The sequence below is a fragment of the Perca fluviatilis genome, chromosome 2 (assembly GCF_010015445.1).
Source record: "Perca fluviatilis chromosome 2, GENO_Pfluv_1.0, whole genome shotgun sequence".
Classification (NCBI taxonomy): Eukaryota; Metazoa; Chordata; class Actinopteri; order Perciformes; family Percidae; genus Perca; species Perca fluviatilis.
In genome coordinates this window covers 7698570-7770658 of record NC_053113.1, presented here as the reverse complement: position 1 = coordinate 7770658, position 72089 = coordinate 7698570, and the positions used below count along the sequence as shown (strand labels likewise).

Genomic DNA, 72089 nt, shown 5'->3' with positions numbered 1-72089 from the left:
TTGTATGACTTAATTTACAGAGGGATGGGAATTCATATTTTCCAAGGTGTTTCTCACAGTGGCATCAGTGTGTACAATTGTTAACCAGAAGAGCCAACAAAACACTGCATTGACTGATTTTGTTTCATCAACTTTTTCCTTGGAGACACCTTACATTTTGTGTCTGTCGGTAATTTTTGCTTTGGTAGCTTGTTCTGTTGTTGTAAGCACAATATATACATCTATCTTTGTAGATAAGAGGGAGACATTGGCTACAGAACTGTTTGTTGAAGACATTGTGATATTCATAATACTATGACTTACCTGCAGGTTCTGAGATGGTGTTTGATAAATTCTTGACTAGCTCATTCTGATTCATCTTCACTAAAACTATTCTGGTCACTGTAATAGTGTTTATACTGTAGGTCGATAACATCTGGTCCACTGTCGTCACCCCTGTTTACATTCTTCAGTTTGCTCTTTGGGATTGCTGGGAAGTCTTCAATGGCCCCTTTCTGCCGGAGTACCACTGGAATGTTTTAAAGTCCTCAACTCCCAAATCTTGTAAAGTTCCCAAGACGACCTCTTGAGGTGTCTCCATCTTTGTTCCCTGCAAAGATCCAAAAGATATCAAAAGAACATTGTCAACGTTATAGAAAGTTTTTGGGGTTAAAAATAATCAGATTATCAAAACAGACCAGTTTTGTAAATTGAGATGTGATGATAATTTTTATTAGTTTTAAGTAGAATCAGAAAAATATGATGGTACAAATCTGTGCAAATACAACTTAATAACTCAAGAACATGCATTCATGAACCAAGAATATGGATCAATAAACTTTGCATTCCTCTGACCTTAAAGTAAAGCAGTGGTCAGAAGTACAATCGCCACAACCTGTGACACCAATTATTTTTTTGATCGCTACATAGTAGATAAAATACATAATGTAATTCCTCAATCACCCCATCCTGGGCGGTCTTAGCTATTCCTAGGACTGCGCTCTTATGGACAGAGATCTCAGATATTGTTCCTGGAATTTGATGGAGCCACTGTCCCAGTTTGGGCGTTAGAGATTACCACTGGAACCACCGTTGCCTTCGATTTACACATCTTTTCTAGATCTTCTCTAAGCCCTCGCTGTTTGCCAGGCATCTGTGTTCCTTCTTCTTGATGTTGCTGTCAGTGGTGTGACTGTTCTTTGGCGGGGTGAAAATGTTCCACCAAAACAAATTCCTTCCAGAGACTATTTTGCAGAGCCACTGTCGCTGCGTCAGGAGCTTAGCGCCGCCCAAGACGATTGTAATTGGTTTAAAGAAATGCAAACATCCCTTGACCATTTTTTCTCCTATCCAGGAGTGTATGCTCCTATTGCCAGACCTTCTTCTGCAGCGCTGTGGAGATAGGTCTGGCAATGTGAGACTACATTTTCCTGTGTGGCGTGTCGGAGTTAGCAAGCTAACCTTAGCCAACTAACAAGTCATCTACTACCTGGCTGGTTCCGCCGTGTTTTTATGATTTCCAGTGAGGGTCGATTCTTGACCATCACTGGATGAGCCCTGACCGGGATTTGAACCCTAATCTCCACTGCACTCTGCACACATTATGTGATTGGTCGCACTGACGGAGCATAATTCCTATTAAATAGACTGCACATAGACTGAATGTGTTTTAACAGCATTTCCATGACTATGATTAAATTGACTACTCAGTTTGTTAAACCTGCTTTCTGAAACGGGGCCCTGGAAACAACCTGTAACACATTTAGAATATTAACATAGAAAACTGAAATTACAGATTATTGCGTAATCAATACATTTGAATAATGTATAAATAATACACTTTAATGGGCTTCCTACTAACCCTAACAAGGTCAAAAGCTGTTGGATGTTTTTTGCTGTACTGTAAGACTGATATTACTGTACTTATACTTAATAAAACCCTTGAACCCACTGTTGAGTTCTAGTACTTTCCCCAGTAACAAGTAGTGAAAGGGATTACAATTTCCAAGCAGTAATTATTTTACAGTTTTTAATCCAAGGAACGGCTAAACAAGCAAAAGTAATAAAATATTATAATAAATAACCTAACTAATTACTTTGTTTAAGGAGTAATAACTCACCCACTTCTTCTAAACATTACATACTTATAATTCCAATATGCATCTTGGAAACTACTTTGCACTATTAGTTATAGCACTTTACATCCCACTCCATGTGAACATGTCTTGATATTATGTCTTTTTTGTATATTTGTATTTTTGTATATTATGTTCATATGTGCCTATATGTATATTGTTGTTTCTATAGGCGTTCTACAGTAGGCTATGTGTCTATATTACTATTTGTATGCTGAATATTTACTACTAAATGTCTATTTGTTGAATGTATAGAGAGTAAACACCTACCAAAGTCAAATTCCTTGTGTATGTAAGTACACTATCTCACAAAAGTGAGTACACCCCTCACATTTTAGTAAATATTTCCACTGTTATGTCTACAAAATTATTTTAGATATAGTATAAGTTCAAGTTTAAGTCACCACTACGTCTGGTCAAAATATTGACTGAGTATCTCAGAATATATACTAAGAATCTCAAAGTAATGATAAAATGTAAAATATTGCTTTAAAATCTCAATATATTGACTTAGTATCTCAATATATTGACTTATCCCAAAAATTGACTTAGTATCTCAATATACTGACTTAGTAACTCAGAATATTGACTAAGAATCTCAAACCAATGAGAACATTTAAAATATTGACTTACAATCTCAATAAATTGACTCAACATCTCAAAGTATCGACTTAGTATCTCAATATATTGACTTAGTAACTTAGAATATTGACTAGGAATCTGAAAGTAATGACAAACTTTAAAATATTGACTTACAATCTCAATATATTACCTTCTGCACACTGGCGTGCAACATATTACTTTGTATTATGAGTCTGGAGATCCTTTTTTCTTGTTGAAGGGGAAATCTATTGTTGGGACACGTTTGTTTCTACCGTTTCAACTGAATTTTATTAATGCTAATAGTGTTTGGATGCTTTCAACGGTTTGTTAAAATTCTGCATTAGCAAAACAATTTTCTTTATATAAAATGATGACTCTTTACCCCGGACAAGTGAAAGTAAATGTACTTGTCCGAAGGACAAGTGCCTCAAAAGTTAATGTCAAGCCCTGTTAAAGGCCAGTTATTTCATGGATCCAGGATACTATGCATCCTGATAAAGTTCCCTTGGTCTTTGGAATTAAAATAAAAAATGTAAATAGCCCCACATACCTCACCACATACCCTTCACCATACCCCCACATCATCACATACCCTTCACCATTATGGTGACATAAAATTGGTTGAAAGTGGCTTTAGTTTGATGACATGTTGAAGAATGTTAACTATTTTCCATTGACTGTTAATGTACACTTTATATATGAGGAATATACTTTAGGCATGCAGTACATATCTTATATCTAATTTGTATATAATTTGTACAAAAACTGCACTAAAGGAAGCAGCATACTCAAACAAAGATGCAGAGTATAGCAATATTCTAAAGATTTTTACATCATCACTACACCTATTTTAACACACACAAGTTAAAGTTAAGTTAAAGTGATGGCTACACTGAATCATTTTGTGTATTTATCAACATGTGCATAAGCAATCTTAACTAGTCGTTTTGGTGTCTAAGCTTAACTGTGGTTGGAGATGTTGATCAGTTGCCCACACCTTGTTTTCACCGCAGCAGTTTCCTAGTCCTAATCCTCGCCCGTCTGTGACCTTCCCCTCCACATCTCTAAGAGCCCTGACACACCCTAAAGGCCTTTTTATAGTCGTGCGGCGAATCGATCGACCCTACGCTGTAGCCTGACGTGCACCTCGCGAAAAATGTAACTACACGTCGCAGCGACGCACGTAGCTCGGCCGTGGCTTAGTAGTGTTGCATTTTCCCCTGACTCATTTCCTGGTTCTCCTTCTCCATCTACAACATGAGATCAAGGAGAGGGTTAACTTCTCCTGCTCCAGATCTCCCACCGTGGTCAGAAAGAACAGGGGAGACACTTTGTTTCTCTCACTAGGACTCTAGAGTCGCTACTTGCTCCGAAGATAATCGCCGGCACTCCCTCTACCACCCACACACACACACACACACACACACACACACACACACACACACACACACACACACACACACACACACACACACACACACACACACACACACACACACACACACAGACCCTCACACACACACACACTAGCGCACAAGTATAAACATCAGGCGCGCTTTTAAGGCTACGGCGAGCTCTGGGTGGAGCCTCCGCACCAACTGTAAAACGGCCTTAAATCACACTGACTCATCTTTCTCATTCAGAGCAACTCTTTATCTGGACTTCTCTCTGCTGGCTGCTCACACAGGCAACCATCTCGGATTAACAGCTTTAAACAGTCACACTATCACAGTCAATTCAACCGTTTCTCCAAGAACAACAATCAATGACATCATCTCAACCAATCATAGCTCCACTTACTGGAGCTTCAACTTCATCAGACGAAGTGAAGCGGCGCTCCTTATCCCTCAGTCAGAGAGTGTAGGCTCGTTGGAGATGAGCTGCTCCTCGCCTGTAAAGTAGACGAGAGCGGGGGGGCAGCAGCCGGGGGGCGGGGACAAAATATCCGCTCTCAAGTCGGACAGTTTCCAGCTGATTCCAGCAGCCTTCAGGCTGAACAGGAAGTGACACAAACACTGTGGTCCGTTCGGGTCCGATTCCGGTTTAATAAAATGTTATCAGACCCATATATCAGCTCCTACACAGTCTCCAGTTGTTTTTATTATGACAGAGTAGCTGTCAGAATTCTCTACATGCGATCTGTTGCTGATTTTAATCACCAACAGACTGTAGATGATCAGTAACCTGAACAGATTTAGTCTCTCTGACTTCTAAACATAACTATCAGCCTCACAACATGTGTTCTGTACACAATAAGCTTTTAAATCAGACAAATAACAGTTAAAATCCCTCCGATTCAAAATCAATAAAAAGTTTATATAAAACGTCATCATGTTGAGTCGATTCTGAACCAATAAGCTGTTAGATCAGCTGAGAGGCCGGGCGTCCCCAGCATGCACTGGGTCCGCCTTCGTCCGTCGGCTCTGCAGTTGGTGAAATCGCCGGTGATCGATTCTGCGCAGATCTGGCTCATCTCCGAACAAGCCTTGTGTGTCATCAAAATGAAACTTCCTCACAGCTGAAACGGAAGTCTTTCAGCATTAGGCTCGTTCGAGATGAGCCAGATCTGCGGCAGAATCGATCACCGGCGATCACCGCAATGCATGCCGGATGAGACACAGCAGCATCTACTGATGGACTGTTACAGAGCTAAAGAGGTCTGGGACAAATTAGGAGTGTATGGTCTAAATGCTTTCATATAAGTCTGTGATGTACTGTATTGTTGACGACCTCTACCAGAGAAACAAAAGGAACTGTTAAAAATAATCATATGTATTGTATGCATGAAGTTGTGGAAAACAAGATGCTCATAAACAGCGCACATATGTACAAACAAGTGCTCGCTGAGATCAGGAGAAGAAGAACTATGGACAGAAAACAGCTCCTTCCTTGGGACACTTTGAACCTGTGAACTACAGCACTTTATAAAAGACTCTATATGCACTTTATAAAAGACTCTATATGCACTTTATAAAAAACTCTATATACACTTTATAAAAGACTCTATATGCACTTTATAAAAGACTCTATATACACGTTATAAAAGACTCTATATGCACTTTATAAAAAGACTCTATATGCACTTTATAAAAGACTCTATATACACTTTATAAAAGAGCTCTATATACACTTTATAAAAGACTCTATATGCACTTTATAAAAGACTCTATATAAACACTTTATAAAAGACTCTATATGCACTTGTGGGACACTAGGAATAGGTAGTATTATTTGGTTTGCACATTTTGTTTTATTAGTTACATTTTTGTAATTCTTGTATTGTTTATATTGATGTCATGTAGCCTACTATATGTTTAAATGTAGGCCTATAAATTGTAATTTGTAAAAACTTAATAAAGCTCTTTATAAAAAAAGAAAAAAGGAAGGGCCAGGAGCGGGGATTGAAAACGCACCTGCCCTCGTTCACTTTCAGCCCAAACTATCATGGATTTACCGTTCAACTTATAGGCTTAGTGCTATGATGAGGGTGAGAGGAAGAGCCAGAGAAAAGGCAAAGACAGAGAAATATCAGATGAGGTACAGGATATATATAGACAGAGGCTGAGCTTCTTTATGTTCTTTAGAACACAAATCAGTTTTAAGTCTGTTTAATTATTTATACGATCCGCAAACAAGGCAACCAAAAATGTTGGAAAAAAGACGACAAAAACATGGAGAAAAAAAAAGAGACAATAAGTCTGAAAAAAGACGACAAAAAGACACCGACTGTAAAGGGCCGTCCACAGAGTGATAACTATAACGATGTGAGCATTCACATTGCTGAACGATAATAATAATATACAGCAGACTCTGCCACGTACGATTACAGGAATGTCTGTAGTAATGTCCTACAGATTTGTGAATTCAGGTACATTTTAGGAACCAATGAAGTCCCCCGGTGGTCCCTGGAACCGAAAACAGAGCGGGCGGGGTCAGATCTGTGCAGAGCTCAAACTAAGATGGATTCTGATTGGCTGTCAGTGTCTCTCTCCGCCATGTCATGTTGTAAACATAGATGGATTCTGATTGACATCTTTTTAAGACTATATATTTATAGTTATCGTTCTTGGTGTGGACAGCTCTTAAGTTAAGGTGACCAGGGGCTTCATGTATAAAAGACTGCACAGCTTTCATACCAGAAGATGGCGTATGGCCAAAACTTGAAAAGTTCCCTGCGCACAGAAATATTCACATCTATAAAACCGTTCGTACGCCAGGTCCTGCACACCTTTCCTTTATAAATCACAATCAACATGAATGAGTGACCGACCCCACCTTGCCTCCTCACATAAATTAATATGGAAATTACTATAAATGAGCCCCCGACATCATTCTTTGTCCAATCACAACGGGTCATCCTACTGCAGATGAAAAAAACAAACTTCACCGACTGAGGTTGAGGTGCTGATCAACGGAGGTAGAGGCGAGACATTTTTTTCCGTTCGGAGGATTATCATCTCGGATAAGCAATAAAAGAACATGCCCAGAATGCCAAATGGTGACTGGGCGGTGAATGCACCAAACCATGGCAGAAATAATAAAAAACAATGTTTAATGTTGAAGTGTGAATGAAAGAGAGCAGTAGCACGCCCCACACCAGTTACAGAACAACATGCATCTCAGTGTCAGTCCAAATTATACAAAATAAGCAGTTTGAACTCACTGATGTAATCCAAATTATTTATTTTCTACGTGTTAGTATGCTCAGTGAAACTGAGTCCAGCGCGAGGAGGCCAGACTCAGAGGAGGAAGAAACTGAGTCCAGCGCGAGGGAGGCCAACTCAGAGGAGAGGAGAGGTTAGTGAGGCCAGACTCAGAGGAGGAGAGGTTAATGAGGCCAGCGTCTCCACGGTGATGGCTGAGCCCGCGCATGGATGAAATAGTAAATAGTACTACAGTAACAGAAATATGTGCAGAATCAAGACAGTCAAAGCGGCCCAGTGTTTGGTGGACCGGGTACACCTTGTTCACTTAATAGCCTACAAATCATCCACAGGATCAACTACACATCACATGAGTTAGCCCCCCAACACAGTGTTTGTTCCTGGGGAGATGGATCTGTGCGTCCTGCCTCCTGTGCACCATGGATGTCTGAGCCTTCGCAACTACGAACTCACAGACACTACTGCATTTTGCGTGCGATCTTTTTGATGTCAGTAAGATATTTCATCTATGGGAAATACAGAGGATGACTGAAAGTATTTTCTAAGTGGATTCATCATTTATTTCCCGTCCTCATGTTTAACAGAGATTAAGTAGCCTGCAAATTAAACAGTTGATAGTGTGAAAGATGTGAAACATTTTCCACATAATATGATCAAACTTTTATGGAGTATCAGCGGATATAATTATGTTTTTTCATGGACAACGTCACAAGCGTATGCCAGTAACTGTAGTGGAAACTTTATTTTGTAATGTTCCGTAATTTTTGGCACTTTTCCGTTAGAATTTGCCACATTACAGAGCCAGAAAAGACTTTGCGGATGGCCCGCACATTCTCACGTCAAGTTAAGTTTTTATACATCACAAAGTGTCGAAAAACATGTTCATACATGAGACCCCAGGTGTATTCAAACCCATTAATGATGGCTGCATTCCACTTAGGAGACTTTTATGTAAATAATCAGGACTTTTAGCGTGTAATAGAGACAGTATATCTCCACCAGACTCCATGTAAATAATCAGGACTTTTAGTGTGTATAGAGCCAGCATATCTCCACCAGACTCCATGTAAATAATCAGGACTTTTAGTGTGTATAGAGCCAGCATATCTCCACCAGACTCCATGTAAATAATCAGGACTTTTAGTGTGTATAGAGCCAGCATATCTCCACCAGACTCCATGTAAATAATCAGGACTTTTAGTGTGTATAGAGCCCGGCATATCTCCACCAGACTCCATGTAAATAATTCGGACTTTTAGTGTGTATAGAGCCAGCATATCTCCACCAGACTCCATGTAAATAATCAGGACTTTTAGTGTGTATAGAGCCAGCATATCTCCACCGAACTCCATGTAAATAATCAGGACTTTTAGTGTGTATAGAGCCAGCATATCTCCACCAGACTCCATGTAAATAATCAGGACTTTTAGTGTGTATAGAGTCAGCATATCTCCACCAGACTCCATGTAAATAATCAGGACTTTTAGTGTGTATAGAGCCAGCATATCTCCACCAGACTCCATGTAAATAATCAGGACTTTTAGCGTGTATAGAGCCAGCATATCTCCACCAGACTCCATGTAAATAATCAGGACTTTTAGCGTGTATAGAGCCAGCATATCTCCACCAGACTCCATGTAAATAATCAGGACTTTTAGCGTGTATAGAGCCAGCATATCTCCACATGTAAATGGGTGAATTAAGGGTTTATTTCAACCAAACCAGAGTGGTGATTGTTGGAAAAGTGGAAAGATGAACGAAGACGGCTTTTGAAAGTTTTATTTAGTTTCTGTCCACTTTGAATGAAGTGTGTTTTTACGATGATAAAAGTCCTGATTATTTACGGCGCCTGGTGGAGTCGTGAGAACAAGTGCTGTTTTTATTACAGAACTGTCTTCTACTATCCAGTTTGACAGCGAGTTATAACGGCAATAAGAACATAAATAAACTACTTTAAAGTAGATTTTTGGAGGGGTATGGAATCGGTACTCGCCAACACAGACGCCAGCGTTTCCAGGCGGCATATCCGGAGCGTCCACGGTGCCGGTACCGGTACACCGGAACATTTCTAAGTTTTATCTACAAACCAAACTTCATTTGGACTTCTCATTCAGAACTTTTCATCAATTTTAAGAGATAAACTGACATCAACCTTCACTACGGATGTGAAGAAGAGAGAAATGAAGAAGAAGAAAAAAAAGCGACAGAAACTTTGAAAAAAGGGGTCAAATAATCTCATCTAGTTTGCTTTTATAAATGTGTGTGTGTGTGTGTGTGTGTCTGTGTGTGTTTGTGTGTGTCTGTCTGTGTGTGTTTGTGTGTTTTTGTGTGTCTGTGTGTGTGTGTGTCTGTGTGTGTCTGTGTGTGTTTGTGTGTGTCTGTCTGTGTGTGTTTGTGTGGTTTTGTGTCTGTGTGTGTTTGTGTGTGTGTGTGTGTGTGTGTGTGTGTCTGTGTGTGGGTTTGTGTGGGAGGAGAGAGAGACAGAGAGAGAGACAGAGAGAGACAGGGAGAGAGAGACAGAGAGAGACAGAGAGAGAGACAGGAGAGACAGAGAGACAGAGAGAGACAGAGAGAGAGAGAGAGAGACAGAGAGAGACAGAGAGAGAGACAGGGAGAGAGAGAGAGAGACAGAGAGAGACAGAGGAGATAGAGACAGAGAGAGAGAGAGAGAAAGACAAGGAGAAAGAGACAGGGGAGACAGAGAGAGAGGAGAGAGAGAGAGACGAAACAGAAAAAACAAATATATGACTAAACCGTCTCAGTAAATCTGAATCTTGTGTGAAGGAGAAATCCTCAGAAGAACTAAAGGAACTACAAAACAATCTTCCGTTTTTCTATTCTCTCTCTCTCATCCCCACAGTGAACCATTTTGGAGCCCAACAGCTGACCCATCACCAACAACATGAACACCATTTCTTTCTTCACCTCTTTCTCTCTCTCTCTCTTTTTTCGTGTGTTTCTTTAAAGCTGTTGATGACATAATAAGAAAACATAAGAAAGGAAACAAGAGATCAACACACAACTCAAGATCAAGATGGAAACAGACAAACGAGAGCTCCGGTACACAAAGAGGCTGGCTCTTCTCCTCCCCACTGGAGGTTATATATACTGTATGTATATGGGTAATTCTTCAACTATGGTACTTTTGAGCTAGACATTTTCAGAAAATAAAAACATTTCTACAAACAGTTTTATAGTATCAGTTGGTTTCTCAATAGAAACCTTCCCTGAAGTTGGCTGTGCTGATTTGTATGGAATAATATATATTTTTTTACCATTTTTATCTGACAGTCCAAGGAAAACGGTAATTTCCATCACATAATAAAACATGTGTTTTAAGAGAAAATAATTAAATATCTTCTGTTATAAATATATTTGATTAAATAGCACACACATCTCTGTTCAAATTTGTAATTTATTTATTTTTCAGAAATTTCACTGTAAGGATTTTACAATGTTTACACTAAAAAACACCTAAAACTAGGTCACTGGAACATTTCATTTACTTATCATAGCTCAAAATCATGTATTTCTCAAAGTGTATACACATATCTTACCCTTAACTGCACAATTGTCAACACCACTGAATATAGTTGGTTTGATTGTATGTTTTTATATGTTTTACTTTAAAATATGTGTTGTGGTGGAAATGACATGGCGTGGTGGAAGAGACAGTGTGTGCGCGGAAATGACATAGATAGTCAACGTCCAATTAAAAAACTATTTTTCTTCTACTCTATGTGGTGAACCAAAGCAAATCAATAAGCAACAGCATTAGTGAACAAAAACATATCACCCATATTTTTATTAAAAAAAAGCAATCCAAAAATGTAAAACATGAATTTGTGTTAAAAATCAGCAAATAATTTCTTCACTGTTTTCTACATGCTGAACTACAGCAAACTAAGTACGAACTAAGCGAAACTAGAGCAAATATAACCATTTGAATATAATGTTGAATAACAGATAAAATAGGCAATATATTTTGAAATTGCAAATTTATATGCTATATGCCTACGCTGAACCACAGCAAACCCTCTGTACTTAAAGGGGTGATAGAATGCAATACCGATTTTACCTTGTCATAGTTGAATAACAACAGTTTGGTGGGTAAATAGGACATACTTAGAACCTCAAAATCCCATTGACACCCCTTTACTATGAAAATCTCACAATTTGAAACTGCCTCTGAAAAAGGCAAATCTCAACAAAGCTCATAGTTGACGTCAACTATGTGGCTCCTCCTTATTTGGCTCTAGTCTCTAGTCTTTGTCACACCCCAACATTTACATAGACTACACCACTGACTAGGGGTGGGGAAAAAAATCGATATAGCATAGTTTAGCGATATGTTTCGCTGGCAATACTGTATCGATACACAGGCAACAAGTATCGATATTTTATGATATATGTTTTGGTCAGTCTGTCTGCTTGACAATCACATTTTGCAGCAATAAAATTGAAGTGAGATGAACAAACAGAGAAATGTATATTTTTAGATAAAACAGATGTTGACAAAACTGTCCTTTCGGGACATCATTTTAAATTGGGAAAAACTGCGAAGTTGGGAAAAAAGGTAATACATTGCAATATATTGCAGAATATTGCAATATGTTTAAAATCGAAATAATATCGTATCGTGCCGAAAGTATCGTTGATGATATCGTATAGTGAGGCCTCTGGTGATTCCCACCTACCACTGACCTGAGATCAGGTAGTCAGGTCGCATGAGATCTCAGAAATTTTATACATTGTTCGTCTGCTATTTAATAACAAATTCACTTCTGATACTTTTCTATGTGAGAAATCAACTATGTAGAGGTCCAATATGTGCTGTTTTATGAAAATTGGTGGCTAATTGCAAATTTTGTCCGACTTTGTCGGAGTTCAGCAGGAGCTCAGCTAGCTAACGCACGCAGCGCGCCAGTGCTGCCCCGCCGCCGGCGTGTCCATCTTCACAGATGGATCTTTGTCACGGGTTTCTGGGTTTACTGGACTACCAAATGCCGAGGCCCTGACAGAGCTCCAGGGCCAGCAGCTATCCGTGATCTTTACCCATATGATTGAAGGGACGCTAGCAGCTAACGAAACCCCCTCAAATTCACAAAAATTGAAATCAGACACAAGCGTTAGCTTTGTAAGACCTTAGGGTATCTGTGATATACATGCCGGTATGAAATTCAAACTGTAAATATACAATAGTTATTCTGGCAGCTGGTAGCCAGCTAGCTCTGCGGAGCCCGAGCCCCGTTAGTCCAGTAACCCAGAAACGGAGACTTCGCCCTGGGTATGAAGCCCAGCAGGGGCAGACTGTGTGGAGCTCCTGAAGTCAGACACATCTTACCAAATTTGCAATTAGCCATCAATTTTCATAAAACGGCCCATATATGTGCTTCATATAGTTGATTTCTGCGCATAAAAAAGTCTCAGAAGTGAATTTAATAATGAAAATAGCAGACAAACAATGTATAACTTTGCAGTGTCTGAAATATTAGACTTGCGTCCCGTCTCCAATGTATGTGTATGTGGTTCCTCAACCAATCAGCGCAGCTCATCCAGATCTTCAGGCGCTACCATATTTTGAAGAAAAGCTGTGTGCTCTGAATAGACATTCTACAGGGATGCATAACGGCCAAAAGAATAGCACCTGGGACATTTTCAGCCCAACCCATGTTAACATACCCTATTAGGAGACCTTAATGAACAGTGTGAAATACCCTATATAATCATTCTATCACCTCTTTATACGTTACTGTCGTGTGTTATGCGTCAAATCCATGTATTGTCAAACGTAATCATGTGGAATAACAAGTTGAATCTGACTAAATAGACATTGTATTTGCTAAATACTGTATCTGTCAAACTTGCATATGGGCCAGAGGTTCAGTTATGTTTTATTTAACTGTTTTTGAATATAAATGTTTTTAGTTTTAGTATTATAGCCCAAATAATTTTGTTTTTTTGCATGAACAATGTCATTTCCACCACCACCTGTCTTTACCACCACAATGAACACCGTGGTGGAAATGACTGTGGTGGAAATGACATTTCCCCTTACTCTAAAATCTCATGCTATGTTAGCCTGCTAATATTAGTTTTAGAGTTAGCATTAAATATACACAAATTACACATTATTAAATTAAACTTATCCAGTTATTTTCGGTCCACGCGTGAAATATGAGCGGTTTGGAAATGATGACCAATAAACATACTCTCAGTTTTACTCATATTTACCTTGATTTTTATAATTTTTATTACCCCTGTACACGACACCATTTCATCCAGCCATGTGTTCCACTGTGGAGTTTCTGTTGCTATGGTTACTAAGTACACAAACCTAAAACAATGATCCCAGGATTCTATTTTGTACAGCGTGGTGGAAATGACAGTAAACCCAAGGGACAAAGGTTCTACTTATGAAAAATATAAGAAAATGTGAAGAAAATATCGCAATATATATGTTATGTATAATTTAAATAGACATTATTTTATCATTTGTACTTGAAATCTACATCATTTAAATATTTAATTTAGAATTAAGCGAGGTTGAAGATGCAAAGTCTGGCTTAGGGACAGAGGGAAAACAGTAAAAACCATGCATAAAAGGCCTCATATTATATAATAAAAAGAAAAATTGAGCCATGATACATTTTTTGTAAGTTGCCCTTAGGGTGAAGTAATTGTGACAAAAACAAAAAAGAAGAAATGTTTTTTAGTTTTTATTATTTCACCCGGGGACAAGTACCATAGTTAAAGAATCACCCATATATATACATATACAGTATATATACAGTATGTATGGTTATATATACAATTCAATTCAATTTATTTATAGTATCAAATCATAACATAGGTTATCTCGAGACACTTTACAGATAGAGTAGGTCTAGACCACACTCTATAATTTACAAAGCCCCAACAATTACAGTAATTCCCTCAAGAGCAAGCAGTGCGACAGTGGCGAGGAAAAACTCCCTCTTGGGAAGAAACCTGGGACAGACCCAGGCTCTTGGTAGGTGGTGTCTGACGAGCCGGTTGGGGGTGTGATGAACAGTGGCAATAGTAGTCACATTAATAATGGAACAGTGACTTCAATGGATGTAGCAGGAAGCAGCAGGGTTCAGCAGGATGCAGCAGGGTTCAGCAGGAAGCAGCAGGACGCTGCAGGGTTCAGCAGGACGCAGCATGACATTGCAGGGCACCGCTGAGCTCAGCAGGGAGTGCAGCAGGACCACGGCGACAGCTGGAACCAGGATCTTGGTGCCAACGTTCTCCAAGGAAATACGCTGGGGAAAAAACATAAGGACTCCGGGGAGTAAACTCCCAGAAGCTAGGATTAGTAACAAGCATTTCTGGGACGGGATACACACAAATAGTAATAGTAATAGAAAGGGAGAGGAGAGAGCAGCTCAGTGTGTCAAAGGAAGGAAGTCCCCCGGCAGTCTAAAACTCTAACAGCGTAACTATAACAGCGTAACTAAAGCCCTATTCGCACGGGATAAGTATTACCTGGTGACCTCCAGTAATTTGTAATAATTGCGGAGGTTGTCTGTGATCTTAATCCCGTGCGAATCGGTCATGTCTGTAATTTGTAAAGTAATAATTCCCCCGCAAATGACCTACCATATTTCGCCCAAAACGGAGGTCCTGTGATAATATTAGTCCCGTCGCGAATCGGCATCTCTGATTTGTCCAGGATTTGGCGGGGCTTTTTGTTTTTCAAAGTTACCTATCTTCCTTTGCGCCTTTTATCCATCTTCGCGAAGAATGGAGGGTGCGTTGGAGTGTTTTGGGTGCTGGGTCATGTCACTATACATCATATACAATTTGCAGAAAGAGAAAGATGAAAACCACCACAAGTGCGAAGACAAAAAGAATGATTAGATGGCGATGGATGACATGTATAGCAGCATGCGGTAAATATATTTTTTATTTGTATCATACATCTAGAGATAACGACAAGACATCTCCAAGCCATAGCTTATCAAAAATAATGCACAATCAAGCGAGGGGGGTCACTTCATAATTAGAGGTTAATGTTACAAATAAATCAAGCGTAAAGCTTGAGCTAATAGATTTTAACCTGGTGAAATGTTTAGTTTTATCCATCTAACCGGACCCTGCTTGACACCACCCGGAGAAAAAATTGAGAGAAAGAAAAAGGAGAGGTCGCAGTTCGGACGATGACTGACTACCCGGTTGAGATTGTGTGCGTGTGTGTCCTCGAGATCTGACCACACACAAACACACGTAGCAGAGCTACCCACACCCATGTTTCTACTGTTGCTTAATGTCAGTAAATTCAAGTAAAATCACAGGCTTCGCTTATCCCGTTCGAATGCGCCAGATGAAACTCAGACGTGGGTGGGAATTTATAATTCACACGAGGTCCCTAGATAATACTTATCCCGTGCGAATAGGGCTTAAGAGAGACAGGTCATAAGGAGAGGTAGCTTTTTCGGGCTTAGAACTCTCCCCCTGCCGGATCGGGCCTGCTGGCCTGCCTCCCTCTACTTTGTTATGTATTATTAATCTAACAATTATGAAGAGAAGCAGGTGGGCCAGTTAGGTGAACACTGCAACTCCTCACTCCCTAACTATAAGCTTTATCAAATAGAAGAGTTTTAAGTTCATTCTTGAAAGCGATTACAGTTTCTGCCCCCCGAACCCAGATCGGGAGCTGGTTCCATAGGAGAGGAGCCTGATAACTGAAGGCTCTAGCTCCCATTCTACTTTTAGAGACTCTAGGTACCACCAGTAACTCTGCATTCTGGGAGCGCAGTGCTCTAGTGGGACAATAGGGTATTAGGAGCTCTTCTAAATATGATGGTGCTAGACCATTTAGAGCTTTGTAGGTCAAGAGAAGGACTTTAAACTCAATCTTGGATTCAACAGAAAGCCAGTGCAGAGAAGCTAATACAGGTGAAATATGATCTCTTCTCTTAGTTCTTGTGAGAACACGCGCTGCAGCATTCTGGATCAGCTGGAGAGTCTTAAGAGACTTATTTGAGCAACCTGACAGTAGGGAATTACAATAGTCCATCTTGGACGTAACAAATGCATGGATTAGTTTTTCAGCGTCGTTTTGAGACAGGATATTCCTAATTTTGGCAATGTTACGAAGATGAAAAAAGGCTGTTCTTGAGGTTTGTTTTAGATTGGCATTAAAGGATATATCCTGATCAAAAATAACTCTGCTGGAGGCCAGGGCAATACCATCCAGAGTAGCTATGTCTTTAGATAATGAGGTCCTGAGGTGTTTAGGTCCCAGTACAATAACTTCAGTTTTGTTAGGGTTTAACATCAGAAAATTATAGGTCATCCAGGATTTTATATCTTTAATGCACGCTTGAAATTTAGCTAGCTGACTGGTTTCGTCTGGTTTGATTGACAAGTATAATTGGGTGTCATCCGCATAACAGTGAAAGTTAATTGAGTGTTTCCTAATAATGTTGCCTAGAGGAAGCATATATAAGGAGAATAGAATTGGTCCAAGCACTGAACCTTGAGGAACGCCATGGCTAACTTTAGCGTACTTGGAGGATTTATCATTAACATTAACAAATTGAGATCGATCAGAGAAATAGGACTTAAACCAGCTTAGAGCAACTCCTTTAATGCCAACCAAGTGTTCCAATCTCTGTAACAGGATTGAATGGTCAATAGTGTCAAATGCAGCACTAAGATCTAGTAAAACAAGAATGGAGACAAGTCCTTTGTCTGCAGCAGTTAAAAGGTCGTTAGTAATTTTCACCAGTGCCGTCTCTGTGCTATGATTCTTTCTAAATCCTGATTGAAAGTCATCAAATAAACTATTGCTATGTAGAAAATCACATAACTGATTAGCAACTACCTTCTCAAGGATCTTTGATAGAAAGGGAAGGTTAGATATAGGTCTATAGTTTGCTAAGACCTCAGGATCGAGGGTGGATTTTTTCAGAAGAGGTTTTATCACAGTTATTTTAAATGACTGCGGTACATAACCTGTTAATAGAGACATATTGATCATATCTAATAATGAAGTGTTAACCACGGGTAATGCTTCTTTGAGTAATCTCGTTGGGATGGGGTCTAAGAGACAAGTAGATGGCTTAGCTGAGGATATCTTTAACAATAATTGTTGAAGGTCTATAGGATAAAAGCAGTCTAAGTATATGTCGAGACTAGTCGTTATTTCTAGCGACTCTGCGTTTAAAGGTGAACCGTTAGAAGTTGAGGGCAAAAGGTGACGGATTTTATCTCTAATTGTTGTAATTTTATCATTAAAGAAGCTCATGAAGTCATCACTACTCAGAGCTAGAGGAATAGATGGCTCAGTAGAGCTGTGGCTATCTGTCAGCCTGGCGACAGTGCTGAAAAGAAACCTTGGGTTGTTCTTATTGTCTTCTATTAGTGATGAGTAATAGTCTGATCTGGCCTTTCTTAGGGCCTTCCTATAGGTTTTGAGACTTTCTTGACAATCTAAACGAGATTCTTCCACCTTGGTGGAACGGCACTTACATTCGAGGTTTCGCGAGATTTTTTTTAATTTGCGAGTTTTACCAAGGTGCTAATTTCCTTTGCTTCATCATCTTCTTTTTCAGGAGAGCAACGGAGTCTAAGGTCGTCCGTAGGCAGGTCGTAGCACCGTCTACAAATGTATCAATTTGAGAGGGACTGAGGTTAACATAAAGGTCCTCTGTTATGTTAAGGCATGACATAGAGTCGAATGCTGTTGGAATATCTTCTTTAAATTTAGCTATAGCACTTTCAGATAAGCATCTGGTGTAGGAGCTTTTATCTAATTTAATATAGTCAGGTAGCAAGAATTCGAAAGTGATTAAAGAATGATCTGATAATACCGAATTCTGCGGAAATATTATTAAATCCTCAATTTCAATACCATATGCCAGCACAAGGTCGAGGGTGTGGTTAAAACAGTGCGTCGCCTTGTGCACACTCTGACTGAAACCGATTGAATCCAGTAATGAGTTGAAAGCAGTACTAAGGCTATCATTGTCAACATCCACATGGATATTAAAATCACCTACAATAAGTACTTTGTCTGATTTAAGGACTAAACATGATAAAAACTCTGAGAATTCAGATAAAAATTCAGAATATGGACCTGGAGCCCTGTAAATAACAACGAATATAATTGGCTGTAATGTTTTCCATTTTGGATGTTGAAGATTAAGAACAAGACTTTCAAACGAGTTATAATGTAATTTAGGTTTAGGAGTAATTAACAGGCTTGCATCAAAGATGGCTGCAACTCCCCCTCCTCGGCCTGAGCCTCTAGGAATTTGAGTATTAATATGGCTGGGAGGAGTGGCTTCATTTAGACTAACATAGTCTTCATGGCCCAGCCAGGTTTCAGTAAGACAAAATAAATCAATTTTATTATCTGAAATCAACTCGTTTACCAATAATGCTTTAGAAGACAGAGATCTAATATTTAATAGTCCACATCTAATTTTCCTATTTTTTTTTCCTATCGTTGCCGTCGTTTTAATTCCAATTAGGTTGTTAAGTATAGCACATCTTTTGTTTACCTTTGATTTAACCGATCTGAGTCGGGGGACAGACACCGTGCTTATTAGACTATGAGTGGGCGACTGCTCCAACGGAAGCACAGAGGGGCGCGTAGCACTGCACCCCTGATTACTAATATCAAACTTGGGTTGTCATGGTTTATGTCCGATAAACTCTATATGAGAGCGGCTCCGTCCCAGGTGGGATGAATGCCGTCTCTCTCCATCAGACCAGGCTTTCCCCAGAACGCCCTCCAGTTATTCACATAGCCCACATCATTAGCTGGGCACCACCCCGACAACCAGCGGTGGAAGGATGAAGTACGGCTGTACATTTCATCATTGGTCAGGTTTGGCAGGGGTCCAGAGAAAACTACTGAGTCCGACATTGTCTTTGCGTATGCACAAAGTGACTCAACATTCAATTTAGTGATCTCCGATTTACGACCATTACCCCCTACGTGAAGTATGATCTTACTGTATTTACGGTTCTTTTTAACCAGCAGCTTTAGATGGGATTCTATATCGCCAGCTCCAGCCCCGGGGGCACATATGACCGTAGGTAGGCCTACTGTAGCCGCCGGGGCCGCTGGCTTCACATATCGCAGTATAGAGCTCCCAATAACCAGAACTGGCTTCTCAGCGGGTGTATCACTGAGTAGGGAGAAACTGTTAGAGAGGCGAAGACGCTCCGGTTTAGAGCGACCGTCATCATGTTCACTCCCTGGTTTAGATCTAACGCTTCCCTCGGACAGTCACCCACTCACCCGGCTGCTCGGGGTCTGCCGGGGGACAGCTAGCAGAAGCTAAAGAAGCTACAGTATGGTGGTCCGCATTAACTGCATGGTGCTGGCTAGCTACGGAAGCATACGATTCTGATTCCATGGTGCGGAGCCGTGACTCAAACTCACTAAGCCTTGCCTCCAGAGCAGCGAATATACTACATTTATTACATGTATCGTTATCACTAAAGGAGGCAGAGGGATAGCTAAACATTTGCACACAGAGCAAGAAAAAGCAGGAGAGGGAGAGGAATTAGCCATTGCTAATGGCTAAGCTAAAGTAGCTAACAGCTACTACTACTACCTTTACTGTAATGTACTACTGTTTATCAGACACTGTTTCTATGGTCTCATGTACTACCTTTACTGTAATGTACTACTGTTTATCAGACACTGTTTCTATGGTCCCATGTACTACTACTGTAATGTATTACTGTTTATCAGACACTGTTACTATTGTCCCATTTACCACCTTTACTGTAATGTACTACTGTTTATCAGACACTGTTTCTATGGTCCCAGTACTACCATTACTGTAATGTACTACTGTTTATCAGACACTGTTTCTATGGTCCCATGTACTACCTTTACTGTAATTTACTACTGTTTATCAGACACTGTTTCTATGGTCTCATGTACAACCTTTACTGTAATGTACTACTGTTTATCAGACACTGTTTCTATGGTCCCATGTACTACCTTTACTGTAATTTACTACTGTTTATCAGACACTGTTTCTATGGTCTCATGTACTACCTTTACTGTAATTTACTACTGTTTATCAGACACTGTTTCTATGGTCTCATGTACAACCTTTACTGTAATTTACTACTGTTTATCAGACACTGTTTCTATGGTCCCATGTACCACCTACATTTACAGTATTTACAGTATTTACAGTATTTACAGTCCTGCACTGTGATGCACTGGATGCAGGCCCTTGGAATTGCTTGTCCAATTATGCCAACTCGTTACTGATGATTGAGATATATAATTTATATATACAATGTATAAAGTACTGTATATAAGTACATATAAGTACATAAGTAAGTATATATAGTACAGTATATATAAGTACTATATATATATATATATTCGTACCACATTGGTCTGTAGTATTCTCTCTACTACTGCAGTACTTTCACAGGGATGTATTTACATGTAGTACCATAATCAAACATGAATCACCTATTTTGTACTACAATATTTAATGATTGTATGAACGATGACCCAGTGAAACTATGGGTAGCTTGTGTGTGGGTGATCTAAAGTAACGTTTCAACGGTATTTCATAATCAATTCGTTTTTTGAAGCAATGATTGTGCAAGATTTATTTAAAGATATGAATGAACAATGTAATGTTTGAACATTGGACAGCCTGTGTTACAAGTGATGACTGTTTTGAGTTTTGTGTCTAGAGTTTTGAAAAATGATTGAAAATGATGAGGTTCTGAAAATTAGTAGCAAAGTGATTGTAAAAAACTGTAAAACGACGCCCGATACGTTCAATAGAAGAGCCATTTGATCACGCCCTTATACTGCTCCAACACTACAGTAAACAGGGGATGTAGCTCAGCGGTAGAGCGCATGCATCGCGTGTATGAGGGCCCATGTTCAATCCCCGGAATCTCCAGCAGGTATTATGGTACAGTCTTTAAAGGAACACGCCGACTTATTGGAAATTTAGCTTATTCACCATAACCCCCAGAGTTAGACAAGTCGATACATACCCTTCTCATCTCCGTGCGTGCTGTAACGCTGTCTGACGGCTCCAGCATTAGCTTAGTCTAGCACAGATCCTGCAGGTGAATGGCTCCAGTAATCCTACTGCTCCCAATTGTGACAAAAGTGACAAAATATGTATGTAAATGTGTGTGTGTGTGTGTGTTTATCTGACGAGCAGGTGGCAGCTTCCCAAAGTGAGCCCTGAGGACTAAGGACTCCCAGACTTAACTGATCTCAGCTGCTAAGTGAGTGAGCGTGTGAGACCACATGGGCTCAGATAGGTATAAATGGGATTGGGACAGCACTTCACAAGATCACGTTACCTTGGCAACGTTTAATAACAAAGATGTTGCTGACACATGCCGGTTTGGGAATTTGTTGCTTTCCACAGGGCCGAGGCACAGGCTGTCTGATTCCACATTATTTCAAACTCTTGTTTTACAAGCTGGACAACAGGTCTGTTGTGTTATGTGGTCATGTGTCGTGCTGTTGTTTACCTTTGTAATTTCCGGATTTCCCTATGGTCTCCGCGGTAAACGTCACAACGCTTTGAATTGTTGGTAATTCCCTTTGGTGAAGTCTGCACCGATGCAGACTCACGGAAAGGGCTCGTTAAGTGTGTACTCAAACCCTCACGCCCTTTGAAATTCGACATTGGGACAACCCTGAGCCCTTACGAATGTCGCTACCAAAGTCCCTGAGTCTGTGAGTCCGGAGTTGGGATTGGGCCAATGTGTGTGAATGGTGAATGGTTCCTGTACTAAGATAGAGTACTAAAAGAGCTTTGAGTAGTCGTGAAGACTAGAAAAGTGCTATATAAAAACAGTCCATTTAAATAGAAAGGTTGTATATGTTGTTTTGGGAAGTCTAAATCAACCTATAATGTTGTTTAGGTTTGAGGATGTGTTAATCAGGTGGACAGATATATGACTATACTAATACTAATTCTTTTGCATCTGCTGAATGTGTCAATAATGAACTCAGGGGCGGAGCTAGACCCTCAGTACAGTGGGGGCGGAGCTTCATCATGGGGCCCTCTGTTACCAAGTCATTTTAAAATTATAACCATTAAAAAAAACAACGGTAAAATATCTGATGAATGCATGTTATAATGTGTCACTTGTTGAGCCAAGTAAGCCTATAAGTCAAATAAAACACAAAGAAAGACACATTTTTTGACAAGTTTGTATTGACGAACAAAGCAAACAGTTTGCCAGTCAAGTTATAATGTTTCAGCACCACGGACAGCGACAGCTGATGGACAGCGATGGTGCTGAACAGGCCAAGTGCCCTCAATCAGTGCCACAATATATAATTGACATGGCACTATTATATATATATATATATATTTGATAAGAAGAGCTGGATTATCACAATGTGAGATCAAATGCAATAATTAGCTTCTTTCAGCTAATAATCTGCAATGTGTCACTTTGGGCCCTATTCTCGCCAAGTGACGCAAGAACAGCGGCGTTTGAGGGGCCCCTAATTCGCACGGTGCCCTGGGGCGGCCGCACCCACGCACACACCCACACACCCAAGCACCCACGCTATCTCCGCTACTGAATGAACTGTTTGCAAACAGGTTTGCCATATAATGTAAAAATATGTCAGTTTACAACTTGTTTCTGCTGCTCCCCCAAGGGGACAAAAGATCTGTTGCACGTTGAAAGCTCTTAATAATTTCAGTAAATGAAATGACCTCAGACCAGTTAACACACAACGGATGTAGGGACCTAATTTAACTTAATGGATTCAATTTTGTCGCTTTTTCCGACGTTTTTGTCGCTTTCTTCTACACTTTTTTTTATTTATAGTCAATAAACCTAATTTAAATGACATTACACCTCATTTTTTAGGTTTCTGAAAAGCAAAAATGATCAATTATTTTGACTAATAGTTAAGATCAGAAGATGTTGAGGGAATCGCAGAAGGTCAAAGTTCAGTCAGGATGCTTTTTTCAACCATTTAAACAATTTTTTGAAATGCTATTAAAATGTATTAAAACACCCACAATTCAATGGAAGTAATCATTAATTTGACCTGCGAAGAACATTGTATGTGTTCCATACAACATACATGCATGCATCCAAGTTATTTGGTTGAAAGAAACCCATATTTCTGGTATAAAAAAACTTCAAATTTGACCCGAGACAGCACAAGGGTTAAAAACATTGCTCTACTGCACCCCTAGTGGTAAAATAAAACTCCAACACGTACGTGTGGCTTGGATAAATTGCTCTGAATAAAAAATGTGCATAATACAATGCGAACTATACGACTGTGTACCCTAATAATATATGGGACTGTATGTAGTAATATTCTCACATTTCAAAATGAATAATAGTTGAAGGCTTTTTCGTCATGAATAGTCCAGCTCTATTTGAGCTGCACAGGGTATTTTAATTCAGCCCAGTCTCATGGCAGTTCGTGAAATGGTCACGTTGAGGACGGATTTTAAACTAATGTATTTCAATGGCAAGGTTCTTTCGTAGCACGATTACGGTAGCGAGTAGTATTGAGAAGTAAGAGGGGTGAGGACCATCTTCAGCCAGAGAGGACATTATTTCTTCAGCTTCTTCTTGCGTTGTCACCCCGGGGGGAGGTGTGCTAACTAACAGGACTTGCAGCAGGTGAATTAGTCGTGCTATTAACGTCATCGCTACACAATTTCTTAGTAAAACCAAAATGAATTAAACTGCCTTGTTTTCTTTTTACCATGGCTATAGGACGCTTACTGCAGAATGGAGTTCGAATGGAGTTCAAGGACTTTGCGCCCATTAATGGCCTCCAACGTTTATATTTTTTCTATGAATCTTTGAATTAACATGTACTAAACATGAGTTCAATTTGGACCACCACGCCTTGGTGCTCATAACAAGAATAGCATGTATAGTATATAGTATATAGTATAGTATCTTTATTGAAGTGAATTAGGTTTAAATCACCGTCATGCATGAATGAATGATATTTTCGCAATTTTACAAATTATAATCCACGATGATCACATTTTACAAAACTGAAATTGCACATGGAAATGACACATTGTCAGTATTTTAGAGAACCCCAAAATTTCACAAATCACGTTTTCAGGGGAGCCCATGTCTTATTAAGGGGAGCCGAGCTCCCCCGTAGTTCGCACCCTGGGTCAAACAACACAGGAGTTTCACCCCGGAGACCTGAGATCGATTTCATTTCCCCGTTGTTGCGTCCCCCGAGAGACCGTGGATCGTTTCCCAGCGCCCGTTGTTGTAATCGTCTACCGTGTGGCGTTTCTTTTCCCCGTTGTTGCGTCCCCAGAGCAGCCCAGTCTCATGGCAGTTGTCGCCGGCGTGCGGTGTTTCCAGAGGCCGCGGCTGCAGCACAATGTCATGGCACTCCGTGGAATGGTCACGTTCCCATTTTGTGATGACCACCACAAAATAAAGGAGAAAATTGTGTCCCTGTACGCAAATCATTAGATCAAAATAACGTGACCATTTCACAAACTGCCGTAAGACCAGGTTGTTTAATTTGGCTGTTTTTCAGAGTTATAAGCAGCATTCCACTTAGGAGAGGTCCTGGTATTAAACCATTAATGATGGCTGCATTCCACTTAGGAGAGACCCTGGTATTAAACCATTACTGATGGTTGCATTCCACTCTCGGTCCTGGTATTAAACCATTACTGATGGTTGCATTCCACTCTGGTCCTGGTATTAAACCATAACTGATGGTTGCATTCCACTTAGGAGAGACCCTGGTAATAAACCATTACTGATGGCTGCATTCCACTTAGGAGAGGTCCTGGTAATAAACCATTACTGATGGTTGCATTCCACTTAGGAGAGGTCCTGGTATTAAACCATTACTGATGGCTGCATTCCACTTAGGAGAGCCCTGGTATTAAACCATTACTGATGGCTGCATTCCACTTAGGAGAGGTCCTGGTATTAAACCATAACTGATGGCTGCATTCCACTTAGGAGAGGTCCTGGTATTGTGCATGCTAACTCATTGAAATATCTTACTGGGACACCTGATGGAACTGAGCCATCGTTAAGGTGATCAATGTCAGCTGTTCTCCTCCTACTATGACGGAGTCAACATGTCTGCTGTGATGAAGGTCCCTGGAACTACTTCAGTCAGAGTAGTAGACTGAGACCTGACTAAGCCTGGTGGAAACATTCATATCAAAGTCCTTTCTCCTTCCCTTCTCCACCTACTTCTTTTCTTTTCCTTCATGTACCTCCTTCCTCCCCCTCCGTACCTCCTTTCTCCTCCCCTCCCGTACCTCCTTCCTCCTCCCCTACGTACCTCCTTCCTCCTCCCTCCCTCCCAGTACTAAGTGGGTCACAGAGAGACACAGAGAGGCAGAACCAGAGCGAGCTGTTCTCTTTATTCTCCTCCCAACCCTGAAATTAAACACATTCTAGTTCATGTCCGATGATGAAAGTTTTATTGCCATAAACAGTGTAGGAAAATAAAATAAAAACCCCCAAAATAAAGGAAGAAAAAGTTAAAACAGCCGTTTGTTTATATTCTATAGTACAGTAAAGCAAATGTCAGCTGTTGATCAGCGACACCAACGTGTTGTCAAAGCAACGCAGGTTTGAAACCCTTTCTTTTATATTTCATTCTCGGGGTGCACACACACACCCACCTGAGAACACCCCCCCCCCCCACTGACCGGTTCTGGGTTATTTGAGGTCCAAACGTTCCAGACACGTCCAGAAAATATTAAAAATCAAAGATGAAGATGCAGGAATGCAAACGTTACAGGTTTAGTTTAGAGATGTTCCGCTACCGTTTCTTCCTTCCCGGTACCGAGGACCGAGCCCATACCCACCTGGGTCTGGGTGTGTGTCTGTTTGTCTGTCTTTCTGTGAGTCTAAGTGTCTGATGGGAACAACAATCATTGAAATCGATTCAGTTTTAAGCGAGAAACAAGCTGTGTTTCCCCACTAAAAGTTCTGTTGTTGCTGCTGACAGACTCAGATTATTATTCTAAGTGTCTGACAACATTATGGGATGGATCCCTACAAATATAGACCTTTTAGTTAAAGAGTAAGATCCTTTTAGTTTAACATCAAACAGCCCCGAAATCACCATCACCAAACCCCACCAGACTCCATGTAAATAATCAGGACTTTTAGCGTGTATAGAGCCAGCATATCTCCACCAGACTCCATGTAAATAATCAGGACTTTTAGCGTGTATAGAGCCAGCATATCTCCACCAGACTCCATGTTAATAATCAGGACTTTTAGCATGTATAGAGCCAGCATATCTCCACCAGACTCCATGTAAATAATCAGGACTTTTAGTGTGTATAGAGCCAGCATATCTCCACCAGACTCCATGTAAATAATCAGGACTTTTAGCGTGTATAGAGCCAGCATATCTCCACATGTAAATGGGTGAATTAAGGGTTTATTTCAACCAAACCAAGCGCGGTGTGATTGTTGGAAAAGTGGAAAGATGAACCAAGACAGCTTTTGTTAGTTTTATTTGTTTCTGTTCACTTTGAATGAAGTGTGTTTTACGATGATAAAAATCCTGATTATTTACATGGATCTGGTGGAAGTCTGGTGAACGAAGTGCAGTTTTTATTACAGAACTGTCTTCTACTGTCCAGTTTGAACGCGAAGTTATATCGGCAATGAGAACATAAAAACTACTTTAAAGTAGATTTTTCGGGAGTGTATGGGATCGGTATTCGCCAACAAAGACGCCAACTTCTCCAGACGGTATATCCGAGGCCCACGGTGCCGGTACCGGTACACCGGAACATTTCTAACTTTTATCTACAAACCAAACTTCATTTGGACTTCTCATTCACAACTTTTCATCAATTTTTACAAAAACTTTTATTTTTCTTATATTGGCGAAAGATGAAAGACTCACTGAAGTAACAAAAACGACAGCACCAAAACCTTTTTTACATTTCTTCTGATTCCCGCTGGTGACATGATGCGTTAGCGCCGACCGCCCGGCGGCGCGTGGCGGCGGTCGGAGGAGGAGGCTGCGGGTTTAAATGAGTCGGGAAGCTGCAATCAAAGACAGATGGAAGGAGGACAAAAAGAAAGAACACAAAGGAAGGAAAGAAGCAAATTAACACGGAAATAATGCACATTGGTTACGTCTGGTTTCTGATTATTCTCCCCGTCTGACTACCTTCCTTTGTTTTCTTTTCTGTCCCTTTTCATTCTCTCTGCAGCAACTAAAACCTTAAGAGATAAACTGACATCAACCTTCACTACGGACCGAAGAAAAGAGAAAAAAGCGACAGAATCTTCAGAAAAAAGGGTTAAATAATCTCATCTAGTTTGCTTTTATAAATGTCTGTGTGTGTGTGTGTGTGTGTGTGTGTGTGTGTGTGTGTGTGTGTGTGTGTGTGTGTGTGTGTGTGTGTGTGGGTGGGTGTGTTTGTGTGTGTGTGTGTCTCTCTAACTCTACTATAATTACCGTCAGAGCGGGAGTCAAAAAAGTCGTCTAAAGAGTCTAAATATTCTGTCTTCAGCGTTATAGAATCTACAAAATACCATCAAAGAAGCTCCAAAAAATACCATCACAATTTTGCTTTGCTAAATATTAAGAAAGACCGTTAGTCAATAAAAAGAAAAATTTTTAAAATTATTTTGTTTCTTATTATTTCACTTTGTGTCTCTCCTCCTGTCTGTCTGTCTGTCTGTCTGTCTGTCTGTCTGTGTGTCTCTCTGTCTGTGTGTTTCTGTCCTCAACTCAGATCAGTTAAATCAAAGGTAACCAAGAGAGGGGCAATACTTAACAACCTAATTGGAATTAAAACTACCACTGCAATGATAGAAAATGATAGGAAAATTAGATGTGGACTACTAAATATCAGATCTCTGTCTTCTAAAAGAATACTAGTAAATGAATTGATATCTGATAATCAATTTGATCTATTCTGTCTTACTGAAACATGGCTGGGCCATGAAGAATATATTAGTCTAAATGAAGCGGCTCCTCCCAGTCATATTAATACTCAAATTCCTTAGAGGCTCAGGCCGAGGAGGGGGTTGCAGCCATATTTGATTCAAGCCTGTTAATTAACCCTAAACCCAAACTAAATTATAACTCTTTTGAAAGCCTTGTTCTTAATCTTCAACATCCAACACGGAAATCAGAACAGCCAATTATATTTGTTGTTGTCTACCGAGCTCCAGGTCCGTATTCTGAATTTTTATCTGAATTCTCAGAGTTTCTATCATGTGTAGTACTAAAATCAGACAAAGTACTTATTGTAGGTGATTTTAATATCCATGTGGACGTTGACAATGATAGCCTTAGTACTGCTTTCAACTCATTACTGGATTCAATCGGTTTCAGTCAGAGTGTGCATGAGGCCACGCACTGTTTTAACCACACCCTCGACCTCGTGCTGGCATATGGTATCAAAATTTATGATGTATTAGTATTCCCGCAAAATCCTTTATTATCAGACCACTTCTTAATTACTTTGCGAATTCTTAATACCCGATTATACGAAAATAGATTAAAGCTTCTATACTAGATGCCTATCTGACAGTACTATAGCTACATTTAAGGAAGACATTCCAACAGCACTAAACTCATTACCTTGTTTTAATACAACAGAGGACCTTTATGTAAACTTTAGTCCCTCTCAAATCGACAATTGTGTAGATGGTGTTACGGCCTGCCTACGAGATACTTTAGACTCTGTTGCTCCACTCAAAAGAAGAAGATGAAGCAAAGGAAACTAGCACCTTGGTTTAACTCCCAAACTCGTAGAATTAAAACAAAACTCGCAAAACTTGAAAGTAAAGTAGGCTCCCCCAAACTGGAAGAGTCTCGCGTTTGGATTGGCAAGACAGTCTGAAACCCTATAGGACGGCCTCAGACATGCCAGATCAGACTATTACTCATCATTAATAGAAGAAAACAAGAACAACCCAAGGTTTCTTTTCAACACTGTAGCCAGGCTGACAGATAGTCACAGCTCTACTGAGCCATCTATTATGACTTCATGAGCTTCTTTAATGATAAAATTATAACAATTAGAGATAAGATTCATCACCTTTTGCCCTCAACTTCTAATGGTTCACCTTTCAACGGGACTCCTAGAAAGAACGACTAGACCTGACATATACTTAGACTGCTTTTATCCTATAACCTTCAACAACTAATGGTAAAGGTATCTTCAGCTAAGCCATCTACCTGTCTCTTGACCCCCCATCCCAACGAGGCTACTCCAAGAACCATTACCCGTGGTTAACACCTCGCTACTAGATATGATCAATATGTCTCTATTAACAGGTCATTTATACGCAGTCATTTAAAGTAGCTGTGATAAAACCTCTTCTGAAAAAACCCACCCTGGATCCTGAGGTCTTAGCAAACTATAGACCTATATCTAACCTTCCCTTTCTATCAAAGATCCTTGAGAAGGTAGTTGCTAATCAGTTATGTGATTTTCTCCATAGCAATAGTTTATTTGAAAACTTTCAATCAGGATTTAGAAAGAATCATAGCACAGAGGCGGCACTGGTGAAAATTACTAACTAACGTTTCTAACTGCTGCAGACAAAGGACTTGTCTCCATACTTGTTTTATTAGATCTTAGTGCTGCTTTTGACACTATTGAACATGCAATCCTGTTAGAACACTTAGTCGGCATTAAAGGAATTGCACTAAGATGGTTTAAGTCTTATTCCTCTGATCGATCTCATTTTGTTAATGTTAATGATAAATCCTCTAAGTACGCAAAGTTAAACATGGCATTCCACAAGGCTCAGTGCTTGGACCAATTTTATTCTCTTATATATGCTTCCTCTTGTTAACAAACATCGAGAACAGCCTTTTTCATCTTCGTAACATTGCCAAAATTAGGAATATCCTGTCTCAAAACGATGCTGAAAAACTAGTCCATGCATTCGTTACTTCCAGACTGGACTACTGTAATTCCCTACTGTCAGGTTACTCAAATAAGTCCCTTAAGACTCTCCAGCTGATCCAGAATACGTACAGCTGTTCTGGCGAGAACTAAGAAAAGAGATCATATTTCTCCTGTATTAGCTTCTCTGCATTGGCTTCCTGTAAAATCCAGGATTGACTTTAAAGTCCTTTTCCTGACCTACAAAGCCCTAAATGGTCAAACACCATCCTATCTAGAAGAGCTCTTAGTACCTTATTGTCCCACTAGAGCACTGCACTCCCCAGAATGCAGAGTTACTTGTGGTTCCTAGAGTCTCTAAAGAGTAGAATGGGAGCCAGAGCCTTCAGCTACCAGGCTCCGCTCCTGTGGAACCAGCTCCCAGTCTTGGTTCGGGGGGCAGACACGGTCACCTCATTTAAGAGTAAACTGAAAACTCTCCTTTTGATAAAGCTTATAGTTAGGGAGTGAGGAGTTGCAGTGTCCGCCTAACCCGGCCCACCTGCTTCTCTTCATAGTCATCAGATTTATTGATCATCTAATCAATAATATAGTGAGAGTAGAGGGAGGCAGGCCAGTACAGCCTCTCATCAATGTTTTCATTTGTTTCCTTTTGTATGCATCCTGTCCCAGAACTGATTGTTACTAACCTAGCTCTGGGGAGTTTACTCCCTGGAGTCCTTATGTTTCTTTCGCCAGAGCCATGCTCTGCGATTCCCCTGTCCAGCCGAGTCCTGCTGCGTCTGCCTCTTCCACCCATGCTCTGCAGCGCACGTTACATCCTGCAACGTCGTTGCTGTGACATGAACTCCAACGACTACCTTCAAAGTCACTGTTCCACTATCTTTAATGTGACTATTATCTCCACTGTTCATCATACCCCCACCCGGCCCCGTCAGACACCGCCTACCAAGAGTCTGGGTCTGCCGAGGTTTCTTCCTAAAAAGGAGTTTTCGCCACTGTCGTAATAGCTACTGCTAATGCTTGCTCTTGAGGGAATTACTGTAATTGTAGGGGCTTTGTAAATTTATAGAGTGTGGTCTAGACCCACTCTATCTGTAAAGTGTCTCGAGATAACTCTGTTATGATTTGATACTATAAATAAAATTGAATTGAATTGAATTGAATTGAATTGTGTGTCTCTCTGTCTGTCTGCGTGTCTGTCTCATTGTCTGTGTGTCGTCTGTCTGTGTGTCTGTCTCCTGTCTGTCTGTATGTGTGTCTGTGTGTCTGTCTGTCTGTTTGTCTGTCTGTCTGTCCGTAAATAGCAGGCGACCTTTGACCCAGGAAGGGCGGGGGGCTACGGGACAAAGCAGCTATAACATCACAGAAAGCAGAGGGTGCCATGCATCCCGAGAGCTGCTCGTTGTGTTTCCAGTTTATGATTCATCTGAGTCAGAGTGGAAAGATTATTCTTTATTCTCTCTAGAATTAATATTCTGCTCAGACTGAAGTTGGAGAAGAAGAAGAAGAAGAAGTATTAGAGGAGGGTGGCGTCCTCTCTCTGTTAGGGGTGTAACGGCGACTCAAGGATCCACGATCCAATATGACCATCGATCCATGTCCTCTGTAAGACGCAGCTATATCTCAGATAAACCACTTCCTGTTTGTTAGTTGTTGACTTTTTGGGAATTTAGCTTATTCACCCCCAACCCCAGAGTAAGACAAGTCGACACATACCCTTCTCTTCTCCGTCGTGCTGTACGCTGTCTGGCCGGCTCCAGCATTAGCTTAGCCCAGCACAGATCCTGCAGGTGACTGGTTCCAACTAGCCTACTGCTCCGAATTGTGACAAAAGTGACAAAATAACTCCAACATGTTCCTGTTTACATGTTGTGATTTGTAGAGTCACAGCGTGTACAAAAAACAACGTAACATGAGACACAGCCATCTTCTAACAGTAAACAAACCGGGAACTATATTCTCAGACAGGCTTGCTGCAAGCACATCACCTCCTAAGTACTATATTTTACTGCCCTGAGAATATAGTTCCCAGTTTGTTTACAGTTGGAAGATGGCTGTCAGAGATCTTCAACAGGGGTCCGGGACCCCTAGGGTGTCCTCAGAGATAGTGCAGGGGGCCACCAAATTATTGTTAATGTTTTGAAAGTTCTGTCAATATTTAAAATGTCTTAACATGAATCCAACATATTATTAGCGAATATAAACCAGCCTTGGCTTACTGGCCTATAGGTAAGGTAGTCACCAAGATAGCCATCCACAGATACAGTTCATCCTAAGGATTCATTGTGCCACATTTATGTTTACCATTAAAAGATGATTAATAAAACCATGCCAACAATTATTATTGTAATAGCTTAGTATTCTATGCACTAGAAAGGTATATGAGGTGTATAAAGGCTTTAGGCCACCTTAGGCCCAGTTCATCACTCAATTTTATACAGTATATGTCCCTGATCCGTCTTTCTTACAATTAAGGGGTCCTTGGCTTAAAAACATTGAAGATAGGCCATCTAACGGTGTGCCCTCAATTTTGCTGCACACCTTCATGATACCTTGCATTCTATTTTTCTGTTTAATAGAAAGTGACCCGTGCCAGCAGATAAAAGTGAAAGTAAGAACTGATTCAATAGAACAAGAGTAAAACATTTTCATAAAAACAGTGTCAACATTAAAACTGCGAGCTTACGAAGAAAAATACATGCGCTGATGTGCTTCTTTACACACAAGTCGATGCACATCTCTTTTGTTTTGCCACATTAATGTTTAAAAGGAGGATTTACACCAATCAATAAAATCATTGACTACCGGACCGTGTTCACAGTTGTCACTGCTGAGGAAGGACATAATGACAGAATCATCCGCAAATTTAATAATGTGGCGCCATTCCTGATGGATTTGGCATTCATTTGTGTATAAAACAAATAAAAGAGGAGAGAGGACCAGGTAGGAGATAAAAGGCACCTGATAAAACACTGTTCACTCTGACCCATTGTGACTAGGGTTGCACCGATCCGACTTTTTCTGGCCCGATACCGATGCCAGGCGTTGTGTATCTGTTGATACCCGATACCGATCCGATACCGTTAATGAATTAATAATAAACTGTATACCTTCCCACATACCTTCCTTCCACCATGTGGAAGACACTAAAGGCACCAGACCTTCCTAACTAAACATTACTTTCCTAACTAAGACAAAATAACATAGATGTAATGTATTGAATTCTTAATTATTTGTTATTTAAAAACAATTGTGCATTCAAATCGAAAATATAATGTAATCAAACTTATATATATATATAATGGGCCATCAATAATGGGCCATCTTTATATAGGTTTATAATGGCTTATTCTACTGTCAGGAGTACATAGAATATCACAAAAACATGTTAATGTCATCATGTTTACTAAAAGCTTTGATTACTAAAGGGTTGGCTTGGCTCCACGACATTATACAATAACTTTATATAATGGGGATCCATCAAACAGTTACAGAAGCTAAACTATTTGTTTTGTGCAAAGTAGTAAAATAAACTCAAATCAAATGAATAGCCTACACATACAAACAACTTTAACACCGTTTCCCTTTCACAAAACTAAATAGTTGTAAGCTAGTACTGTATAACCACTACCTTGGCCCCAGGTAAGTTAGGTTGTAGTGTGGTTGTAGTGGGGGACTGAACGTAGCTCGCTGTCAGCCCTCCTTCGCTGTTTGAATAACGTTAGCAGGTTGCGGACGTATTTCAGCGCAGCAAGACATCTTAAATCCAGAGTTTTAATCATTGCTCGAACCAGTCTTTCTCAACGGTCTGTAGCGGGGACCGCAGGTGGATTGCGTTCATAACGTTGTCTCGCTATGCTTGAAGTGACAGGTCTTTAACGTTAGCGCAGTAACGTTAGCACGGCCGAGTAACTTTAGAGCGACGGGCAACAACCGTGGCTAAATTATGTCCGATTTGTTAGAAAGAAAAAACTTGGGAACAACAGACGGCTCTTTCTCTTGAGCACACGTTGTTCTGGTGTATCCCCGGTCTTTCTTCATCCTCTTAGCTAACTCTCTTCATCCTCTAGCTAACTTTCTTCTCGTCTTGTGCAGTAGCGACCGTAGCCTCTCCCAGCTATAACAGACTGTTATGCTACCGCTAGCTAAGGCTAGCAGCTGTAATGATAATGCTGAAATGTAAAATTATTAGTGTTAGAAATGTTTAAGTCTCAAATTGTTATATGCTTTGGTGTTTTATCCTTTTAAGAGAGTTATTGTGGGTTATTAATTGTCGTGTTTTAAAGTTACTACCATGAGTGAGAAGGGCACGCAGTTAACAGAGGCCCGGTGCTGCGACGGAGTGTAAAAAACCAAAACTGGATCGGCCCGTGGATCTGTTAAATTTTCCGATCCACCGATACAGCTATTTTTGCAATATCAGGGCCGATATCCGATCCTAATATCGGATCGGTGCACCCCTAATTGTGACCTAGCTGTTAAAAAATGCATCAGCCAGTAGATCAGTCCATTATCAATGTTATGAGTGTTCTTCAATCTGTCTGCTAAGACATGGGGCGAATACAGTTAAAAGCGGAGAAGAAGTCAATAAATAGTAGACAAACAAGGGACTTGGCCCCCTCAAGATGTTTAAAAACCATGTTTAGAAGTGTCCCTGTTGAGTCGTCCATGTCTCTGCCCGACCTGTAGACGAACTGGAGAGTGTCTAACTTATCCTGTACAGTGTCCAAAAGTGCATCCTTCCCTAGCCTGTCAAAGATTTTCATGACAAGAGATGTAAGTGCAACTGGTCACCAAGCCTTTGCAGTGGCTGCTCCAAACCTCTGGAATAGTGTACCTATTCATGTAAGAACAGCCTCGGAACAGTGAAACGTTCAAGTCCATGCTTAAGACCCACTATTATTCATTCCCTTCAATTTAAGTTGAGCTTTGATATCTTGAACTTATTCTTTTCTACTGTTAGTTATTTTGTATTGTATATTGTGCTTTGTTTGTCTTTATTAGCTCTTTGCTTTTTGGAGCTTGTTAAGCACTTTGGTCAACTATGATTGGTTTTGAACGTGCAATATAAATAAATAAAATTTAACTGAACTGAACTGGTCTAAAGTCATTGAGGGTCTTAGGAGTTTGAATCTTAGTCACAGGAACAATTATTGAGTCCTTCCAAAGACAAGGGACCATATGCAGCTGTAAGATGAAAAAGAAGATGTCTGCCAACTAGACAGCACAGTTCTCCAGAACCTGACCCCGATCCCATCGGGACCTGGACTTTTCCTTTCTTTGACACCACGGAAGAGTTTCGAGACTGTGAATTTATCAATGAGCACAATATTATGTACAGGATTACGATCTACATTTTTAAAAACAGACATCTCCTCACTAAAATCATGGATATTAAAATGATTATAAAAAACATTCAGTTCATTAGAATGGTCCAGGTCGGTTTTCCCATTCTGAGAAATAGAACACTTTTTGGACTGCAAACCCATCATGGTTTTCACGCATTCCCATGCAGGACGTGAATTTCCAGTGCGCAACAAATTTTCCATTTTGTCTTTATATAAGGACTTGGCAAGCTTAAGTTCTTTCTTCACCTGTTTCAATAATGCCCTGTGCTGTATCATGTCGTAAAGCATCCAAAAATACCATATCACACCAGCTATTTCATTATTAAAAAAAACATTTTCCCCAAAATTATGAATATGTTTTTTTTTAAAGTAAGTGCTGTAATAGAACTAGCAGGAGACAAGATATAATTGAGGTAAGTTTAGAGACAGTAACTTATTTAATCATTAAATTAATGAATATTTTTTGTTGGGTATTGTAGTTTGTACACAGTGTGGTGGAAAATGTATTGTTTGCAAAAAAGGACAAGATGAAACAAATAAGACTATTTGAGAATGAAACCAAAGTTTGGTCTTTGTGTATTTATTTTTGTTTGCAAATATAGGAACACAGTTTCACAAGTACAACAGTACATTTTCCCGAGACATTTCCAGGGACAGCTCCAGCCGAGGACAGTTCACCGAAACCACTGGTCACCCTGCCTTAAGTCTGTTTAATTTTTATGATCACAAAATGTTAAAACAGTGTAATCAAGGAAAACCATGATTTGCTCATTAAGTTCAGTAAACTCTTATTTAGTCTTGTGTTATTTATAACATGACCGGTTTGTGATTCATTTACAGTATGTAGAAACTTTTCAGTTTAGAAGTTGATTAATCAGATTCCCCGCAGTAACTGTCTTTTATTCACTATAACAAAACATAAAAATCCTAACTCATAATGTTGTTTCTCACTGTCTCATCCCTGAAGAAGTATAAATACACAGAAGTTTACACAGAAGTATAAATTAAGTTTTAACTGGAGGTGTACTGCCCTCTGGAGGCTCAGAGCGGTAACTACAGTAACAGGCTTTCAGGATCAATCAAACACATGGAGAGATTATTAACCAATCAACATCACAGCAGATATTTTCTAACACAGTTCCTGTTTTTAAAAGACCATCCAACCAGGAGAGTTTCACGTCTGTCCAAAAACTGAAGACACCAACTATAAGTCTGTTCCAATATCCAATTTTTTCCAATTTTTCCCGCCTTGGCCAAAATTAAAAAATTGGATCTTGAAACTTTTTTTCCTCCGAATCAGAAGGATCAGAAATTGAGAATATTGCGCGTCTGAGCTCCAATTATTCAATACTGCTATGGTATTCTCTCCCTTGTTCAGCCTAGCTACTCACTCGAAACCATCAGTTGCACCTCTGACCCAAAAGTCTATCAGTTTTTGTTTGTTGGTCCATATGCAGTTAATGACCTGCATATTACACGAACTAGAGGGAGAGAATACCATTGCAGTATTATGAATGATTGTAGCCCAGACGCAATTTTTTATTTTTTCAATTTCTGATCCTCTGAATATAAAACTAAAAATTGGAAAATCTGTTTAAAGATCCAATTTTTAATTTGTCAAGGTAGAAAAAAATTTAAAATTGGATATCTTAACCCATTTTTCTGTTTTTCCAAATATCAGTTTTTCTTAGAAAATTGAACTGATAAGCGTTACACTGACCCGATTGGTCAGGGGATAGGACCTGAACCAAGAGGGTTACGTCACCTTCGCGTTCTCATGGACGCTATGCCAATAAATGCTATTGAAGGGTGTCTTGACGTGTCCATAGTGGAATTTGTAATATCGCTGCCAGTTCTGCCGTTGTTTACCTTTTTCTTTTTCTTCTTCTGGTGCATAGAAAGAGCAAAGTCGGTAGCCTTTCCTCATTAGCGCCACCTCTATTCAGGAGAAGACTGCAGCTAGTGTCGCCCCACCACGCTGAGGAGTATAAAGAGTTACAGTGATCACATGACGCGCCAGCGCGCCCCGCACTGCGGGCTGTGTCTTGTATATAAGGACCTTAACTGTTACCATTCAATCAGGAGAGACTTTGTTGCAGATATGCAAGATTTATTTGTAAATTACATATGCATAATATGAATTGTACATGGTCTTTTGGAGATTAGACTCCATCGTATACAATGTATATATGTTTTAAATGGTTAGAAAAACACTCTGGAGGCTTTCCGTGACATGGCAGCGGCTTGATTGAGATCGCTTTATACCTTCCCCCAAAAGTAATTTTGTTCTTTGTTTAACCTACATCTAAAGAGGAAAATATGCCTGGCAGCAAAAACTGAACTATGAACCTTCACTCTGGGACATATAAGGAGAATAGTAAGTATCAGCCAAAGAAGAAAACGGCAAACAAAAAATAGCTGGATACGCAAGCAGTATGGCTGACTCAAGTGAAATGCACAAATTGTTTGCTGAGTTAAAAAATTCCATAAGCAATGAGTTCAGAACTGAAAGATGGACTAAAAGATTTTCGTCAAGAAACTGAACGCGATATTAGAACGATTATGCAACAAACAGCTGATTTGAACCAAAGCTGGACGTGACAACAACGTGCATTGATCAGCTGGAAGCTCCGGTGAGCGACTTTGATGACACTGAGGCTGACAACCAGAAAACTACGAAATGTGTCTCCGAATTGATGAACTCGCTGAACAGATGGATTACTTGGAGAATAAATCAAGACAGAATAATTTGTGCATTTACAATGTAGCTGAAAAGAGCAAGAGAGTGACATCATGGCATTTCTCGATCAGCTGATTGGTAAAGAACTTGGAGTGCCGGGTGAATTGAACATTATTCGTGCTCACCGCACTTAACATGAAAGTAAAAACTCTGTTCGGACGATTATTTTCGCCCTCCTCAATAACAGTATTAAAAGCGACGTCTTGCAAGCTGCCTGGGCAAAGAAGGAAGTAATGCTAAAAGACACACAGATTTACTTCGATCATGATTTTACCTTCAAGGTAAGACAACAAAGATCCCTCTACAAGCCTATTAGAGCACAGCTAAAAGTGCAGGACATCAAAACGCATATTGTGGCTCCTGCTAAACTAAAAGTCTTTAATGATGACGGGACTACAACAATCTTCCCAACTCCAGCGGCAGCAATAAAGGATCTGGAAGAAAAAGGATTATACAAAGCTGATGACAAGAAAACACGCTGATCAATGAACTTACATTGGAGGTAGGACTAGAAAACTTATAGGCTTGGACATTGATTTGGTCAGCTTACATATTTAGTTAAGAATGTTAATGAAGTCCTTGATTTTTAATTTTTGTTTATTTTCTTTGTTTATATTTCTTCTTTGAAGAGACAAAATGAACCAGGAGGCATAAGGTGCTTATTGAAGTGTTTAAGTTACCAGTTTATTGGGAATGTTATTGTTTCTATTAAAAGATTAAAAGTTGGGTCCTCCTCAGCTACTCAGCGATAAGCTTATTTAGGATATGCCTGAAAAAGATTGTGTGGTTATTGTAGGAATGCTATGAAAGGGGAGGGGGGGCACGCCACAAGCTGCTTTAGGGTAGGTAGCCTAATCAAACGTGGTTACATTGACCCTAATTCTTGGCACAAAACAACCGCACCCAGAAGATACCACCCAGTATGGGGTGGTGCAGATGGAATTTTTTGTTTAGCTTATATGTGTGTGAGTGTGTGTTTTATATGTGTTAAATTTAGTTTTTGGGGGATTATATATATATATATATATATATATATTATATTAATTTTAATTTTGTAAATCCTATCGGTCATGTTAGCCAAAAAGGATTGCAAGAGTATTTTCTTTCTTCTTTCTTTAAAGGACTACTATGGATAATTCAGTTAAATTAATTACATGAAATGTTAAAGGCATAGGACATCCTATTAAAAGGAAAAGAATATTCACAGCTCTCAAAAAAGAGAAAGTGAAAATAGCTTTATTGCAAGAAACTCACCTTTCACCTGAAGAACATCTTAAATTACGGAAAGACTGGGTTGGACAAAATTTTCCTTCATCCTTTAAAACAAATAGCCAAGGAGTGGCTGTTTTAATTCATAAACATATACCCTTTGAATTAATTGATCAGATTTCGAATGTAGAGGGAAGATATAATTTGGTGAATGGGAAAATTTGGGGTAAACAGATAACTATACTTAATATATATGCTCCTAATATAGATACACCAATATTCATATCTGATATGGTCTCTTTTGAATAAACAATGCACAACATTTGGTTTGATAGGAGGGAGATTACAATTTAACTCTTTCATATTTGGATAAATCTTCACACTCTGGAGGTTCTAACCCTAAATCAGCAAAAATGTTGCGCGTTTTGGGATTAGAAACAGGGTTAGTAGATGTTTGGAGAGAAAATAACCCTATAAAAAAAGGATTATACTTTCTTTTTCCAATAGACATAAATCTTACTCTGTTTACATTATTTTTTCTTTCTAAAAAATGTATGAATCTTGTTTCATCCTGTGAAATACATGATATTTCTATATCGGACCATGCAATGGTCTTCTTGAAATCACACTTTAAATGAATCTTATAAAACCAAATTGTGGAGATTTAATAATCTGTTATTAGAAGATGAAATATTCTGTAAGAAAATGAGAGCATGGATTGAAGACTTTAATATTTATAACTTATCATCTGAAATATCCCCATGTAGACTTGGACTGGGATCCAGCAAAAGCTACTTTGAGAGGACACATTATATCCTACTCCTCTTATAAGAATAAAGAAAGAAATGAATTACTGATGGTTTAAAGGAAGAATTATTATTTAGAGAAGCGTTACATAAACAACATCAATCTGAAGAAAATTGGAATAAATTAGTTATAGCCAGAGCAAATTTCAACTCGGACTACTCAAATTATATTAAACAAAAAAAATATGTATTTGAAACAAAAAATGCAATGATTTGGGAATAGACCAGGGAAACTATTGGCACATTATTTGAAACAGGAACAAGCTAAGAGAACTGTAATGGCTATTAAACCGGAAAAATGAAGTGACATATGAGCCATTAGAAATTAATAAAAATGTTTTTGATTTTTATAGTGAATCAGAAAATAACTCAATCCCTCAGGAAATAACCTTTTTGATTGTTTGGATCTACCTCAGGTTACAGTCTCAGATCAAGAAATCATTAATACAAATTTGTCTGAGGAAGAGGTGTTTTCTGTAATTAAATCATTACCAGCAAATAAATCTCCAGGCCCAGATGGTTTTTCTCGTGGAATTTTATAAAACCTTCTGGCCACAACTTAAATTAGTTTTTATGTTAATGGTTAACGACTTCTCTAGCCATAACATTATTCCTGTTTCTATGAAAACAGCTAGAATCTCTGTCATATTGAAAGAAGGTAAAGACCCTCAAAAAAGTGCCTCATATAGGCCTATAAGTTTGCTTAATTGTGACTATAAAATTATTACCAAATTGTTATCGAAGAGATTAGAAATAATTCTCCCCAAATTAATAAATTTAGATCCAAACTGGATTTATTAAAGGCCGTTACTCATCTGATAATACTAGACGACTGTTTAACATCATACATTATCTGAACCTGGAAAAAACACCTTCATTATTAATATCTCTCGATGCTGAGAAGGCGTTTAACTGCTTAGAATGGGATTTTCTTTTTTAGTATTAGATAAATTATAATTAGGCTACAATTTTATTGAATGGACTAAAGCATTATATGACACTCCAAATGCAACTGTCTATACTAACAATGTGGAATCTCCCCAGTGCACTTAGGAAGAGGTACCAGGCAAGGCTGCCCCTCTCTCCCCATTACTCTTTGTTATTGATTTAGAACCATTTGCTGAGATTATCAGAATTAATTCTATGATAAGGGAGTGACCGCAAGCACACACACATCACAAAATTTCACTTTATGCCAATGATATTTTATTATTTGTTACTGAATCTATGTCAACTTTGCGCCATGTTTTGGCAGATATTCAAACATTTTGTAAGACTTCAAGGCATAAGGTTAGTTTACAAAAATCAATTGCTTGCCCTCTTAACATTCCAAATGAGGAAACTGTTAAGAGGGAATGCCCCGTCTCTTGGTCAGTATGTGGTTTTAAATATCTTGGAGTACAAGTGACACCTACTTTGGACAAACTATTTAAGATAAACTATAACCCTCTGCTGGAGGAATGCAAAAGAAACTTCAGACTTGGTCTGCTCTCCCACTGTCTCTTATTGGGAAAATTAATGTTATTAAAATGAGTATACTTCCTAGAGTTGAGCCGGGATACTCTGCTGAAACGAGTATCCGGTACGGATAAAGCACTTTTGCCGAGTACGAGTATTATACGAGTAATACGAGTCAATATCTGTGCTCGGATTGAATAAAAATCCTCATTGGGTAGCTGACTGTGTCTGCGTTCTGTGATTGGCTAGTCACACAGCGCCCCTCCCCTACACACATACAGATGTACTGTGTTGCTGTGTGTCCCGCTCTGCTCACTCACTGAACACTGAGATGAGAACAGCTCTCTTCTCTCTCCCGCAGTCACTCAGGTTCGCGGGTCTTTTCCGTTAACGTTAGGGTTTCTTCAGCTTCAGGTTTGTTTTTTACTTCGGTTTGTAGTTACTTATAAACCAGTAGAGTTCTGGTGAACGTGGGGTTTGTTCAGCCGTAGTGCTCAGAATGCGACTCGCGTTACGCATCTGCCTTTCGCAGATTTTATTTTTTTTAAACCATCAGCGGGCTCTAACCAGTTTTTTTTTACTTCACGCACTGAGTGTCTGACCTATATACTGTCTATGTGTCTGACACTTTCTTGCTGTATTTCTTTAAAAAAAAAGAAAAATAGTGGTATAAAACACACACAGTCCCCCCGCCCCTCTCTTTCTCTGTCTCTCTGTTACTCACTCACACACTCACACATACCTGGTGTGGTAATAAAAAAAATAAAAAAGAACCGAAACAAAAAAAAAAAAAATCACACTGATCATAAAAAACTTTAAAGTTAAAAAAGAAAGAAAGTAAGTGTAATAAAACTCTTGTTCATTACATTTTACTTCATAATTGCAACCGCTGTGTTGTATTCATTGTTGCAAAACTTGTTCTGTATATAGTTTGTTTGTTATCGTCATCAAAACCATTGATCTGAAGCTCAGTGCTGATGCTGTCATGTAAATAGTTTTCTATTCTGCAATAAATATAACAATTTCTGATCTACCCATATCAATTGCATGCTTAAAATAACAGGCTACCGGTTAAAGCCCTGCCCATTTCAAGACAACCCGACCCACTTCCGGGTAAAATCCCGCCCACTTCCGGGTTAGGCCCCGCCCAGTCCGAGTACAGATACAGATACAGATAATGCTGTACTCGCTCATCCCTAATACTTCCTAAGTTTATTTATGCTGTTGCCATGTTATATCCCCCTTTCTTTTTTGAGTTAATTAATAAATGTTTAACAAAAATTTATATGGAACAATAAGACCCCAAGGATTAAGCTGTCCACTTTAACAAAATCATCTTTAAAAGGGGTTTTGGGACTTCCAATTTTTTATGGTACTACTGGGCTTGCCAAGTTAGAAATATTATAAGTTGGACGCTGTGGGAACTAGTTCTCTTTGGGTAACATTGGAATCACTAACATGCTATCCAATTGAGATCACAACACTTTGTTAAAAACTGCAGTCTCTGATGAATGTAGAGGGGTTCCCCCTTTACAAGCCACAATGAAAGCTTGGCAGGACTGTAATAGGTATCTGAGCACAGATGGTCATATAAGTAAAAACTTTCCTATTGCATTTAATCCCGACTTTCTAGCTCTCTCTCAAACTGACTTTCGAAATTGGTCACTTCGTGGTTTGAAAACCTTTTCAGATATGTTTGATGGAGACTCTGAATCTGTTAAATCTTTTACTGCTATTTGTGCAGAATATCAAATTCCTAGAACAGATTTTTTTAAATACTTGCAGGTTTGTCACATCATTGTATCTTTAAATAAAAAGGGACAACTTAGATTCTATTCCACTGAACTGGAACAATTCATTATTTCTGCTACTTCCCTTAAGTGTAAGATTTCTCTCTTATGTAGAATTTTGTCTGAAAGTTCCCAGAATTCTTTTTCTTTTGAAAACAAATTGGTAATTAGAGCTTTAGTGAAAAAGAATGGCTAACTCTGTGTACGGAATTGATCTCACCTTTAACTTTAAACCTTAAAGTTAAGAAAACTAATTATAAATTCCTGTATAAATACTATAACTCCAGTGAAGCTTAATAAGTTTGATCATATAAATTCTCCTATGTGTAAGAAATGTGAAACAGAATTGGGAACATTCATGCATTTGTTTTGGTATTGTAAAGCTGTTTATTCCTTTTGGGAGAAGATTCATGAAGCAATTTATGTGTATGTGTAACTGTACTTATGAGTTATGCCCTATGTTATATTTGTTGAATTATGATGTAGAAAATAAGTTTCCCTATACAAGAAAAATGTGTGTTTACAATGTTTTCCTATTTTGCTAAAAATGTATACTTACTACATGGATTTCCCAGTCAGGACCTACATTGGATCAATATTAATTAATTCTTTTAATTTTATTTTTATTGTCTAGTGTGGTTGTGTTTTGGAGTATGTCTTGTATGTTAAGTTTTTGTGTGTGTGTGTGTGTGTGTGTGTACATTGTAAATAAAAATAAATTAAAAAAAGAAAAGAAAAACACTCTGGAGGCTCAGAGTGATAACTACAGTAACAGAAAAGACTTCAGGCTTTCAGGATCAATCAAACACATTGAGAGATTATTAACCAATCACATCACAGCAGATATTCTCTAACACAGTTCCTGTTTTAACAGACCATCCAACCAGGAGAGTTTCACGTCTGTTTAATTATTAATACACGGGAAATACAGGAAATACACAGCCAAATTATTTAACCCGAAAACAAAGGAAAAACCACAACAAAAATTCGAAAAAGCCAACAAAAAACGAAAAACAAGACAACAAAAATGTTGGGAAAAAGGCGACAAAGGCGAAGTTTGTGTGTTTGAGTCTCAGATCTGCTTCTCAGTGCTGAGTGTGTGTGATGACAGACTGAACTCTGATTTCAGCAGCTGATGTTCAGTCAGTGTCTCTGTCCACAGGAGAGACTCTCAGTCCTGCAGAGGACACAGAGACACTGAGGCACCATAATCAGGATGCCGGACACTAAACCCAAAGCCAGGAAAAAGAGGTTCAGTGAATGTGGTGTTGAACGGGTAGAGGTGGATCAGTGAGTCAGATGACGAGACTCTGTAGAAGGACAGAGAGCCAGCAGGACAGTCCACATACACTGCTACTCTACCAGGGACAGGGGAGGAGAAGATGGGTGTTTCCATGTTTGTTGGACGGACAGAATAACGATCATCAGAGCACAACAGACACCAGGACTGATCATTACGTCCAAACCTACAGTCATCACTGTTTCCTCTCCTGCTGATTCCTCTGTAACTCACTGATATATAAACCGGCCCTCTCCTCTCAACCTCCCAGTAACAGCGACCAGACAGACCATCTCTACACAGCAGCTGAGGACAAAAGGAGTCAAACCTCTCTGGATGATCAGGATATGACTGAGCCCTCCACACGTGTCACCTTCCTGTTGTTGTAAGACAGTTTGAGGTGTGTGTTCACTGTGTTTGTGTCCAGTTCCAGTTGACAACCATCTGATGGAGAGAATCAGACACAACACAGCAGCAGATTATCATCTGATTTATGAGCTCTTGTGTTGTCTTCCCATCAAACTGACCCGGTCTGTTTGCCTGTTTATAAAGCATGAAGTATAAAATATAACCCAATTCTATTTTACACCTTCTTGTCAACTCATTACAACTCATTACCATAGTTTGATAGTTTTACACTTATTCTTTGGAATTTATGGTCAATAAACCTCATTTACATGAAATTATAAAGGTCTTCACTCCTCTGCACCTTTAACAAGCACATCATGATCCAAATGATGTGTGTTTGTGTGTCCGTGGTGTCTCTGTGTGTGTGTGTGTGTGTGTGTGTGTTGTGTGTGTGTGCGCGTGGGTGCTGTGTGTGTGTCTCTGTGTGTGTGTCTCTGTGTGTGTGTCTCTGTATGTATGTGTGTGTCTGTGTGCGTGTCTCTGTGTGTGTCTGTGTGTGTGTCTCTGTGTGTGTGTGTCCGTTTGTGTCTCTGTATCTACATGCCTGTGTGTGTCTCTGTGTGTGTGTGTGTTTGTCTGTGTGTGTGTCTGCGTGTCTGGGTGTGTTATGTTTGTGTGTGTGCACGTGTGTCTGTGTCCCTGTGCGTTTGTGTGTGGGCACGTGTGTGTCTCTGTATCTGTGTCTGTGTGTGTGTCTCTGTATCTTTGGCTCTGTCTGTGTGTGTGTGTGTGTGTGCGTGTGTGTGTGTGTGTGTGTGTGTGTGTTTTGTTCTGTGTTTCTGTATGTATGTGTCTGTGTCTGTGTTTCTGTGTGTGCCTTTGTGTGTGTATATGTCTGTGTGTGTCTCTGTATCTATGTGTGTGTGTGTGTGTGTGTCTGTGTGTCTCTGTCTCTGTCTCTGTGTGTGTGTGAGTCTGTGTGTGTGTGTCTTTGTCTGTGTGTGTGTGCGTGCGCGTGTGTGTTTCTGTATGTATCTGTGCCTGGGTCTGTGTCTGGGTCTGTGTTTCTGTGTGTGCCCTTATGTGTGTGTATGTGTGTGTGTCTGTTTGTGTCTCTGTATCTATCTATCTGTCTGTGTGGTGTGTGTTCTGAGTGTCTCTGTGTGTCACTGTGTGTGTGTGTGTGTGTCTCTGTCTCTGTGTGCCCTTTTGTGTATGTGTGTGTGGCTCTGTCTGTGTGTGTGTCTCTGTGGTCTCATGGCAGTTCGTGTAAATGTAACGTTATTGTAATCTATTGATACGTGTTAACGGAGACGTTTTTTGTCGGTTTATACGTGTGGCACAACACGAAAATGTGAAGTAATGTATTTCAATGGGAAGCATATTTTGTGGCCACAGCATAAAAATGGTAGGAGTAATACAAAAAGCCGAAAATCTGGCGTAGGGAGGTTGGTCGGGGTGGTGGATGGGTCAAACAACAGAGAAAATAACGTGACATTTACACGTAAAAAACGACTGCGGAACACGAGAAAAATAACGTTGACATTTACACGTAAAAAACAAGAAAAACGTCTCTGTGAACACGTATAAATAGATTAAGAATAACGTTGACATTTACATGAACTGCCGTGAGACTGGGTTGCTGTGTGTGTGTGTGTGTCTCTGTCTCTGATTGTGTGTGTATGTGTGTGTTTACGTGTGTGCCTTTATCGGTGTGTGTGCGTGTTTGTGTCTTTGTCTGTCTGTCTGTCTGTCTGTCTGTCTGTCTGTGTGTGCGTCTATGTGTGTGTCTGTCTATGTGTGTGTGTTTGTGTGTCTCTGTGTGTGTGTGTGTGTGTGTGTGTGTGCCAGCTTTTCATTTTGTTCTCAGTGTTGCATGTTTTGTTTATTTGCCAAGTTTGAGTTTTAGCAGTGTATGCTTTTGTGTGCGCATGTGTAACAGTTATTTGCATGGTTTGTGGATTTGCTGCATTTTTCTAATTGTTTGTTGGACTGAGAATTAGGATTATGAGAACCAGCTGTGATACGCACAGTCTCAGATCAGATCCATGCCCACTTTTAGGATTCCTCATAGACGTTCCCCATAGACGACAACAGCATAATGACAGAGGAAATGGGAATCGCTCCAAACTTTTACTTGTTTGTTGCACCAACAATACATCCAAAACCCCGGATCTTCCATTTGTCCTCTTGCCATGTCCTAAAATAGATCTTGATAGATGGGCTTTGGCTCCAGGCTATAGACCCGACCAGCGGCGATCAAACTTAGTTTATTAAGGTATCGTGAATGCTCAGGTTCATGCAAGGTCACAGTATAAACATTAGACATGTGTACAAAACAAACCATCTGTTTAACAAGAAAAAATCCACACACATTTGTCAAAATTATGATCCAAACACACGTCAAGTTGCATTGACTTCTGTGGGACCGTCTGTTTTCTATCCCCAATCTATCTAATCGGCCATGAGTTTTAGCGGTCAAACAACACAGGACTTTCACCCGGCGAAGCGGGGATCGCGCCCCGTTTGAGGGCCTTTGTTTCCGGGATGGCGTCCCTGCGGTGTGCGTTTTGTCCCGCGTGTTACTGTGGCGCGCTCTCCGCCGTTAAGGCGCCCTTTCCCCGGCATTTAAGGCGCCCTTTCCCCGTAAGTATTTTTCCTAAACCCAACCTCCGCCATCTCGTTATTGTGGGCGCCCCTCGCGTCCTTTCCGCCTCGCTGGTCCTCAGTGCGCCAACCCTACCGGCGCCCCGGCTTATGGAGCCTTTCGCCGCCTCCCGGGCGTCCTTTCCCCGAAAATAATGTGACATTTACACGTAAAAATAATGTGGCATTTACACGTAAAAATGAGAAAACGTCTCCGTGAACACGTATCAATAGATTAAGAATAATGTGGACATTTACACGAACTGCCGTGAGACCGGGTTGATTTGTGAGGTCAATGTAATTTATCCAGCTGCCATATTGGAATTCATCCAAAACACAAAAAAGTTTTTACAGGTCACAAAATTTCTCCAATTTACCACCGAAACTTGGCAATGATGATCGTCAGAGCAAGACGCACAAGCTACTCCATTGCGTATTGATATTCAAAAGCGTTTGCCCATCACAGCCAATCGAAATTGATGATGAAGGGAGGAGGGTCCAGCTGCAGCATGGGCGTTCCTGTCATGACACAAGAACACCCATTGGGCATTCCTGGTAGCATTTCATCGACCAAATGTGAAGAGTGTCGCAAGGCATACTGGTTATGATGTAATTTCCCCTTTCAACAACGTTCTCTTAATACATCCATGACAAAAACACTACTAGAGCTGTTTCTCAATGTCAAGGAAGGGTCCAACGAAGCCAAAATTTGGAAGATGACATGATGAAGTCCGTCAAAGGACTGAGTCCTTCGGTCAGAGAATTTCAGAGAATGCAAAGGATGCATATGTGTATCATTCACGCTCCCAAATCATCCACAATCCTATGCACGCGGCTTCGCTGGCTCGTTAAAAAGTTACTGTATATCCAATCCACTTTATTTCTATAGCACATTTTACAAACACAAAGTTTCCAAAGTGCTGCACAGAAGACTCAGAACATACAAACAATTCGGACATGGAGAGGCAGGGCATTCCAGAGTTTAGGTCCAACCACAGAAAAGGCCCTGTCCCCCGCGGGTCTTAAGTCTTGACTTGGGGACCACAAGCTGGAGCTGGCCCTCTGACCTCAGTGTCCGCGCTGGCGTATAAATTTGGATGAGGTCCGAAATATATGTTGGGGCCAGTCCATTCACAGCTTTAAAAACAAACAATAAAATCTTGAAATCAATCGTAAAACTAACAAGGAGCCAATGCAATGAGGCAAGAATTGAAGTTATATGCGCACGCTTTTTGGTTCCTGTTAAAAGTCGGGCTGCAAAATTTTGGACTAACTGTAAGCGTGAAAGTGCGTTTTGATTTATACCAATATAAAGTGCATTACAATAGTCCAAATTAGAAGAAATAAAAGCATGTATAGCTTGTTCAAAACTGCTAAAAGACAAAAACGGTTTAACTTTAGCTAAAAGGCGAAGATGATAGAAACTAGATTTCACTATTGCATTTATTTGTTTATTAAATTTAAAATCACTGTCTATTTTTACCCCAAGGTTAGTTACTACAGGATGCACAGAGACATTTACGTGCCCCAAATCTATCATGGGATTAGTGGGGCCAAACTGCATAATCTCAATTTTACTCTCATTTAGTTTAAAAATGTTGGGCCAACCACTCTTTAACGTCATTTCAACAGTCAAGTAGGGTGTCAGGGGGCTGCCCTCATGTTTTCTGATTGGCATATACATTTGACAGTCATCAGCATAAAGATAATATGAGATGCCATGCTTTTTAAAAAACAAGGTACAATGCAAAAAGTATAGGACCAAGAATTGATCCCTGGGGACCCCACACTTCAAAGGCGCAGTTGATGAAGTAGAGTACCCCATTTTAACAAAAAGCATCTCCCTGAAAGATATGACTCAAACCACTTTAGGGCAGTCCCCCTGACTCCCGCACAGTTTTCCAAACGAGATAAAAGAATTTTGTGGTCAACTGTGGCGAAAGCTGCAGTGAGGTCTAAAAGCACTAAAATGGCTGAATCACCAGAATCTGTCATTAAAAATAGGTCATTAAAAACCTTTTAAAAGTGCCGACTCAGTGCTATGAAATACTTTAAAACCTGACTGAAAAGTATCTAAGATGCCATGTACCTCCAGAAAAGACTGCAGCTGCACAAATACACATTTTTCCAAAATTTTCGGATAAAAGGAAGCTTTGTAATAGGACGATAATTTGCAACATTTGGCGGACTCAAGTCCTGCTTTCTTTATGCATGTGATATGCTAACGTTGCCCGAGATTTAGAAAATGGTGTTGTAACTGCAGAATGGGAGGTAACGCTGCACCTGTTTTAGCTACTTCATTAGCAATGTTAAATGAAGGCTAAAATGTATGAGTAGTTTCCCATGTAAAAGTATAACACCCGTAACGTTATGTTATAGCATTCATAACAATAAACCTCTTTTTCTTGCGTTTGCTGTCTTTTAACAGGGACAAACGGAGGTGGTCACTGAGGATGGGAAAGCAAATGACAAGCAGGGAGATTCTCTAAAAGAAACGTTTATCTTTATTATAACATTTATCTACTGTACAAAAGTATATTCAACATGAAGCGGCAATCAGACTCCGCTGCCAATGATGGTGTTGCTTCCAGACTGCAGACAGAAGGAGAAAGCTTAATACTCCAGTAGTTAGCCAACCTATCCTGGTAAGATGAGAATTGTATCACAAGTATATTTAAGCTTTCTCTTACATGAAGGTACTTCATGTAACTGTAGTGGTGTAGTTTCTTCATCATGGTCTTAATCGACAACTGCTGACCATTTAACACACTTACACCTACCTTTTAGAAATGGCTTAAATCTTAATTTGAAAGTTCTGTTCTGTAGCTAGATGGCTTAGCTTGCTAATGTTAGTTTTATGCTAACTAAACCGACTACTAGATCTTATTTAGAATCTTCTGTTTCCGGATGTTGACAGTTAGCAGTTCAGCAAGCAAGAAAGTTGAAGAAGAAGTGAACTAAAACGGGAACGTCCATGTAAGAGCCAAATAGGTATTGGTTCATCTTAAATGATATGTTTGTTTAGAAACAGTTAAAATAGTATAAAACTGTTTAATGAAAATTAATAGGTCATGTATTGGTTGTAATGCATGATTTGGTAGTGTTTGGTTCTAGTGATGTTTTAGTGTTTTGGGCTTCCAATCGGATGGCGCTACGTCATAGCTTAGTTAGTTTGAAGTTGGAGATGTTGGAAGCAACACAGTTTTTGACCGCGCGTACCATGTTTAATTTTGTTTTTACAGTAAACATTTTTTAAAAAGAAGACGTTATGGTTGCTTCGTGTTTCAAATACTGGTTGCAGTTAGACTGACTTCAAAGGGTGGTACAGAAGAATGAGAAACAATTAGGTGCCACTACATTAGTCAAAAAACTTGCTAAACGAAGCTACACTGGATTACCTGGATAACGAGAAAGACGTGTGCTAGCTTGTTGCTGGACGAGGAAGCAGTGTATCGGACTTTAGTTCCGTAACGGCACCGGAGCCACGGAGCCACCGGAGCCACCGGAGCCGGACCTGTCTGCCCCAGAGTCCCGCTACGGATCGTCACCAGGCCGCAGTTTTACCTCTGTATGTCAGGCTTTCGCCCCGCCGCTAGCTAACGGCTAGTTAGCCTGTCTGCTAACGGAGAAGTGACGCTGCGCGCTGAAGTGGGGACTGCTTTCTTAGAAGACCGAGAGAGGAGAAAAAAAAAAAAAAAAGGTCAGGAACTTGCCCAAAGAAGCTAGCATTAAAGCAGGTGATCCTCCAAGGCATTCTCCAAGATACGGTGGCAAAACCTACTATTTATCTATGTGGATTAGCAAAGAAAGATGTGATACGGACGCACGAAGATAATGAGTGAGTTTGGAAGAAAACGAAAGTAGGTCAACTTCTCCCTGCAAAACGTATGCTGATAACAAGCTCTGATTCAGTCAATGTGGAGTTATGGCGACATTTAAGAAGTTGTTTTGCAGTCTGTTTATTAAGAAAAGTACATATCAAGAAAGTGCATGAAACGTTTGCATACAACTAGAGCATTAACTCTGCAATTTGTAAGATGGCTGAGGAAGATGAACATAGATGTATCGAGAATACAATGGAACAGGGAAGGTCACGTAAGCTGACTGAGAAGGCAGTAGAAGAGAGATTGCAGAAGTGCATTGCTATGAGGAGACGAACACTAGGAACTCTGACAAGCAAAATAAAAGAGATAGAGACAATGATGAGTGATGCTCAAAATTTGCAAAAGGTGAAAAATATTATGGAAAATGATTTTGCAACGTCACTAAATGAGTTTAACCGGCTCAACAACGAAGTTGCAAATCTTTTGACTGAAGATGAAAAAACATATGATGAAGAGAACTGGTTCAAACCTAAAATGGTAACAATTAGAGGATTTATGAAAACGACTAAAAGGTGGATTGCAACTGAGCATGAACCCATACTGCCAGTGGAAAATGTACCGCAAGAAAATAATGTGGTTGATTATTTGCAAGAAACTGTTAAGCCAAATGACAGCGTTTCACAGGTGGGGATCAGTGATGTTGTGCATGCTAGCCCATGTGGATCACGAAGTAAGTCGCGCACATCAGCTGCGTCACGAGTATCGGTCCCACAAGAGCTAAACAGGAAGCCGAACATGCAGCCCCTGTCGAACGTGCTGCAGCGCTTAAAGAAATGCAACAGCTTGGGTTTGAAGCAGCTAGAATCAAAGCTGAAAAGGAAGAGTTAGAGATGGAAACAGCATTAGCTGAGAGCAAGGCAAAATTAAGGGTGCTTAAAGAATATGAGAGATCTGACGATGGTTTGAGTAGCTACGCGACCGCACAAAGGCCACCGAGGTGGACACGTGAAGGAAAAAACTAGCATTATGCACTCACAACAAGCTAATACGCAACCTTCATGCTCAACCACAAACACGCGGTCCCGGGCAATACAACAACAGCCTCAAACAGTCTCCAATATGTAACCTAATGCTCAAGCTAACCGAGGTGATGACATACTAGCGGTTATGCAAAAACAGAATGTAATCACTGAGCTACTTGTAAAAACAACATCAGCTATCTCATCTACCAACAAAAGACATTCCCTGTGTTCAAGGGTGATGCGCTACAATACAAATCTTTCATGAGGGCGCTTGAGCACGCAATAGAGCAGAAAACCAGCAATGATCAAGATAAATTGTACTTCTTGGAACAATTTACGGCCGGTGAACCTCAAGAGCTTGTTCGCAGCTGTGCTCACATGACACCTAACAAAGGCTACTGCGAGGCAAAGAGACTACTTCATAAGCACTATGGGGATGAATTACGGATTGCCAGTGCATACATTGACAAAGCACTCAAATGGCCTCAAGTGAAGTCTGATGATGGGAAAGCATTGAGCGCCTATGCAATGTTTTTGATTGGATGTCGCAATACCATGGAAGACATTGAGTACTTAGAGGAGATGGACAACCCAACCAACCTACGACGGTGGTGTCTAAGTTACCGTACAAAATGAAGGAACGTTAGCGGCTGCTGAAGCTTATGACATGAAAGAGCGAAGAGGCAGGAGAGCAAAGTTTGCTGATTTGGTGAGCTACATAGACCGCCAAGCAAGAATAGCAATGGATCCCCTCTTTGGTAATATCTCAGACAGCCGCCCGACTCCAAGTGGAAAGACCGACCAAAGGGAAAAGCATTATGGAAGGAAAGAGGCCCGTGGAAGCAGTTTCGCAACCAATGTTTCCACCGAAACTAAAGTGCTTCAGGAAACACATGTTAAACCAGCGAACTCAAGTAAAACTGTGAGTGCCTTTGAGAAGCCATGTTTGTACTGCCAGCAATCTCACACCCTTGCCTCATGCAGCAAAATCAAAAACCAACCACATAAGGAGCGTGTGGATTTCTTAAAAATAAAGGGCTTATGTTTCGGATGCTTAGTTCCGGGTCATCTTAGCAAATTCTGCAAAAGAAGAATTGAGTGTAAAGAATGTGCTTTAAAACATCCAGACATTCTGCACATAACAAAAGAGGAAGGTTCTGTCTCACCTGAAAAGAAAGATGGTCATCTTGGAAGTGAAGTATCATGTGCCCAAGTTTCTATTCTACAAGAGTTCTGTAGCCTCACAGGGGCCGGAGAAGCGGAATGTGTGCTGTCAATAGTACCGGTGAAGATAAAGTCGAAAAAGAGTGACAAGTGTGTTGAAACATACGCCTTTCTGGACCCGGGAAGCACAGCAACGTTCTGCACAGAAGACCTGCAAAAGAAACTGAACATTAAAGGGAAACCGACACGAATACTTCTCAGCACCATGGGTCAAGACAAACCTGGAGAACAGAAGCTCATGAACAGTTTCGTTATAACAGACCTGGAAGTGTGCGGGCTGGAAGACACCAAGTTCATAGAGCTGCCAAAGGTGTTTACTCATAGCAACATACCTGTTCACACCGAGAACATACCTAAACAGTCAGATATCCAGAAGTGGCCTTATCTAAATGAAGTACGCTTGCCAAAGATAGAAGCGGATGTAGGTCTGCTTATTGGAGCTAACTGTTCAAGAGCAATGGAGCCATGGCACGTTATTAATGCTGAGGATGGAGGCCCTTATGCTGTTAAGACTGCCATCGGCGGGTTGTGAATGGGCGCCCCGTAAGAAAGGACCTGGATGATGCAGTGACTGAAACACCTATGTTTTCAGTAAACAGAATCTCTGTGATGGAGATTGAGAAGCTGCTGGTCGAACAGTATAACACTGATTTTTCAGAACGTAACTACGATGACCGAGAGGAGATGTCTCATGAAGACAAACAGTTTTTGCAGTCTGTGCAGAAAACGACAACCTTTGAGAACGGGCATTACAGCATTGGACTGCCCCTCAGGAATGAGAAGCTCCAAATGCCGAATAACCGCGGGGGAATAGCGCGACGGCCTGTTTGCTAAGAAAGTTCAAGAAGAATCCTGCATTCTTTGAAGAGTACAAGGGCTTTATGGAGACCATCATTGACAAAGGCTACGCTGTCCAAGTTCCAGTTCAACAGCGAAACGCGGACGACAACAGGCTGTTTTACATACCACATCACGGGGTGTATCACCCGAAGAAAAGAAAGCTGCGGGTGGTCTTTGACTGCACAGCTTCGTTTCAGGATAGGTCTCTGAATAGTGAGCTGCTCCAAGGACCCAATTTGACCAACACGTTAGTTGGTGTCCTTTTAAGATTTCGCGTGGAGCCAGTAGCTATGATGGCGGACATTGAGTCAATGTTTTATCAGGTTAAGGTGCCGGAACGTGATGCAGACCTACTCCGTTTTCTTTGGTGGCCCAACGGCAAGTTGAATGAACCTCTGGAGGAATTCCGAATGACCGTGCACCTTTTCGGAGCCACTTCCTCACCAAGTGTTGCCTCATATGCACTGAAAAGAACTGCTGAAGATCACAAGGATGATGCATCTCCAGAAGCTGTCCAGACAGTCCTGCGCAACTTCTACGTAGATGACTGTTTGAAGAGTGTAGCTAAAGAAGAAGATGCAGTGACCTTAGCTAGAGAGCTTCGAACCCTGTGTGCCAGCGGAGGCTTCGCTTTAACAAAGTGGATGAGTAACAGCAGGAAGGTGTTAATGTCAATCCCTGAAGTACATAGAGCCAGCGAAGTGAAAGACCTGGATCTAAGACATGACGCTTTGCCAGTCGAGAGGACACTCGGTGTACAGTGGGACACAGAAACTGATACTTTCACCTACAGTATGAAGCTGCAAGATAAGCCGATGACCAGGAGAGGCATTTTATCAGTCGTGAATTCCATCTACGACCCCCTTGGCTTTTTGGCTCCCGTCATCTTGCCTGCTAAACTCCTGCTGAAAGATCTTTGTAAAGAACAATACGGATGGGACGAGAACATTGGCGGAAAACACGCTGAAGATTGGAAAGGATGGATCGAAGATGTCAGTCATCTCTCTACCTTCCATATGAGCAGGTGTTTGAAGCCTACAGATTTTGGATGCACTGCAGCAGCACAGTTACATCATTTTTCAGACGCTTCAGAGTCCGCATACGGCACTGTCTCTTATCTGCTGCTAGAGAATAGTCAAGGTGAGAAGCGTTGTGCATTCCTCATGGGGAAGTCAAGAGTGGCACCACTCAAACTGGTCACCATCCCCAGACTTGAGTTGACTGCAGCAGTTGTCGCTGTCAAAATAGACAAGATGTTACATCAAGAGCTTCAAGTTCCTCTGCAACAATCTATTTTCTGGACAGACAGCACTACAGTGCTCCGATACATTGACAGTGAAACCGCTCGTTTCAAAACCTTCGTTGCAAACAGAATCTCGTTGATCCGAGAAGCAACCAAGCCATCGCAATGGAAGTACGTCAGAACAACGGAAAATCCTGCAGATCAAGCCAGCAGGGGCCTGAAAGCTAAGAGTTTGGTTCAAGGAGGAACATGGATCAATGGGCCGGACTTCTTGCTGAACAATGAATGTGACTGGTCGGAACAGCCTGTGCGAAGGAAAGAAAGCCTTCAAAATGATCCAGAAGTCAAGAAGGGAGCTACAGTCAACATGATAAAGGTTGAAGAAAACATGGAACCAATTGACAAACTGATCAACCATTACTCGGACTGGCATAAACTAAAAAGATCAGTGGCCTGGATTTTAAAGGTGAAGGAAAATCTGTGGAAACTGAAAGAGGAAAGAAAGAAAATATCAAGAGCGATCAGGCAAACTGAGAAGGACCCTGAAAAGGAAAGCTCAAAGTTAGAACAGCAAATGAAGAAATTCAAAACAACAGAAAAGAAATCACTTACTTTGGACGACCTGGTTGCCGCAGAATCAGAAATAATCCAATGCAGTCAAAGACAACAGTTTGGAGAAGATATCAAACTACTGGAGAAAGGTAAACCGCTCAGTCGCAGCAGTCAGCTGTTCAAATTGGATCCAATTCTTCAAGATGGCATGTTAAGGGTCGGCGGAAGACTCAACAAGTCTGCCATGCCAGAAAATGCTAAACATCCAGCAATTCTTTCAAAGCAAAGCAGAGTTGCTACACTGATTTTGAGAGACATACACAAAAGAACAGGACACTGTGGACGCAGTTATGTATTGGCAGAACTGAGATGCAGGTATTGGATCCCACAAGCCAATTCTGCAATTCGAAAAATAATCAACAAATGTACAGTGTGCCGCAGGATTAATGGAAAGGTTGGTGAGCAAAAAATGGCAAACCTGCCTGAAGATAGGCTCTTGCCAGATAAGCCTCCCTTCACAAATACCGGCGTTGATTTCTTCGGGCCGTTTGATGTCAAGCGGGGCCGGGGTACAGTCAAAAAGTACGGCGTGATGTTCACTTGTCTCACTCTCCGAGCGGTGCACATTGAAGTTGCAGATAGCCTCGGCACAGACTCCTGCATTAATGCAATTCGTCGCTTTATGTGCAGGAGAGGTCAAGTCACCATCATGCGTTCTGACAACGGCACAAATTTTGTTTCCGCTGAAAGAGAGTTGAGAGAAGCCGTTCAACAGCTGGACAATGACAAGATTGAAAAAGCCTTGCAGCCAAAGGGAATAAAGTGGATATTCAACAGCCCGGCCGCTTCACACCAAGGCGGAGTTTGGGAACGACAAATTCGGACTGTGCGAAGAATTCTCAACTCCCTTTTGAAAGAGCAAGCAGTGACTGATGACTGTCTTCTGACAATAATGTGCGAGGTTGAAAGCATCATCAACGGCAGGCCGCTTACAACTGTTTCAGATGATGTGAACGACGTAGAACCTCTAACACCCAATCACTTATTGCTGTTGAAATCTCAACCCAACATGCCTCCAGGGATTTTCAGCAAAGATGACATGTACACAAGAAAGAGATGGAAGCAAGTCCAATATCTTGTGGATTTGTTTTGGACTAGATGGACGCGTGAATACCTTCCACTTCTTCAGGAGCGCCAGAAATGGCTGAAGCCAAGAAGAAACTTCATGACGGGAGATGTTGTGCTACTAGTGGACAGTTCTTCCCCACGGAACTCCTGGCTCATGGGAAAGATAGTGGAAACGTTGCCGGACTCCAATGGAACAGTGCGAAGAGTGAAGATAAAGACCAAGACCAGCACTCTGGAAAGGCCTGTAAACAAACTGTGCTTGTTGGAAGAGGCGACATCAGAAGAGTGAAGATAGAAGAAATAAGTTGATAATTTATGGACGTTTAGAAATTGTGCGGCTCCCCAGTGTTTAAGTTTATAATTGCTTAGTCCTCCTGCCTAACCAATTAGGGGCCGGGAATGTAAGAGCCAAATAGGTATTGGTTCATCTTAAATGATATGTTTGTTTAGAAACAGTTAAAATAGTATAAAACTGTTTAATGAAAATTAATAGGTCATGTATTGGTTGTAATGCATGATTTGGTAGTGTTTGGTTCTAGTGATGTTTTAGTGTTTTGGGCTTCCAATCGGATGGCGCTACGTCATAGCTTAGTTAGTTTGAAGTTGGAGATGTTGGAAGCAACACAGTTTTTTGACCGTGCGTACCATGTTTAATTTTGTTTTTACAAGTAAACATTTTAAAAAAGAAGACGTATGGTTGCTCGTGTTTCAAATACTGGTTGCAGTTAGACTGACTTCAAAGGGTGGTACAGAAGAATGAGAAACAATTAGGTGCCACTACAGCCCATTTGTGGCTGCAGTTGGAAGATATTGGATGATGCAGCTAAACAGGATGTGAACTCATATCTCGTGTAGGCTTTCACATATCAAAACCAATCTCAATTCCTGGACTCATAACCCTATAAGGAAAAGGCTCAAGAAAGTGACTTTTGACTACTATGGGGGCACTATAATCACAGCACGTAGGCTCATATATCAGCAACACAAGATATTGGTGTAATTTGGCCTCTAAGGACACTGTAACAAAGTAAATGAGCTGATATCTCAGCCATTCTTTATCCAATTGCCATCAAACATGCTGCAAGTGCTTGCTCATGCCATGGCCACCTCATTGCTGCTTGCAGCTATATTTCTGTTCAGATGTTTTACTTTCTCCGGATCTGATTTGACATGTGTTTATATTTAACATTAGGAAGAGGGACAACAGGTGAACATTAGCCTTTTGGCACATTAACAGGGATGTTGATCAATGTACATTTACCCTGACAATTACTGAATGAAAGAAATCAAAAGTAAAACACACTCACACTTCCTCACACCAGGTTTCAACCTCTGCGGTCCACCATGGTCCACTCTCCAGGAAGAAATAGTCACAATCAACTTCATACACCTTCACTCAGATCCTCCATTAAACATAAACCAGAGTTAGTGGCAGAGTAAATGTTTTGTCCATCTGTCCATACCTGAGAGTTTCTAGTCTCCAGTTAGGATCCTTAAGTCCTGCTGACAGCTGCTTCACTCCTGAGTCTCCAGGATGATTGTATCTCAGGTCCAACTCCCTCAGGTGGGAGGAGTTGGAGCTCAGAGCTGAGACCAGAGAAATACAGCCTTTCTCTGTGATCAGACAGCCTGACAGACTACACACACACACACACACACACACACACACACACACACAAACACACACACGTTAGACGCATTAGATAACAGGAACAACTGTCAGTGATGGAGAATAGTGTTCTGAAGTCCTGTAATAAACCTGCGAGGTGATAATCTCCAGAGTCACGGACCCATTCAGTACAAAATTTCTGCCACATCTAATACAGAACCATGAAAAGGACAATAGAGACTTAAAATTTAACTTATTACTCATGTCCAGCTCTCTCAGACTAGATGATAAGAAGCTGAGAACTGAGGCCATTGTGTCCATTCAATAATTATTCTATGAAGAAAATAAGAGCTCATGAAACAGCTGAACACCAACCTGAGAGTTTCCAGTCTGCAGTGTGGACTCTTCAATCCAGCAGACACAAGCTCCACTCCTGAATCCTGCAGGTCGTTGTTACTCAGGTCCAGCTCTCTTAGACTAGAGGACTGGGAGCTGAGAACTGAGGACAGATCTTCACAGCTTCTCTCTGACAGATTACAGCCAATAAGTCTGAAATAAAAAGTCCATCCTATAATTAATATATGAAGAAATGAGAGCTGATTGCCATCCTTTTCCAGACAGCTGAACACCAACCTGAGAGTTTCCAGTCTGCAGTGTGGACTCTTCAGTCCAGGAGACACCAGCTTCACTCCTGAATTCTTCAGGTTGTTGTAACTCAGGTCCAGCTCTCTCAGACTAGAGGACTGGGAGCTGAGAACTGTGGACAGGGCTTCACAACTTCTCTCTGAGGGCTAGATTTACTAACACTGGCGCAGTTTGCGCTGCGTCCGTTTATGCGAGTTCGGTAATAGCGCACGCTATGCTTCCACATTTTGCGTAGTATTTATCAACCCTGACACCCATCAGGCAATCAGCGTCTTTCTCCGCCCACTACACCGTAAATTGCGCTGTAGCAAAGCGCTACTGGTGCTATGATATGGCTGAGTGCAGACTGCGATATTCCCACTGCTGATGCTAGGACTGTTTGAAATGATCCTGATGCCAATATTTGTAATGTAGCGAGGAGTTTAACAACTGCTGGAATGGGATGTGAACGCTGAGTGGGAGATTCAATTTCATCTTTGAGTACTTCCAGTAACTCTAATATTGCATGGCGGGTTGATCTGTAACGCTAAGATGTATGTTCACTGACAAAGTGTGATTCTTCTGTTAAAAATATTTTCAGCCTCGCCTATGTCTTCGTCTTGCTCAAATTACTGTTGCCATTTCACCAGCGGCATAAAGGTCTACGAGGAAACTCGGTATGCGGCTGTTTTAAAGAGGCGGAGAATTTCCCCGCAGAATAGAGGCGCGCCTTAATGACAGTCTTTGTAAATACCACGGAATATATAATTAGGTGCACTTTGCGCTTATCCTCCCACCTTTTGGGTGGAACTCCCACTTTCCCCACGACCCTCCCACGAACGCATATTGAAAGTGCAACTTGTCTCTTCCGGCTCATGTGGCAGACAATCTGCGATTTTACCTAAGTGCGCCTGTTTGTAAATAGCCCGCATCGGTTACGTCCGTCATTGCGACCAATTAGCTTGGAAACAGGCGAAAACGGCTTGATAAATCTAGCCCTGAGAGTTCACAGCTACTTAACCTGAAGATAAATCAGCAATACATGAGAAAACAATAACAAGAAAACGATAGGAAGAAGAAAAACTATATTTAATCTGGAAAGTCTGTGCACCTACAGAGCTTTGTTGGAGGCTTTGACCACTGGCAGCAGTCTCAGAAGCGCCTTCTCTGAAGCAGAGTATTTCTTCAGGTCAAACATGTCCATATCTTTCTCTGATGACAGCAAGATGAAGACCAGAGCTGACCAGTGAGCAGGAGACAATTTATTTGTGGAGAGACTTCCTGATCTCAGGGACTGTTGGATCTCCTTCACTAGAGAACCATCATTCAGTTCATTCAGACAGTGGAACAGATTGATTCTTCTCTCTGGAGACACATTTTCTCTGATCTTCTTCTTGATGTACTTGACTGTTTTCTTGTTTGTCTCTAACATACTTTCTGTCTGTGTCAGCAGACCTCGAGGAGAGTCTGATTGGTCTCCAGTGAAAGACCCAGGAGAAAGCGGAGGAACAAGTCCAGGTGTCCATTTGGACTCTGTAAGGCCTTGGCAACAGCTCTCTGGTAGAACTGTGCTGATTTGTCTATGAAAACTTTAGACAACCAGGTGGTTTTCCGTTTCTCCAATAGCAGATTGACTCCAGAGTTGGTGAATGTAAGATGGACATGAAGAGCAGCCAGAAACTCCTGGACACTCAGATGGACGAAGCAGAACACATTATCCTGGTACAGTCCCTCTCCTCTTTAAAGATCTGTGTGAACACTCCTGAGTACATTGAGGCTGCTCTGATGTCAATGCCACACCTTGTCAGGTCTGATTCATAGAAGATCAGGTGGCCTTTCTGCAGCTGCTCAAAAGCCAGCTTTCCCAGAGACTGGATCATCTTCCTGGTGTCTGGACTCCAATGTGGATCCTTTCGGCTCCTCCATCATACTTGACATTCTTCCGTTTGGACTGAACTACCAGGAAGTGGATGTACATCTCAGTCAGGGTCTTGGGCAGCTCTCCCTCCCTCTCTGGTCTTCGACATGTCATCCAGAACTGTAGCAGTGATCCAGAAGAAGATTGGGATGTGACACATGATGTAGAGGCTTCGTGATGACTTGATGTGGGAGATGATTCTGCTGGTCTGCTCCTCATTTGTGAATCTTTTCTTGAAGTACTCTTCCTTCTGTGGTTCAGTGAACCCTCTGACCTCTGTCACCATGTCAACACAGAAGGGATCTGATCGGCTGCTGCAGGTCGTGGTGTATCCAGAGGCGCAGAGAGGGAAGCAGATTCCCCCTGATGAGGTTTGTCAGCAGCACACCCACTGAGGTGGACTCCAGTAACAGTCAGGATCTCAGTGTTGAGGAAGTCCAGAGGAAGTTGACACTCATCCAGACCGTCAAAGATGAACACAACCTGGAACTCTTCAAACCTGCAGATTCCTGCTTCTTTGGTTTCACTAAAGAAGCGATGAACAAGTTCCACCAAGCTGAACACTTTCTCTTTCAGCACATTCAGCTCTCTGAAAGTGAATGTAAATGTGAACTGGATGTCCTGGTTGGCTTTGTCTTCAGCCCAGTCCAGAGTGAACTTCTGTGTTAAGATTGTTTTCCCGATGCCAGCCACTCCGTTTGTCATCACTGTTCTGATTGGTTCTTCTCTTCCAGGTGGGGTTTTAAATATGTCTTCATATCTGATTGTTGTTTCTGGTCTGTCTGGTTTCCAGGATGCTGTTTCAATCTGTCTGACCTCATGGTCATCATTGACCGCTGCAGTCCCTCCGTCTGTGAGGTAGATCTCTGTGAACATCTTATTCAGAAGGGATGGGTTTCCAGCTTTAGCAATCCCCTCAAACACACGCTGGAACTTTTTTGTGACTTTGATTTGACTTTTGCTGGCATGAAGCAAGAATCTCTGAAAACATAAAACAATGAAATCAGTGAGGTGTTCTTGCAGTTAATGTCTGTGCACATTTCTGTTTTGATGAAATATATTTAAGAGATTAATTTATTTAAAATGACTTATTATTCCTCAACAATAACTGTTGTGTTGTGTGTCCAAGTCATGCATCCTTGAACTCTGGTCTCCAAAGAAATCAGAAGGTGTATGACTTAATTACAGAGGGATGGGAATTAATATTGTCAAAGCTGTTTCTCACAGTGATATCAGTGTGTACATTTGTCAACCAGAAGAGCCAACCAAAACTGCATTGACTGATTTTGTTTCATCAACTGTGGTGGTTGGTGGTAGAGTTTTGCTTTGGTAGCTTGTTCTGTTGTTGTAAGCACAATCTATCTATCTATCTATCTATCTATCTATCTGGAGATAAGAGGGAGACATTGTCTACAGAACTGTTTGTTGAAGACATTGTGATATTCATAATACTATGACTTACCTGCAGGTTCTGAGATGGTATTTGATAAATTCTTGACTAACTCATTCTGATCCATCTTCACTAAAACTATTCTGGTCACTTTAATAGTGTGTGTATACTGTAGGTCGATAACATCTGGTCCACTGTCGTCACCCTGTTTACATTCTCCAGTTTGCTCTTTGGGATTGCTGGGAAGTCTTCAAGGGCCCCTTTCTGCTGCAGGTACCATTGGAATGTTTTAACGACAAGCCGTGATGTTTGAAACCTGCCTTCAAAGGGGGGTGTTTTTAAAATGCCCATTCAAACACACAATGGTCCACAAGGGCTCACCCACGATCCAATGGGTGGTAAAGCACCCTACTATGTTTCCTGTGGCGGTTCCCGGGAATTTAGCACACGCTATACCGCGTTCCACCAGCAGATGCCGGCAAAGCGCCATCGTCCGAACCGTTAAAGTCCTCAGCTCCCAAATCTTGTAAAGTTCTTAAGACGACTTCTTGAGGTGTCTCCATCTTTGGTCCCTGGACGATCAACCAAAAGAAACAAAACAGCAAAGAAACATAGTCACCTCATATACCTCTGTTACCTTCACTTTCTACATCTTTTCTTTAGCTCCCCCAAGATGTTGTTGTTTTTAAGCTTCTCATATTCATTCTTCAATTCAAATTGTATTTATAGTGTCAAATCATAACAGAAATTATCTCAGGTCACTTTACAGGTAAAGTCTAGACCCAACAATTTCCCCGAGAAGCATTTAGTGTGACAGTGGCGAGTTCAGTGTCATGGCTACAGAGTAGCTAAGTAACTTATACTCTGAGTTGGACCCAAATGCAGAGACTGGCAGGTAGTGTAGGTTTGTTAGAGGATTTAATAATAAATCACAGTTCATACCTAAACAAAAAGTGTCCTGGTACAGCAGGCAGAGTATAAGCAGGAACAGGCAGAATCCAAAAATAGGAATAAGCAAATAACAGGAACACCGAGAACAAATTAAATAAAACAACCCTGGAGAGCGAGGGCCAGCCAGCTAGGCAAGGGGTCCAAGGCTGCGGACAGCAGCGAAGGTGGAACCCATCGAAGACTCTCAGGAGGTCGAGCTGGACGGCGAAGGTGAAGACCATCTGGAGGTCGAGCAGGAAGTCAAAGACTCTTGGACGGCTGTCGACGAAGGCAATACCCCTCTGGAGGCCGTCGGCGAAGGCAGAACCCTTCTGGGGGCCGGGCAGGCGACGGGTCAGCTGGGCCAGTGTCTGCCAACAAGGTAACAAGAACAGGAGTTGGCCGGAACACCGACAAAACACGGGGAGCAGGAGTCTGTCAGACCACGGACAAAGGCAAAGTCTCAGGGGGGCAGGACTGCGTAGTGCAGACTGCTTTGCTCTTGCGAGTCATCAAATCGAGACCAAATCGCAGCCTTTGCGATTAGGAAATCGCGTTTTAACATATCGCGATATTATCGCAAATGCAATTAATCGTTCAGCCCTAGTCAGGAACACTGGTCAGTTCGGAAACACTGGTCACACTGGTCAGCTCAGGCTCAGATACACTGGTCAGCTCAGGCACACAGGTCAGCTCAGGCTCAAGCACACTGGTCAGCTCAGGTACACTGGTCAGTTCAGGCACAGGCACACGGGTCAGCTCAGGCACACTCTTCAGCTCCAGGCACACTTTTCAGCTCAGGCTCAGGTACACTGGTCAGCTCAGGCACACAGGTCAGCTCAGGCTCAGGAACACAGGTCAGCTCAGGCACACGGGTCAGCTCAGGCTCAGGAACACAGGTCAGATTGGGGACAAGCTCGCTGGACAGCATGGGCTCGGGGCCGCTGGACAGCATGTGGTTCGGTCCACTGGACAACACGTGGTTCGGTCCAGTGGACAACACAGGCTCTGGGCTGAAGAGAGGCTGAAGCAGGGCATGGCGTTGGGAGCCATTTTGTCCTTTTCTTTGTCTTTGGCCTCCACAGGTCCCAGGGAATATGGCCAGGCGGGTCCCGATCTTTGTTGTTAAAGGCGTTAGCTGGCCATGTAACAGTCGGACATACTGATAAAAGTTCCTGGGAAGGAGAGCAAAGGAGGCACACCCGGTCAAAAACAGAGACCCTGTAGCGAGCAATCTAGCAGGGCGAGAAGCAGGCAGGCTAGTCGGTGCTAGCTGGCTCGGAATCCATTTTTCTGGTCAGGACATTCTGTCATGGCTACAGAGAATGAGTTGGACCCAAATGCAGAGACTGGCAGGAAGTGTAGGTTTGTCAGGAGGATTTAATAATAAATCACAGCTCATACCGACCCGTCAGACACCGCCTACCGAGAGCCTGGGTCTGTCCGAGGTTTCTTCCCAAGAGGGAGTTTTTCCTTGCCACTGTCGCACTGCTTGCTCTTGAGGGAATTAGTGTAATTGTTGGAATTGTTGGGGCTTTGTAAATTATTTAAGAGTGTGGTCTAGACCAACTCTATCTGTAAAGTGTCTCAAGATAACTCTTGTTATGATTTGATACTATAAATAAAATTGAATTGAAGTCAACTGCCAAATAAATAATGTAAAAACATGGACACATAACTGCTGCACGACACACTTAGCTGGAATAGTGTTTTGTGGCTCGTGTGCTCCTTTCTGCTTGTTTTCCATTCCATATTCCAATTGAATTGAATACCCAAACAAAAGTGTCCAAGTACAGCAGGCAGAGTATAAGCAGGAACAGGCAGAATCCAAAAACTGGAACAGGCAGAATCAAAAACGGTAATAAGCAAATATTAGTAAGTAATAAGGAAAATCGATGACAAACAAACTCCAACACAGAAACCCATGCACAGTGAAACAATGACCTGACAGCAGACAAGGGAAAGCCAGAGACTAAATACACCGGATAACGAGGACTAACAAGGGACAGGTGAAACAAGGCTGGGAAACATGTGAAACGCATTAGGAAAATCACAAGGGAGGGAAAACACAGGAAGTAAATAAGACAAGACAAGACAGAAACCAAGACCGTCAAAATAAAACAGGAAACAGAACATACAGACACACAGGAAAACAAGACAGGAACTAAAACTAGACAAGACAAGGGAGGAAACAATAGGCTCATTCGAGATGAGCCAGATCTGCGCAGAATCGATTACCGGCGATCGCCGCCCGTTTCATGCCGCATGATTTGTGTCCGATTTGATCCCGACTTGGTCTCACGTCATGCCCACGTGGGCAACGATAATCTCACGAGACCAAGGCAGCTGCAGTTCTGAGACGCAGGCAGCGCAATTGCTTTTCACCAACTGCAAGAGCCAGGCGGACGCAGGCGGACCTAATGCATGCTGGGAAACGCCGGTCTCTCAGCTGATCAAACAGCTGATTTGGTCAGAATCAACTCAACATGATGACGTTTTATATAAACTTTTTATTGATTTTGAATAGGAAGGATTTTAACTGCGATTTGTCTGATTTAAAAGCTTATTGTGTACAGAACACATGTTGTGTGGCTGATAGTTATGTTTAGAAGTCAGAGAGACTAAATCTGTTCAGATTACGGATCATCTACAGTCTGTTGGTAATTAAAATCAGCAACAGATCGCATGTAGCATTTTGACAGCCACTCTGTCATTATAAAACAACTGGAGACTGTTTAGGAGCTGATATATGGGTCTGATAAAAGTTTATTAAATCGGAATCGGACCATAGTGTTTCTGTCACTTCCTGTTCAGCCTAAAGGCTGCTGGAAACAGCTGGAAAACTGTCCGACTTGAGAGCGGACTTTTGTCACCGCCCCCCGCTGCTGCTGCCTGCTCTCGTCTACTTTACAGGCGAGGCGCAGTTCATCTCGAACGTATGGAGGAAATATTTATTAATAATTCAAATTGAAAGTCCAACGAGAAATTGAAAGTCCAAAGGGAAAACAAAGCGAGATCAAATTAAAAATATTATTATTATTTTTTAAATTTTCCATTTGGCTTTTGCTTTTGAATTTCAATTTAACATTGGATTTTAATTATCATTTAATATTTGGCTTTTGAATTTCCATTTAACATTGCCTTTTCGTTTGGACTTGACACATGTCAATGTAAATGAGAAGGCGTGGCCCAAAGGCTGGTGGGAGGGTCTGAAACGAAAGGGGTGCAGAGGCACCTTGTGAGCAGCAGGGTGAGCAGACTGTTGAGGAGCACACTGTTAAGCATCTGTCTGCAGATTCACCACTAGGCTGGGTCTTGTTTCACATGATAGAAAATGATGATGTAGGCTAAACACAAATGACATTTAATGCAACAACCGTGAAGTTTTCATGTAGTTACTATAATTGGGCCTGTGTTAGTGAGGATTAGATTAGGACTGTATTTAAAGCTGATTCTGGTTCCCAACTTCGCCCCAGGTGTGTCTGTTTAAAACATGACTCACAGGGGCAGATCTACCGGGGTGGCATAGGGTGGCAACTGCCACCCTAAAAGAAAGCCTTGCCACCCCTGCTGCCACCCCAGTTGGCAGCAACGAATTACGGTAAAAGTTATGGCCAATTTGCCAATTTACGAGCGTGTGTCTCCAATGTCCGACCACACTGAATGCAGCATAAGATGACGCCAGAGCGGAGAGAGCCTGTTTGCTTTGGAAAACTGAGTGGCGCTAAGCGAGGGAGCCAGGAGTCGCGATGAATGGAGACACAGGAGGAAAGAGGTCAAAACGGATTAACATCCATCAAGAAATGAAATTATAACGAAAGCACAGTGCTAGCATAGTTGCGATGCTGATTTTGAGATGATAAAAATCAGGTTGAAGAACGTTATTTCGCCAACTATACAATGTTACTCAGGGTCTGACGTTTGTTCTGTGTAAAGTAGGCTACAAAAGCTAATATTGATTCAACGTCTGTCAAGGAAAACATCGTTACTTTGAATCGTACAGAAATGAAGAGGAAAGGTAGCATATTCAGTTTTTGTCTCCAAAGAGAAAGGCGAGAGAAATAGAAAATGAACAAGTGAGCAAGGTAGATGGAGAAGATGTGGTGGAAGGAGAGAGAAAATAAGTGGAAGGAGAGAGAAAAGGGCAACAGAAACGTGACAGAGACAGAATACAAGGCCAAGGCGACCAGGGACAGGAGGAGCTGGGAGAACATCACAGCGGTGAAGATATGGAGGGAGAGCATCACCGAGATGAGGAAGGAGAAAGCAAGAGACAAGAGAAGGTGCAGGGCTCAGACAGTGAAAGGGAAAGCAGAGTGCCTGGGCCATCACCAACCATCTCCAGTCAAGCTGGTCCACACCGTATGGAAATTGTTGATGCATAGTATACTAAGTTAGATATGAATAAGAACAACAAATGACAAAGCTTAAATATGAATAATTAGGGAAAGTTGTCAGTGTGAAAGTTTGATGAGATGGGGAGATGAGTTTTATATTTTGTGTAGAATGTATTTTAGATCTAATGCTCAGATTAAATATAAAAAATTAAAAATATATATAAATAAAACAAAAAATAAACAAATGAACCTAAAAATACTCTCCCAGGCTAAAATGTTAGTGTGTTAACACAGTTTGATACGGTTAGAACTAATGACAATGACAATGACAGTTCCTAACTTGTACAAATGCTGCCTGCAACGCTTTTTCTCTTGACCCAGTCCTAAACAGTTTGCTTCCCCTCTCACACTGACACATCTGCCAGTCACCTTAATGCCTTTCCTGTGATAATGCCCCCTTACTTCTATCATACTTCTATATCTCCTATTAAGTGAGATCACATTGTACGGTCACTTATTCCTAATATGAACTGTTTCAAATGAAACCTCAAATGCAGGACACTGATTGCATGAGATGAAGTTTGTCTGTATAAGTTGGTAAATGGCAGCCTGTGCCCTTTTGTGTGTTTGTACAAACTATTTCTCATTAAACTGTGATAACTGATTAAATTCAGTAAATATCGTCTGACATATGTTGCCACCCCTCCAAAAATTCCTGCCCCTTCTCGCCACCCCAGAAATATTTTTCTAGATCCGGCCTGACGAACTCAGACAACTTCTCTTTTTTTGATGTTTTATTTAATTGAGCAACTGTAGAAGCATGGGTGTGGATAGCTCTGCTTACGTGTGTTTGTGTGGGGTCAGATTTTAGACGGCATAAACACAAAACACACACAATCTCAACTAGATAGTCATCGTCCGAACTGTGACCTCTCTTTTTCTTTCTCTCACTTTTTCTCCGGGTGGTGCGTGCGGTGTGAGGTGCGTGTCCGCTATTCTCCAACATGTAGCCTACTCACAACAATCACTCCTGATTGACGGCCTTTTAAGTCACTTTTAGCCTATTTTTTTCTTTTCCCTCCTCCTGGTTGGGTGTTTTGAAGCCCCCCGCCCCGCAACAGGAGAAACGCCGTCGGCGGGGGGGGGGGGGGCAATCGCGGGGGGCGGGGGGGGGTGCGGATCCCGGCCGCCACCAGCTGGCTGTCCCGTCAGACTGAAGCTTCTGACAACATCGGAGAAAAATGCAGTTGGCCATCAACGTTTGTAAAACTGCCCGTATTCAAACTCTACACAGTTATTTATCGCATAAAAAGTCTCAATAGTGAATTTATTGGTGGAATAGCAGATGGAACTTATACAAAACAATCAATTTTATAATCTAGATCGGGAGTTTGCCATATTAGCAGCAGCAAACAACAATCATCATTTTCTATTATGTGAAACAAGACCCAGCCTAGTGGTGAAGCTGCAGACAGATGCTTAACAGTGTGCTCCTCAGCAGTAAGCTCCCCCTGCTGCTCATAAGGTGCCTCTGCACCCCTTTCGTTTCAGACCCTCCCACCAGCCTTTGGGCCACGCCTCCTCATTTACATTGACATGTGTCAAGTCCAAACAAAAAGGCAATGTTAAATGGAAATTCAAAAGCCAAATATTAAATGATAATTAAAATCCAATGTTAAATTGAAATTCAAAAGCCAAATATTAAAATTAAATTAAAATCCAAATATTAAATGAAACTTAAAATCCAATGTTAAATTGAAATTCAAAAGCCAAATATTAAATGAAAATTAAAATCCAATGTTATATTGAAATTCAAAAGCCAAATATTAAAATTAAATTAAAATCCAAATATTAAATGAAAATTAAAATCCAATGTTAAATTGAAATTCAAAAGCCAAATATTAAATGAAAATTAAAATCCAATGTTAAATTGAAATTCAAAAGCCAAATATTAAATGAAAATTAAAAGCCAATGATAAATTGAAATTCAAAAGCCAAATATTAAATTCAAAAGCCAAAGCCAAATGGAAAATTTTAAAAATAATAATAATATTTTTCATTTGATCTCGTTTTGTTTTCCCTTTGGACTTTCAATTTCTCTTTGGACTTTCAATTTGAATTATGAATAAATATTTCCTCCATATGAATGAGCCTACGGGCTACAACAGAAAACACCACAATAACAGGAAACAAGAACAGAACCTCAAAACCAACAGAAACTCAAACCCAAAACCATGACATTCAGTCTGGATCTCGAGGTCCTACAGGATCTTGGATGTACTGTGTAAGATAAAACTTAATATGTGAATGTGCCATAGTCTTTTTTATATGACGGCCTGAATTGAGAATGATTGGCTGGTTGTTTACTTCCGGAAGGCTAATTATGTACAAATAAAATGGAATGAGTTTAAAAGAATCTGCTAAACAGGTTGTGCTTTTTTATTTAGTGTTTTGTTTTGTTTGCCCAACCCTGTTTATGACAAACTTATTTACTGAAGTTGAATCACACAGATGCAGGACCTATTTACTTTGCTTCCCCATGAAAAGCCATGTTTCAGACTTTTTACTATTTACCCTTGACCTTTAATGTACATTTTACATATGAGAAATATACTGTAGGCATGCAGTTAATATTTTATCTAATTTATCGTTTATTCTATCTATGATATTTATCTACTATTTGCATAAACTGAAGGAAGCAGCATACTCAAACAAGGGTGCACAGTATAGCACATATAGATATTCAAATGAAGACTACACCAATTTTATCACACAAGGTAAAGTGGTAGCTACACAGTATCTGATTGTGTATTAGCAATGCTCCAAAAACTACAGAAATCTGTTACAGTGTATGTATAGGAAGACATGAGAACACATCAGGTTTCCATCTTTTGTTGTTTCTTCTGCTGTAGTTACAGAATGATGCCACCAGGTGGAGACACTACATCAGGAATATATCAGCTGTAGTTACAGACTGACTCCACCAGGTGGAGACACTACATCAGGAATATATCAGCTGTAGTTACAGACTGACTCCACCAGGTGGAGACACTACATCAGGAATATATCAGCTGTAGTTACAGACTGACTCCACCAGGTGGAGACACTACATCAGGAATATATCAGCTGTAGTTACAGACTGACTCCACCAGGTGGAGACACTACATCAGGAATATATCAGCTGTAGTTACAGACTGACTCCACCAGGTGGAGACACTACATCAGGAATATATCAGCTGTAGTTACAGACTGACTCCACCAGGTGGAGACACTACATCAGGAATATATCAGCTGTAGTTACAGACTGACTCCACCAGGTGGAGACACTACATCAGGAATATATCAGCTGTAGTTACAGACTGACGCCACCAGGTGGAGACACTACATCAGGAATATATCAGCTGTAGTTACAGACTGACTCCACCAGGTGGAGACACTACATCAGGAATATATCAGCTGTAGTTACAGACTGACGCCACCAGGTGGAGACACTACATCAGGAATATATCAGCTGTAGTTACAGACTGACTCCACCAGGTGGAGACACTACATCAGGAATATAT

The 72089-nt window shown here is 40.9% G+C and overlaps 1 protein-coding gene and 2 pseudogenes across 1 annotated transcript; 1 reads left to right on the top strand and 2 right to left on the bottom strand.

Moving 5' to 3' along the window:
* LOC120543665 overlaps positions 1-4597 on the bottom strand; it is a 47925-nt pseudogene extending 43328 nt beyond the window's left edge.
* Positions 4598-44783: 40186 nt separating this feature from the next.
* On the bottom strand, positions 44784-48049 carry LOC120551051 (annotated as a pseudogene).
* A 7572-nt stretch (positions 48050-55621) lies between these two features.
* LOC120551046 lies at positions 55622-58007 on the top strand. The gene has a single exon (XM_039788182.1). It carries the CDS (start codon positions 55812-55814, stop codon positions 58005-58007), a length of 2196 nt encoding a protein of 731 aa, XP_039644116.1. The 5' UTR covers positions 55622-55811.
* The last annotated feature ends 14082 nt before the right edge of the window (positions 58008-72089 follow it).

Bases quoted from the DNA above. Each gene is read 5' to 3' on its own strand.
- LOC120551046 (XM_039788182.1), top strand. From the start codon at position 55,812: ATGAGCAGGTGTTTGAAGCCTACAGATTTTGGATGCACTGCAGCAGCA.